This window comes from Callorhinus ursinus, unplaced genomic scaffold (genome assembly GCF_003265705.2).
Source record: "Callorhinus ursinus isolate GAN/ISIS: 27379988/994484 unplaced genomic scaffold, GSC_fseal_2.0 scaffold35, whole genome shotgun sequence".
Classification (NCBI taxonomy): domain Eukaryota; kingdom Metazoa; phylum Chordata; class Mammalia; order Carnivora; family Otariidae; genus Callorhinus; species Callorhinus ursinus.
This window is the reverse complement of record NW_027397097.1, coordinates 16,155,580-16,227,668: the sequence shown is the minus strand read 5'-3', so window position 1 is coordinate 16,227,668 and position 72,089 is coordinate 16,155,580. Positions and strand designations below refer to the sequence as shown.

General features: G+C 43.8%; 1 protein-coding gene and 1 pseudogene across 2 annotated transcripts; one reads left to right on the top strand and one right to left on the bottom strand.

The window, feature by feature from the left end:
* Positions 1–19,218: 19,218 nt before the first annotated feature.
* Positions 19,219–47,881, bottom strand: LOC112806150 (non-selective voltage-gated ion channel VDAC3 pseudogene; annotated as a pseudogene).
* On the top strand, positions 47,736–57,195 carry FZD4 (frizzled class receptor 4). 2 transcript variants are annotated; one of them, XM_073879845.1, is made up of 4 exons: positions 47,736–47,867; positions 48,244–48,696; positions 50,804–52,066; positions 56,771–57,195. In XM_073879845.1, the coding sequence occupies exons 2-4, from the start codon at positions 48,412–48,414 to the stop codon at positions 56,813–56,815; spliced, it is 1,593 nt and encodes a 530-aa protein (XP_073735946.1). In that variant the 5' UTR covers positions 47,736–47,867; positions 48,244–48,411; the 3' UTR covers positions 56,816–57,195. The 2 variants fall into 2 exon arrangements, with proteins under 2 accessions (XP_073735946.1, XP_025750055.1); XM_025894270.2 differs by having other exon boundaries at positions 50,804–57,195.
* The last annotated feature ends 14,894 nt before the right edge of the window (positions 57,196–72,089 follow it).

Here is a 72,089-nt window from a genome sequence, read left to right as displayed (position 1 = left end):
TAGGTTGCACCTAGGAATCTGTATTTTTCTCAACATTCTCATATGACAAAGAAGTTCACGTGAGGATGGAAAGCCCAAGTGAATAAGGATCCACGCACACTGTTTAACCCAGTAGTTTCCAATACTGAACCTAAGACCACCTTTTGGTCTGTGGACTTACCTGGGATTTCTCTTTTTTAATTTGGAAATAATCTCAAATTTACAGAAAAGTTGCAAGAAGACTACAAATAATTTCTTTTTTTCTGAACCACTCAAGAGTTAGTTGTTAACCTGGTATCCTAGCATTCTCAAATACTTCAGTATTTCCTACAAACCAGGACATTCTCTCACATAACCAAAGAAAACCAATCAAAATGAGGAAAGTGAACATTAATATGTCATTACCTTCTAATCCTCAGATCCCATTCACGTTTTGTGAATTGTTTCCCAAACATCCTTTCAAGTAAAAGAAGAGTATAGAATCCTGTGTAGTGTTTAAGATGTATCTTCATTCCCTTACTCTGAAAACTCAAGTCTTTCCTTGATTTTTATGACCTTGACATTTAAAGAGTACAGGTCATTTATTTTGTAGAATCACCCTCAGGTTGTCTGAAGCTTTCTCATGATTTGATTGATGCTGGCTATGGGCCTCTGAAAGGAACATCAAAGAAGTGATACCACGTTCCCCTCATTGCATCCCATCAGGTGGCCCATGATTTTGATTTGTCCCATCCCTGGTGATGAGTATTTTGATCACTTGATTAAAATGGTGTCTGCCAGTCTTGTCCACTATGAAGTCACTCTTTTTCCTCTCTGTAATTAATATGTTTTTATGGGAGAGAAATTGAAGATTATGTAAATATCCAGTTCCTTATCAAACTTGCCATTTTTTCATTTCTTTCTATCAATATATATTGATGGATTCCTATTTTATCCAATGGGTTAGAACTCATTACTATCACTACTTATTTTGATGTTCAAACTGTCCCAGGTATGGCCAGTGGGAGCTCCTTCAAGCCGGATCCTGTGTTCTTTAGATATGTCCCCGTATTCTTCGAGCACTCCTTTTTGGGGTTTTTTTGGTACAAGATGTCCAGATTCATTTTTTATTTTCACTGCCCCAGCATGGAAATCAGACAATCCTGCAAAGAACTCCATTTCCTTACAGAAATCAAGATGCTCAGTATGCTCCTTGTTACTGGGGTGAAGCTGCTCCCAAGCCCTTCAAGTGAAGAGAGCTAAGATGTGTGCATGTGTAATATTAAGGCATACATATACACACAGGGATACATATGTATAAATGTGCACATATACACACAAATAATTCTACACACATACACACATATATATTCTTACATATTTGCACATACACACAATTTATATCTATATTTCTATATCTATTTCTATCTGGAAAACCACAAAAGCCTCCAATGACAATCTGACACCGTAGGATTCATCTTAGTTTTCTCTTGTTCCGTATTTGTGAGTGTCTGACAGTAAGAGACTTCCTATCAATAAATGTGCTTATTTACTAGTTTCTTCTTACCCCCAGGGTAAGGGGAACTTAACTAAGAAGGAACTGTTTATTTAAGGTAAGAACAGGTAAAACCCCTCCTACGCCTCTGGGACTCTGACCCTTCATCCAAGCAGGAAGATACTGCACGGAAACACCACCCTTCCTCTTGCTTGGATGCCCCATGGGGATGCCCATCTGACTCTGTCAGGCTCTGTTGCTCCTTCCCAAGCCAACACTGCATCATCCTCTGTGTGACTGCCCTTCTCACTCTGCTGTGGCTCTGACATCCATACCACATCACCCTCCCACCCAGGGACACTATTCATCCAGCTTAGGCTTTATCTCCCCACCCTGGGGCTCCATCCCCTCACCCCTATGGATATCTACCTTGTCCAGTTAACAGCGTTGGACTAAATTGTTCAAGAAAGAAAACAACGGGAAGAGGAGGGGAAAGAGGTAGAGGAAGAATCATCTGGGAGATCTGCATTGAGAAGAGCTACAGTGGAACATCAGTACCTGTGTTTTTAAAGGCTCCCTCAGGAGATTGTGATAACGGCCATGTTTGGGCTCCACTGGATTTACAACTCTTACACTAGGAAAGGCTGAGGAAACCAACCCTTTTAACTAAATATTTACTAAGTGCTGTTCATTATATTAACTCTTGAGACAGCTATGCAGAAAATAAGCTACTATCCCTGCCCTGAGGAGCTGACAATCCAGAAGAGGAGACAGAGGTTGAAGCATGGAGCTAGCATAGATGGAGTAACTTGTGGAAATGGGGATAGGTGTAAATGCTATGGGAGCAAAGTGGATATTAGGAACTCTATCTGGGGAATTGGAGAAAACTGCGTTTTAAGGGATCAACAGAAGTTTACCAGGAGAAGAGGAGGGCATTTGTAGCAGAAGGAACTGCTTATTTAAGGTAAGAACAGGTAAAAACTGGGATCGTTATTAAACACGAGAACCTGCCACGAACATTATCATTTGGGTTGGGATGTGAGTTAGTTGTTCAGATCAGTCAACACGGTGTTACATGTTGGTCCATCAAAACAGCCAGTCAGTCTTTTGAGGGCAATATCAAGAAACATGGTCATAATCCTACGTGAGCCAATTTGTTAGAAAAATCAATAATGTCAATATTGAAAAATTTAAATATTCTAGGGACCATACAGTGTAGAAAATTAAAATCCCCGCCTGCATCTCCATCTCCCAGAAATATTCCATCTCCCAGACTTAACCACAGCAATAATTTAGTATATTTTCCTCATGATTTTTCCTATGCACACACTACCAATTACGTGTGGATATATCTACATTTTTCCCCAACATAGAACTTAGGATATTTACCACTTAAACTTGCTATTTTTAATTTAACATTTCTTGGATAGCTTTCCATATTAGTTCATAGAATTTTACTTAGTTCTTTTTAAAAATATATTATTTTATTGTAATCATTTTTCTTTATGTTTATTTACACACTACATGAATAAAATGTCAATGTAAAAAAGAGATAGATGGACATCAATGGTGTGCGGTTACCCCCATCTATCCACACTTCCTTTCTCAGAGGTAACCATTGTTGTATCTTGGCTTATGTCCTACTTGTTCTTTATACACTTATATACACACACTCACACGTGTGTGTTGGGGGTGGGTTTTCTTTTTCATAAATGGGATACGTTTCAGGAATTGTCAAATTTCAAAGGCTGAAAGAACACGCAAGAAGGACTGCAACCTGTCCATCATTCCTGGCCTTTTTTCCCAAAGCCCTCCAATCTTACTTGTACTCTAGCCACTGCAAACATATCATGGGCAATGGGAGCCGAGCCACATTAAAGAAGGAGGTGCATCAGTAAGATCCCCCCGGGACAGCTGACTCCCCGGCACTCTTCTCTGTGGCTTTCGCATTACAAAACGGAGCTGAGGAGAAACAGATGGAAGGGAGAGGAGAGTAAGGGAAACGTGATGGGCCCCTTTGGACCCTAAGTGTCTGGGCTTTAGATTTAGATACAGTTCTCACTAGGGCTCTAGACTACTTTGCCTCTCGTCGCCAGAGGGACGGAGTTTGAAGCATGTAAGATCTTGGAAAATGTGCAACTGGGCAAAGTCTAATCATCAGTGATTGGAAGAGAAATGTGCAATAAGAGCCAACTGGGATTGAATTCAAAGGCGTTTTGAAAGTTTGCTTCAGTGAGTTAAAATTGCAGCCTTTTGCCCCAAATTTCTCCACAAATATTCTATAGACATTTTTTAAGCCCCAGATCCCTTCACTAATGTTATTTAAGGCGATTTTATGTATATCTAATTGTAGATTGTTTGCTAACTCTTGAGCAAGAAATGATCTCCAAATCCCCTCGTGTCTACTGATATTTCAAGGTAAGAGAATGCTCTGGAATCCTTCCCATTTTCCAAATGTAATATTTTCCAAAATAAATGTTGGAGTAACTGCATGGTTGATACCATGTGAACATCTTAATTCACACAATAATATTCTGGAGTTTATGGAAGCTTGGCCTCTTTCCAGGAGGTTTGAAAGTCCAAAAGTTGGCTGTTTGTTCTCAGTGGGAGAAAAGGTGGAGGATGTGAATCAGGATTGGTAAATTGGAGAGGAAGTCACAAGCTGAATGGCATTAAGTAGGGAAAAGTGCAGTGCAATCTTCCATGGGAGCAAAGCCAGTTGCACAAAGGGGAAGGACTGGTTACCATTAAAGGCTTCAAAATTAGGGCCTTGGAGGAGAGTTGAACAGGAAAGTTAACAACCCCTTGTTTCTCTTCCTCTTCTAGAAGATGGAGCTGTTGTAATGAGATCCAGGTGCAGCCCTGCGATATCAGAGATCCCCATCCTTGTCTGTTTAGAAGCCCCTCAAACCTTCGATGTTTGTGGTTCGAATGCCTCCTCTTCCAAGGAGCCTGCCCTGATGGCCAGATTGCAGTCATCAGATGACATCACACTGTCAAGATAACCTATTTGCTCATCCTTTTCCCCATAGCCTCTGAGCTTCTTGAGATCAGGATGTGAAAGGCACACAATAATTATGTGCTGAATATTGACTGAATGAGCTTCTCTGGCTGGAAATAATTCCCCTCCTCTGGGCTCTCTTGGTACTTTACACTTACCTCACTCATGTAAATTTTTTCACATTCTACCTTGTACTCTCATTTCTGTACATTTTAGCTCCATTATCAGAGTCAGATTTTTTCTACAAGGAAAATGAGATAATGCATGTAAAGTATTTGTGCCATATCTGCTGAGTAAATGATAGCTATTATTACTTGTGTAATGAGTGTAATTCTGGAGGAGCAGAAAATAGATCTTATTTTAAAAAAAACAAACTTCAGAAAATCACTTTGAAACAGATCTCTGTTTTGCAAAAGTCACTTGAGATGCCTTTCTCAATTATACAACTATAAGAGACCTACTGCCTTGGGAGAAGGTAGGATGTCTTAGTCTTGAAATATCCATTCTTTCTCATTCCTCTTGACTAGAAAGCTGTGGTTGGGGTTAGGTAGAAAAGTTGGTGCTGAGTTGCACAACACCAGGGGGCACCATTCATACTGTAATCTGTTGTGATGGATGTAAATACTCTTTGTAGTTGTGCTCCAAGGGATACTCTTCCTTCTGAATACAATATAAATGGCGTCCCTGGAATTGCACAAGGAGACAGCCCTAGGAAGAAGAGAGGAACGGGTCTCTGACCTTTTTTCTTTAAGTTTAAGGCTATTGGACCACAAATGGATCGGGTGGTGCTCACTGAGATCTGTTGGCAGGAAAGAAGATGAAGGACCCCAGAGAGGGATTTGCCATAAGAAAGTACTCTCTTTGGAGGGCTGGGCCCAACAGAGGTTTCTGAGTGACGATGCCATTGAGATACAGGGACAGAACATGCTGAATGTGTACTAAGTCAGCTGAGGGGCTGGACCTTGAGGACAAACCTTGGTGCCTCATGCAGCCAGGGCAGGATCTGGACCAGCAATAGTACTGCCTCAGCAGTGGACAATGAAGGAGCAACAAGGACCCAGTATGGCAGAAAGAGAACTAAGAAGCCTTTGGATTGATCAGCTCCCCAGTTTTCTTTCAGCTTGGCTGTTGGAAGTGGGTAATGACCTTTTGGATTGAGAACATGTTTTGAATTCTTGAATAATTCAAGGGAGAGTGATATTGGACTTTCTGCTAATGAAGACATAGGAGGTAGAACAGTTAACAGAAGAAATTAAGGAGATGTGATTAGATTTGGATTTTCAGATGGTAAATATCTTCCTTTTCATCATCATCAGCTAGCTTTAGACACTCAGAGCATCTGCCACATAGGTGGCACATAATGGGCAATGCATGAGACCAAGGGACCTCCGGAAGTCTATTTTCTCAATAAAATTGAGAATTCGGGTCTTTCTAGATTGAATCTGGAGTGAAACCAGAGTCCCAGTGTGAAACAGACTCCCAGGCCAACTCGAGAATGGACCTGAATCCCCACAGGGACACTGTAATCAAAATACCTTTCTGGACCACCTCCAGTAGAGGTCAGAGACACCGAGGTGAATCTGGAGCTCTCCCCCTCTTTGTATTTCCCCTGTTGCTTTTTCTCAAGCGTCCAAGAAGTTGAGGTTGGTGTCTCATTGGCATTTCAGACGAATTCACTGCTCTGTGTGGTGCATGCTCATCACATGTTAATGACTGGCCAGGTAGCTGGCTAAGTGCAGAGGTTTGATGTTGAAAGAACTGGATTAGTTCATTATCCGCTGATTCCAGACATGAGATCAGAGTAACACTTCAAGGAAATCAGTTCCTTGTGATTTTATGTGTATGACTTTTACGATTAAAAACCTAAATCTATCATTTCAGAAGAAACATTCCACTTATAATTTTATAACCAGATAAAAGTGTCCCCTAGCTTCGCATTCTCTTCCGGCCCCAGTGTGGTAGTCAAGATCTTAGGCTTTGGGTCAGTCAGTGCTAGGTTTGAATCCTGCTTTTGCAACCTATTAGCTGGGTGATCTTCAGCAACTCAACATCTAAAGTATGTTTCTGGTGTATAAAAGGGGATTATAATTACACACAGTCCATAAAATGAAATGAGAAATTATATGTCAGGCACTGTGCTGAATAAATTAATAAGTGCTGAATAAATGTCACTATTATTATTTCCTTTATCACCAAATTCCTCTCTGCTTCCTTTTTCTCCTTTCTTCGTGTTCACACATAAACCCACCACAATCTGCTGCCCACGCTCCACACACCCTGGATGTTGTGCTAAAGATCTTCAATGGTCTTCTCACTGCCAAGCCAATGAATACTTCTCACTGTTGCCTCTGCTTTCTCTGGAGGATTTGACATCACCAGACGCTCTCTTCCTTTTTGGAATTTTATCCCCTCTTGGTTTCCATGGCAATCCATTCTCCTGATTGTTCTGATGCATCTCAACATCTCCCAACCTTCTTAGCTGGCTTCTTCCTGTGCTGATCCGCTCTTATACGTTACCATTTGTAGATTTAATCCTTTACCTGTTTCCTTTTCACCTCGCACACTACTCCCTTGACTTCAAATGTGATCAATAACCTAAATACCCTTACTTATATTTATATTCACACTTCTATCTATGTGAATTTTTGACATTTTACCCATGCCTGGATTTCCCTTGGGAACCTCAACCTAGTGTATATAAAGTAGAATGTGTCCTCTGCCACCCAAACCAGCGCCTTTTCCTGTAGTTCTCCTGTTAGCGGTATTATGATTCCCCAGTCATTCAAGCAAGCTGATTTTGTCTGTGACTTCTCCTCTTCTCTCACCCCTCACCCCAGTATCCAACCATTCTGTCATTCTACTCCTACACAGCTCTCAACTCTACCCTTTCTTCTCCATCCTCACTGCCACAACTTTGACTCAGGCCATCGTTACCTCTTGCCCAAGTAGTGCAGTAACATTCTAAATTTTAGCTGCCATTTTGTTTCCAAAATATAAATATCATCATGTCACTTACTTGCTAAAATCCTTTACAGACTTCACCCTCAAAACTGGACAGACCAGAGTCAGGCTGCTAGACAAAAACAATAAGAGTAATTTTCTTTTTCAAAATGAGAGCAGATTCAAAGTCATCTCTATGGCAACCTTGTACTCACTTGTATTCTAATAGATTTTCTTAAGTAGAAAAGAAAGAAATGGAGCTAGAACCAGCACCTTGGAATTCACGTCAATCTGGGACTGCCCACGGGAACTGTTCATGTGAACAACATTCACCACATGTGTTGGGGAATAAAGATTGAGAACTGCTGGCCTGTGTTCCAATGATCACCAATTTCCAAGATGTCTTCCTCTGCTTTGCTAGTTCATATGCTTGCTGAGTTCAGTGCTCAGGGATGACAGGGGCCTGCTGGTGACTCATGATAAATAAATTGCACACGAGACTAAAAATGGACACCAGAATGATAATTTAATAATCTTCAATGAGCAATGAAACTGTCAAATAGATTAAAATATCAGTATTATATTGAGGGATGCTTTTGCTCCTTGTTATTAAGCTGCACGGCAAGCCTAATTATAATCATGATGATTGCTTTGTGAGCCTGGCTAAGAAATTCTGTTACATCTTTCTCACAGTAAGAATGAGGCTGCTGGTGGAACTGGAAATTTGGAATCTCCTGTATCTATCACCACCGTAGGAAGAGCCTTGGCATTAGACCTGGAAATAATTCAAAGTTTATCTCCAGCAAGGGCATTTCACCCCCTGGGGCAATACTGAGATGGGAAACAGTCACATTTGCTGCTTAGACTCTTACTCTGTGGTTTGCAACTGAACAATCTCTCTCAGAGTTGTAACTTTTTTCTGTCAATCAAGTTACAGTCCAATTTGGGAACTTTCCTATCTCTAGGTGATTCTTCATTTCTGCTCTTATTCATTGACGTTAGGGTTTCAGTATCACGTGGGTGGTTTATTTTACAGGTTTCCAATTTCTTAAGCTTACTATAGACCTTAAGTTCCAACAACAACCAGTACTGACGACCAGAATGGAGGAATTAATCCTTTGTGGAGGTGACCGAGGGTGTCACAGAAGTGACAAGTGAGTTGATTCATAAAGGATGGGTAGGGGTTTTCCAAGTGAAGTGACCTGCATTTACAAAAAGACAAAGAGGCTTACAAAAGCATGATATGTTCTGGGAATGCTCAGAAAGTTGGTATGGTTGTTTTGATAGAGTAGGAAGTGATAAGAGAGGAAACAGTTCACAGGGTCAGGATCAGATTGGAGAGCCTCGTGTACCATGATAGGTCATGGGTATTCAACAAGGCCATTATGGACCCCAGTGAAAAGTCTAATGCCCACCCAACCCCAATATAAGAAAAAGCATTCCTTTCTGTTCTCTTTTACACAGTGAGCAGGGTCAGTGAGCGTGTTCATGCTTAGATAAGGTTTTTGGGAGGAAGGTTTTTGATCTTCTACAGCAGAAGCAAGCTTACCACAGAACGAGCACTGGGCATATGGCCTGGCCATAGGAGGCACTCAACAAATCCTAGTTGAATGAACCATTAGATAAATGGATGGACAGATGAATGAATGGGGGAAGAGATGGCAGATGCCTTTTTAATGGAGATAAGTAGTTTCCAAAGCTGTAGAGTTGCTAGTAGGTACTTCAATAAATATATACATCAAAGGCGGTTGTGATTTGAGGCCAAACAAGTCACAGTCAGGAATGGGGATGGAGGTGGCAGCAGCATCCAGTCCCTTGTTACCTCAGTGCTGCCTTGACTGTTTCTTCTTGGGCTCCTGGCCCATGATGCTCAGCACTGCCCATCCTCCACCATGCCTCCGAGAACCCACATTCACATTGCCCTGAATTGACCACACTACCTAATTTCATCTCATTTTGACCTCTGATTTCCAGACTTGCTCCTTTCCTAAAAAAAAGGCTTCTATCCTTTCTCTCTTGGCCAGGAATGGTCCTTTATTACAAAAATCTATATTACAAATCCTAAACTGTGATTAACTGCAAAGGTCATGGCCATTTTGGTAGAGAATTGCTGCAAAACGTTCACAATAATAAACATAAAGTGTCCTACTTCTCTAGTCCTTTTTATTGAGAGGTTGTCAGTCCCTTTGTGTGAAAGGAATCAAGCCCCGGAGAAAAACCAGTTATTTTTTTTTTTTTTTTTTACAAAAGACAGAAAGTAAACAAATCATTTTATTGAGCCACTGATAGAGCAATGCACTCTGCGTCTTCCAAGCTATTTTGCTGGAGTGTGTAGTGAGCATTCCAGGTATATGTTTACACTAAATTCTAGTTCAACATGAATTCAAACAAAAAGAAAGATCAAATATTTGGAACATCTTCTGCAGATTACTTTTGTGGTTAGTAGACAGAGGTGACTGTCAGCAAGCTTAATAGAAAGGAAGTCTTTCTGAAGCAACTTTGGGGAATGTTGCAGAATCAGTCCACACTCAATTCTAGTAAACCCCTCAGGCATTTACTGAATACCTGCTGCATATAAGATGTCATCCTAGGCATTGGTGGGGTGGAGTACAAAGAGAAATACGGGCAGGATTAAGGCACTCTATGGGTAACATTCTATTGGAGGAGAAACTACAAGGCAGGCAGTGATGTTATGCATTAGCTCTTTCTTAGCATCAAGTGAGAGAAAAATCCCATTCAAATGGACTTAAACAAACAAAAATTATTAGTTCATGTAATGAAAAGGCAAGAAGTGTTGGGCTTAAATGAGGCTTGATCTAAGTACTCATTGGGACCCCAACTCTCTCCACCTTTTGGATCTGTTCTCCCAAGTGTAGGCTTCACTTGCAGTTTATGTGAAGGAAAGATGGCTTCCCACAGCTCCAGGTCTGTCTTTACCCAGATAGAAGTCTAACAGAAAATAGGACTTCTCTTCCAAAACAGAGTGATGTAAGTCTCAGATGTGAATTGCTGTGGCTTGGATTTGTTTGCAAGCTTCTCCCTAAACTTTTCACAGTGGCCACAGGGATGCCATGTTCTAATTGTTGAAGACTGTGTGACTTGCCCAGCCCTGGGGACAAGGGTGGAGTCAGCACCTGCCAAAGCAAGTGGACCAAGGTTGAGGGAATGGATGAATCCTCAAAGGAAAAAAAATCAGAGTTCTATTATCAGAAAAAGGAAAAATTATTAAAAAAAAAATACAACAGAGGAATAAACATTGTATGATGGGAGGATGGGGTACAGATATATTCTGACTTTAAGGGTCTACGAAGTAGGACCAAGAAAAGAAAGAGAGTTCACATCTCTTCCTATTCTGAGAATCTGTGATTATGGGGATTGCCCTAAAACACACAGCTATTATAAATGTTGGCAGTGTGATCGAGTGCCTGAGTTCTTTCTGACTCTGATGTCAAACAGGTTGGGGTGTGAGACCCAGATCTGCCCCTCACATGACGTTGGGTCTTAAAGCCTGTTTACATGTATAATGTAGGGTAATAACAGTCCCTACCTCATAAGGCTTTACAAGGATTAAATGTGATGTTTATTACAACATGTACATGTTGAGACGAGATCCCCAAATCTTGAGAGGGTATATATCTTTACCACATCATCTTCCACTTCCTTTTCAGCCCACTGAAGTTAGGGTTCCTCCTCACCATACCAATTAAACTTCTCTTACTAAGGCTATGAATGACCTCTTAATGGCTAAAGCCAGTGGCTAATTCTCAGCCTTTATTTGATTTGCCTTCGGTATAATACTAATCCTCTTGATCACTGCTCTCTCCTTCTTGAAAATCTTTAATCAATTTTCTTCCATTACTTTTCTTTCTTTTTTTTAATAAAGATTTTAATTATTTTTTTGAGAGAGAGAGAGAGTACCATTGGGAGAAGAGGCAGAGGGAGAGGAAGAAGCAGACTTCCCACTGAACAGGTAGCCCAATGCGGGACACGATCCCAGGACCCTGGGATCATGACCTGAGCCAAAGGCAGACACTTAACCGACTGAGTCACCCAGACACCCTCCTTATGTTTCTTTTTAAATTTTCTTTCCATCTCTATCATCTTTCCTCCTTGGTATTCTTTTCTGGATCTTCTTCCTCTGCCCACACCTTAGATTCTGGGTTTTCTGGGGGTTTCTTTGTTCTTATAGTAGGTAGAGATTATAATAGTGACTGACCAGTGTCTTCTGAATAGCCTTTCTATGTTAGGGGAAATTCCCATATTTCAGTTGCAGATTTTCCAATGTAGTAGTCTGTCTCCTTTGCAATAAGACTGCAGACACACAATCTTCCTACATCAGTCAGTTGAAACTATATGAGACTTCACGAGTCTCCTTCATTATTACTCTCCAGTTTCCCCATCTACTCAAGCTCTAAGTAACTATGAATCTACTTTCTATCTCTACAGATGTGCCTGTTTTGTATGTTTCATATAAATGGAATCACACAATATGTGAATTTATTTCACTGAGCATGTTTTCAAGGTTCACCTGTGTTGTAGCCTATATCATACTTGATTCCTTTGTATAACCAAATAATATTCCATTGTATAGCTGTATCATATTTTGTTTATCCATATATCAGTTAGCAGACATTTGGGTTATGGCAATTTCTATTATTACTACTTCTGTTTTGTTTTAGAGATAAGGAAACTAAATCTCAGGGAAGTAACCTGTCTGCTAGAAAGGGACAGAACTGAGATGCACACAAACCCAGGTGTATCTGATACTTTAATTCCTACTCTTAACCACAACACCCCTGCCTCTGACCATGCTATACAGGTTTGTAGAGGCCACATAAAAGTAGACGAAGCAAGGCCACTACAATTCTCATTGGAAATCTTTTTCAGAACATGACTGAAATTTCATCCTGAAAAGCAAGTAGGTACAACTATCCAAGACACTTTAGAATAATAAGCAATTTTTTAAAACAGGAAGAGACAGTAGCTCTAACAGATTCTAAAACAATATAAATCTACAATAATTAAATATTAATAGACAGCACTTCCATAGCACTTACTATAAGCCTCTAAGAACAGTTCTAAGTGCTTTACATATATTACCTAATTTTTTATTTTATTTTGTTTTTGCCAAGTAGACTCCGTGCCCAGCGTGGAGCCCAACACGGAGCTTGAACTCACGACCCCGAGATCAAGACCTGAGCTGAAATCACGAGTCAGACACTTAACCAACTGAGCCACCCAGGTGCCCCAGTATATTACCAAATTTAATCATCATAGCAACTGTGTGAGTTGCATGTACATTAGTGTCCCCATTTTGCACATTAGAAAATTGAGGTGCTGTGAGTTTAAGCAACTTGACCCACATTGTAGAGCTGGTGTGTGGCAGAGCTGGTATTTGAGTTCAGGAAGTCTCACTCTAGAGTTGCGGTCTTAATCACTACCCTCCTGAGCCAAACAAACAAACATAATCAAAGCAAACAAAGAAAAGAATGGTTATCCAATATCTGGGAGGAAGGCTATTCAAGTGTCAAAGTCACAAAAGATAATATGAAGTTAAAAAGCAATACATTGAAGTACAAAAAAATGTTATTCTGTATCCTAAATAAACCAAAATGAAATGGAAAACAACAAATGAAAAGATGGTATTTATAGTATATATGCAAGATAAGAATTAATACACATGAAAATTAACAAGAAAAATATTCAAGGACCAAATGAAGTTGGGGAAAAAGGATATAAATAGATGATGATGTCCAAGAAGAAACACTTACTTGAGAAAAAATATTTAACCTCATTAATAATGGAAGAAATGCAAGTTACACCTCCAATAATTTTTTTCCCTATCAAGTAAGAAAACTATACAATATCAAAGGTGACTATCTAGTTTTGGCTAGGGTGAAATATACTGGCGTTCTCTAACACGCTGACACAAGCATAGCTGGTAGAACCTTTCTATCAAATCGTCCTGTGATATAAGCCAAGAACTTAAATATTCCTATCATTTGATCTCTCCTGGAAATTCAGCCTAAGGAAAGAATTAAACATATAGAAAAGACTTTGTGCTCAATGGCATTCATGACAATTCAGATGAAAAGTACTGGAACCCATGTAAATACCTAACAATGAGGAAACAGTGAAACAAATTAATCAATTATACATATTATGCTACTATGGAAATTTTACCCAAGAATGTAAAAAATCAGGGAAATATTCCTATTCTATTTTTAAATTAAAAAAAAGCCAGAATACAAATTTATACTTATTGCAAAACGTATATAATTACAACTATTGAAGAAGTAACCTAGTGAAATACTTAAAGCAAGACCTATCAAATACGCTAAATCATTAAGGAATTTTTTTTCTGTCCACTTTTTGTTTTCTTGTCAGATTTTCTAATAACGAGCACTGATTCACTTTATAATGGGAAGAAGTAAAAATAAACCTTGCTTTTAAAAAACAGCTAATGGGTTGTGTTGTGTGTGGAGCTGAGTGCTCCCAATTACGCGGGGCCTCTCGCTGACACAGCTATCTGACCCAGGAGAATGGTGTGCGCAGATCTCTTTGAAGCACCAGCTCTGGAGATAATCCCGCATTGACCTGCAGGCTTGTTGATTTGCTAGCAAGGCCAGATAAGGAATTTTAAACACAGAAGGAAACTACAGAGCCACTGGCTGGTCTGCATCAGGAGAGCCCAATCAGTGCTTTTTTGTTGTTGTTGTTCCCTCTGGTCAGCGGCCCTGAAAGAAGGCGAGATTACATTGGAGCTTTTGCTCTCTGTCCAGGACGCCAGGCTCCACCACTCCAAGAGCTCAGGTGTGCAGCTCTGGCAGTTGAGGAATGCCTGGCTGGAGAGATGGAGGAAAATGACACTCCATGGTGAAGGACGTAGATACAATCTCCAAACAAAGATACGCGTTCAGCTGAACAGTTTCCATAGTCTGAGGAGCAAATAGAAACCTCCAGGAAGAGGGAATCACAGGTGGGTGGGAGTCCCCTGGCCTGCCCAGGGGAAGGCCGAGGAGCTTGATGAATTCTTTGTCCTGTTCTTCATTCTTTGCTTTGCCGGTTATTAACTGAGCCTGGAGGATAAGCTGGATGTGGCCCCTCATCGATTTTGCTTCTAGACTCATACGAGAGACAAAGAGGCAGACAATTAAGTCCAGGGCACAGAAGGCTATGGCCGTGATATCAGGGGGCATTGTCAACTAATGGAGGAAGACTTTCTGGAGAAAGGCGACTCCAAAGTCAATCCTCAGAAGTGGAGTTAGCTTGATGAGGGTGAAGGGGGTGGGGGAGAAGAAGGGTCTTCCAGGCTAAAGAAATGGCTAATTCCTGCAAGCAAGAGAGGTGGAGAGCATTTGAGGAAGCCTAAGATTTCTGGAATGGAAGATGGGAAGAAGGGACATGGTATCTCCCAGTTCCCTTAAATTGAGTTGTGGAGAAAAGGAGAGGAAAAAAGAAGAAACATGGATTTGTGAAAGACTTCCTTTTCGTTGTTTCAAAGCTTTGCGCTTTTCCTTTGTCCCGGAGTATGCTGTTCTTGGCTCTGCTACTCCTCATGCTCTTGTTTCCAGGCAGAGGAAATGAAGGGACAGAGGCAGCCCAAGTTTGAAGCCTGAGCTTGACATGGATGCTGTGGATACCACAAACAGATGACATTGGCCGGCCAGGCCAAAGGTGACTCCCGTTGCCCTTAAATACCACAACTGCAATCAATTTCAGTTCCAAGGGGCCAAGGGTGGGGGCAGGGATGTCATTCTGTCATTCTGTCTACGTTGACTGCACAGTGGGTATCCACTGATGTAATTAACAGCCTCACCAGGGTCATAATATATGCAACCATGAATGGCATATATTTACTTGGTGTGAGACATTATGGAGTCGGGGCTACGACAAACAAATGTATTGAGCCCTCATTACGTGTTAGGCACTATGTCAAGTGCTGGGGAGAAAAGATGAGAAAAACCTATCTAAAGTAGATCAGGGTCTATCAGCTTGTGTATACACATAGTTGAAAGAGAATCAGATGGGAAATGAGTATTAAAATACAATTTAAGGGGCACCTGGGTGGCTCTGTCGGTTAAGCATCTGCCTTCGGCTCAGGTCATGATCCCAGGGTCCTGGGATCGAGTCCCGCATCAGGCTCCTGGCTCAGTCGAGGTGGGTGGGCGGCTGCTTCTCCCTCTCCTCTGCCTGCCACTCCCCTTGCTTGTGATTGCTCTCTCTCTATCAAATAAATAAAATCTTTGAAAAAAATACAACTTAAAAGTAAATGCTTAATTATCTTGCGAACCTATTAAGATAGATCCATCGGCCCTCTGCCCTTTTGTGCAACTCATTTAAGAACTGAATTGAATAACAGGTGAGTATCTCACAGCCCCTTTACAGATGGGAAACTCACAAAAATAGGATATGATCAGAAAACCATGAATTCAGAGAGCCCTTAGTTTGAACTTGGACTATACTCATTCAACTTGAGTCCTTGAGCAGTTTACTTCCCTTTATGGTCTTCAGTCTCCTCATCTAAAACAGGTAACAGTGGCTGTGTGCGGCAGATAATGTTAGTGGCCTACCCAATGACCGAGTCCTCTTCTTGTTGCTCTTGAGGCTCTCCCAGTTTTGTTTTCAGAAGAGAAGTGCCTAACTTAGGTGATGGCTCATGAGTGGCTTATGGCAGAAATTGGTAAACGTTTCTGCAGAAGGGCAGATAGTAAATAATTAGACTTGGCAGACCCTTGACTCTTTGCCACAACTCTGCTGCTGTTGCATGAAAATAGCCAGAGACGGTACATAAATGAATGTATGCAGCTGTATTGAGACCAAACTTTATTTACAAAAACAGACCGTGGTCCAGATTTGGTTGTTGTTTGCCCATCCGTAGTCTAAGGGCACCTGACAATTCTATTCCGATTTTCTCCAGTTCCTCTGCAACTAAAGGTATCCATGCGATCCAGCTTTGGCCAATGATACCTACGTAGAAGTCTCATAGGTTTCTAGGAAAGTTTCTGCTTTCCTGATAAAATGGAGACTAATGTGGCCAGCCCTGTACTTCCCTCTTAATTCTACCTTGAATATGGAAGTGATATCTGGAGCTAAGGCAGCCATCTTGCAATTAAGAGACAACAAGCATAAGACTGAATGTCAACTTGCTAAGGTTAATGATGCAGAAAAAGGAACTAGTTGTCATCACTAGATGTCATCACTGAGAAGCTGAATCGATGCCAGCATCACCTACTGCACTACTTAGTTTTTTGTCACTGTAGTTAGCTTTTCTGCATTTTGCAGTGAATACTATTTTTAAGTAATTTCAATATATCACAGGCTTACTGTGAATATGAGATGGGATTAATATACAAATCACATAGTAGATGCTCAAAAAAAATGATGGTTCTCTTCACAGTTCATTTCCCAGAGAACTGATATCATTCCCTCTGGGTTCGGTATTGTTAACACTTTGCACAAGGCCCTTTTAAGAATAATCTGGGAATATTTTTTCAGAGCCATCTCTGGTTTCACTCTAATTTTAATTTTCCAAGGCCTCAGAGAGACTAGGAAAGGGAAAGACTAGAAAGAATATCTAGTTTAGCAGGAGCCTGAGCATGAGAAGATCCCAGTTAATTGTTAAACAAATTGGAGAAACAATCTTTCTCTAGGAACTCTTAATGAAAGGGTCCTTCCACATACCCGTCCCCAGCTGCATGCCTGCCTGCCTGCCCCTGACTTCAGATGTGAAGCTAGGAAGCATGTAGTATGCCTGGAGTCATGCGTGGCTCACAGGAGACCCTCCATGATGCTATTCGAAGTTCCCTTCCTCTCTTCGCCAGGCCTGGCACCCTCACAGTCTTAGTTTATTAAACTATCAGGCTCAGTATGCAAGGCAGCCCCATGAAGACAGACACCTGAGCCTGAAGGAGGAGGACAGGTTAGAGAATGATTAGTCCAAGGACTGGGAGCAAGAAGAAACAGGGGTTTGGGGGCACCTGGGTGGCTCAGTCATCAAGTGTCTGCCTTTGGCTCAGGTCATGATCCCAGGGTCCTGGAATCGAGTCCCTTATCAGGCTCCCTGCTCTGCGGGAAGCCTGCTTCTCCCTCTCCCACTCCCCCTGCTTGTGTTCCCTCTCTCACTGTGTCTCTCTCTGTCAAATAAATAAATAAAATCTTTAAAAAAAGAAACGGGTTTAGAAATGTTAAGGGTCAAGCAGTTCAGAAACAAGTTTCTGAGAATCAAGTGTCTGGGATCGCTTTCTCTTAAAATAGTGCTCTGTGTGTATGTGCATGCGTGTGTGTGAGTGTGTGTGCACCTCAGCTGAAAGTACCCATGCAGAGACACAGTATCCCAGCAATGTTTGTGAAAGTACGGGTCAATGGGCGGGTGGATGGATGGATGGCTCCTTAGAGGCAGGACTGGCTATGTGAGTGATGCACAGCAGTGGTCTGGCCTGGCCTGGCTTTCGGAGAACTTTTCAAATTCTTGGTCTCAGCTACTCAATTCTTCTGTTCTAGAGTGGAAGCAGCCACAGACAATATGTAAAGGAACTCCTAGAGATGTGTCCCCATAAAACCTTACTTACAGAATCAGGTGATGGTCTGGATTTGGCCCACGGGTCACAGTTTGCCTGCCCCTGCTCTCTACTTTGTATCTGGGACAGCACCTCCTGGGACTGCAGCAGCCATATTGCTACCCGCCTGAGGAGGGAGCTGGTGGGTGCCAGATAAAGGAACCTGGTCCATTGGCAGAAACCACTAACCCCAGTACACCTGGAACCCGTCCTCACTCTGTTTCCTATCTTGTGAGATAGGGGATTTCCTTTTTATTCTGTCTACTTGAGTGGGTTTTCTCTGGTGGCCAAGAGCATCCTAGCTACCAGATTCCCTAGAGGAAATGCTCCCTCATGTCTGTTTCCCTCACTAGCTCATGGTGGAATAGGAAATGTACTGAGGGCTGAAAGCAGTAGGAGAAAGAAGGAAAAAAGAAATGCCTCCTTACTGAAGACTTGTCTAAACAAAAATCCACTTTAATTTAGGAGATTTTTAAATCCTTTAGGAATTGCTACACTGCCAAACACCCTGAACTATCACTTCTCTGTTAGTAGTGTCTCTGTTAGCAGTGTCCAGAGAGCTTTGGAGATGATTGGGATATGGCTCCTGCCCTTGTTTCATGGGCTAACTTCACTGAGTTGCTCATTTATAGTGTCCTTCATCTGTCTCTTTGTTTCTTATGTATGGATTTTACCTCTACCAATTTAGAGAGATGCTCTTTCATGGTAGGGAACTTCTTGTAGCTCTGACAAAATTGGGCACCTAACAGTATGCAACATATGCATTAACTGCATTTTTGAAGGGGTATTTTCATGAACATATTACAGAAATAAGAACCATTGGTAGTCATTTTAAGCAGCCCCAATCTGATTTAAGCTACCTATTGCAAAAAAAAAAAAAAAATTGTATTGAGTCTATCCGGGAAATGTTTTTTTTTTTTTTTTATGTTCCAAATGTGATGGGTTTATTTTATTTTACTCTGATGCAAAACCAAAGATTCCACTACAGCACAGAGATCAATATATTAAAAAGTCATGAAAAAGTGGTGTGGGACATGCAGGACGTGATGTACAAACTGGAGGATCGGGTCATTTCCTTTGTAACATGACACTACATTGTCGCTGAGGAACACATTTAAAATAACCCTGCAGAACTCAACTGAAATGTGGCACAAATATGACAACTTCCAGGCATGCCTTCAAGTACCTCTCTTAGGATGGACTTGCGATCTCTAGAGTTCAGTGTGGGGAGGATTATAATTCTTTGGAAGAATAAAAGTTCACACTTTTGAAATTTCGCAGAATTTTAAGGCCAAAACATAGTGGGTTCTCTTCACCTCCAGGGACAAATCGAATGCTTTACTCAAAATCACATTAAGCTTCTAGTTCAAATCCCAACCCAACCTTGTGACCTCCTGCTTTGAAGTTCTTTCCGTCGATTAAAGCTGATAGGGTCAGTTTGACACCAGGTTGAAGGGTCTGAGTATAACCCAGTCCAATCAGGCTGGCATTATTTACTTTAGCAGATAGAGAAGTTCTACAATCCAGCTTATATTTAGCAGTGATGCCAAAATGGGTATTATTACTGCCAGCCGTCCAAGCAAGATTTATTGACGTTTCAGTCTTCTCGTTAACCTTCTGGTAGATAGACCCTCCAAATTCAGTGCCATCATTCACATGAGTGTGCAGCTAGAAGTCTGCAGCCTTATAACCCAGGGCGAGATTATTCTGTGACAGTTTGGATTTGGCTGTGTCAAAACTCATCTGATAGCCAGCAAGCCAACCCTCAAAGGCTAACACAGCCTAGCCATAGATGGTTGGTCCAGAAAAATCTATATCAACATTACTGCCAAGACTGAAACAATCCCGTTTATAAGAGGCCTTCAATTTTCCACTCTTCTTTCCTGTGTTCGGTACAAATATGGTATCAAGAGTCAGTTTCAACCCTTCAGCCAACTTATTCTCCAAAGAAATTTCTGTTCCGAGAGTATTGTCTGTGTTCCATTTCTGGGTGAAGGTAAGTCCATAGTTACAGACCTTATATTTGGTCTCTAGGTTGCCTGACGCTTTCCCTGTATCAGTGTAAGCATGACCAGAAGTAGAAAATTCCACTCCAGTACAGGACTTGGTTTTCAGATCTATTTTAACCATGCCAAATCCATATCCTTTATTGAAGACATCCTTGGCGGCCTTTCCTAGGTCACAGTAAGTCGGTGTGTTACACATATCTCCAACCAGAGGGCCTGTCTCCGTTCCGCCAGGGCAACGCTGAAGGTCTTCTTCCTGGGAAATGTTTTGAAATTCAGCTAATTTTGAACTCTTGATTCATTCTTTCTCTCGGGGGGAATATTTTCCGTGCAATGGAACTTGTATAGTATGAACTTGTCCTGCAGGAACAGTCTTCTAGCACGTGGTTGTTCCTATCAGCGTATCACAATAGGCATGGTTTTACTCCTCTTTTCCTGAAATTAACAAGACATTCATTGTAATGTATGAATACCAAAAATTGGCCAGTAACTTTGGGGCAGTTTTCAAACACAGTTGAGTAAAATACAGAAGACTAGTAGGTAAGGAGAAATTAGATTATTATGGGAAACAAGAAAAAAGAAGAGAAAAGAACAGTCTAGTTTAAATGTGCCTTCCTTACAGCCTCTATGCAATGAAATGTGGTAATTTGATCCCCATTGATTTTTTGCACTAGTAAATAGCCCCAAATTGCCTTTTGTATGAATTATGTTAAAAGAAATGTGTAATTTTATCAGAGAGTGCTTAAAGGTGGTCTTAAAAAAAATAGGGATCTTTTTAAAATTGAGATGCCTATAGAGTGTAAGCACCTTTTAAAAAAATTACATATTTATTTTCCTGACTGTGCAAATAATATGCACATACTGTAGAAAGTCCAAAGAAGAAACTAAAATTTATGCATATGCTCAAAATCCAAAGATAACCACTGTCTTCCTCTCTCCACCCCCCCACACAGAAAAAGATCAATCTATTTTAAGGTCTATGGTTAAGATCACATCATTCATCATAAACTTTCTCCTAAATCATTAAGAATTTTTCATTAAGATTTGTAGATGATCTTTCATTTTATTTTTCAGTACATTATATCCTCCCCCTCCATTTTAGTTTAGAAGACATTCATGACATTTAAAAAGAACTTTTAGATAAAAATTATTCACAATCTTATTAGTTTAGTACAACTACTCTTTCTTCCTACATTTTCCCTTTCAGAGCTGAAGCTATTTTGTATTCTATTACATAGTAAATATCTCTGAATTTGACCATGGAACCCCTTCTTTAGAGAATATTTTATGGTAGTGGTTCTCAAAGTGTGTGCCCTGGACCAACAGCAGTGTCATTGGGAATGCTGTTGGAAATGCAAATTGTCAGGCTCCACCCCGGACCTACTGAATCAGAAACTGGGAGGTGGGGGTGGGGGTGGGGGGTGGGGAGGGAAGGGGCAATCTGTATTTTTTTACAAGCTATCCAGGCAATTCTGATGCTCACTAGAGTCTGAGAACCACTGTCCTATGGGATCAACAATCTGCATGCAGAACACCCTTTGGGAAACAATTTGCAAAATTGCATTTCTGACTAGTCTCTATATTTCCTGGAAGGAAGATAAAAATTGCTGGTTGCCCCGGTTCCCTCAAGGGTAGAATAAGGATATTCACTGCCTCCCGGGATAAGGATTGAGCAGGATAATGAGTAAAAGTGTTTTGTAAACTAGGTGGTAAAGTGATATATGATATTAGTTATCGTTATGGTGACCTTGAATTTCAGCTGAAGGATTTATATCACTAAGCTCTGGGGAAAGCCAAGTGGAATGTGGACACAGATGGTCCTTAACTTTCACATATTCAAGTTTTCTACAAGTCGATTTTCACACATTATCTATGCCACCCCTAAAATGCCTTTCCCACACCGAATTGGGAATTTCCTACAATTGCAATTTAACGAGCAATTTGAGGTATCCCATGGCTGCACCACCTGCCAACCCACAGCTCTGCTTTGGCAGGGTCACATCTTTTCCTATTTCAGAGTTTTTGTGCATATCTTATTGCACTCAGCCATTATGATTTACAAAGAAAACAGGAGGAAAACAGTAAGCAACACAGTACTCGGCCATGTTTAGTTTTTCTTCCGTTTCTCTGGCAGTCTTAGGCTATGATTGTTTGGGTTTTTGTTTGATGCATGGGATAACCTCTCAAATAATCTCCTACTGACACAAATTTGTATTTCTTTCAAGTTCTCCTCTGCTCCCAGAGTTATTTCTGCTTCCTCTGGTCGTTTGTTCATCTTGTTCCTTCTTAGTCTTGACGTCTGGTGATCCCCAGATGCCTGGGAATCCCTGGTTGTCTATTCATATTTTTATGATTTGGGGTACTGGCATGGGCTCCCTCTACAGCTGCTGGGACTCGTTTCCCCCCATGGGTTCTCCCCAAAAAGGCAGGGTGGCTGTGATCTTCACTTAAGTGGGTAAGACCTTGACCAAGAGACTCCACTCCAGGGACTTGGACATGGAGAAGACAGGCTGAAGACACCTTACCCTCTCGGCTCTCACCTCCTGCTCTCGTTGCCTGGCACTGTTGGACTTCAGTGAATTTTTCACCTCAGCAAAGATGACTCAGATATTTTATTCCTTCTGAGCCCATTTTGGAATTTTTTATTTATCTCTCTTAGCCCTCTATCCCTCCCCCCACCCCCTACATCACTATCCCTCTCCACACTATTTGAAGGGATATTCTCTTAGGGGTTTTATCTCAGGGTTTAAGGCTTCTGCTGCTACTGGCCATGGTGGTGCTGATGGTGGGGTCAAAGACATGACTGGCTTTGCTACTCTGAATGCTGGTCTATAATTAATTATATTGTCATTAATGATCCCGATAATTAAGTATCTCAGAGCCCCCTACTGCTCTTGACTTGTAGTCATTCTAACTCTGAGCTGGGAGTTTCTTTTAACCGTTTTCTTTCTGCTCTGATCTATTTTTTATAGATTTCTCTAGAACGGTAGTTCTCCAGTTATGGTGCCTGAGCTGACAGCATCAGCAAAACCTGCGAACTTGTTAGAAATGCAAATTGTTTATCCATAAGACCACTGATGAGCATTTGGTGGTTTCTAGATTTTTGACTATTACAAATAAAGCTGCTGTGAATATTATTGTACAGATGTTTCTGTGGACATATTTTTTCATTTCTATTGGGTAAATACCTAGAAGTAGAAATGTAAGACAAATCCAATCTGATACAATCCAAGAATTCTTCATAGCTATGATCTAGTAATGGTACAGTGTTATGGATTTATTCTTTTTATGGTTGCCAGATAAAATGCAGTAAGTCCAAAATACTTCATTTAGGACATATTTCTACTAAAAAATTATTCTTTGTTTACCTGAAATCCATATTTAACTGGGTGTCCTGTATTTTTCAATTTTTTTTTGCTAAATATGCCCACCCTAATTCCTTTTTATTATCATGTATGTTATTTTAAGACCTTTGGAAGGTAGAAGAAACAAGATTTACTTGTATGATCATTCCACCATCTTAATCCAAGATAGAAACTTGGCAGAAAACTGATAGCTTCATAATCCATTTATTAGTCTGTTCATTCCAATGCAAAATATGCTGCCCAAACCAGTGAAAATTTACCATCAGAAAGTCCTCCTTCCTAACACGAAATCAATATCTTATGTCTGCAAAATGTCATTTCAAGTAGGCTAGGAGCAGAATTTTGAAGTAAAAAATTACATTAGATAAGAAATTCTATGGCCTGTCACAATTCCAGACTTCAAGCTCTATTACAAAGCTGTAATCATTAAGACAGTATGGTACTGGCACAAAAACAGACACATAGATCAGTGGAACAGAATAGAGAGCCCAGAAATGGACCCTCAACTCTATGGTCAACTCATCTTGGACAAAGCAGGAAAGAATGTCCAATGGAAAAAGACAGTCTCTTCAACAAATGGTGTTCGGAAAATTGGACAGCTACATGCAAAAGAATGAAACTGGACCATTTCCTTACACCACACACAAAAATAGACTCAAAATGGATGAAAGACCTAAATGTGAGACAGGAATCCATCAAAATCCTTGAGGAGAACACAGGCAGCAACCTCTTCTACCTCAGCCGCAGCAACTTCTTCCTAGACACATTGCCAAAGGCAAGGGAAGCAAGGGCAAAAATGAGCTCTTGGGACTTCACCAAGATAAAAAGCTTTTGTACAGCAAAGGAAACAGTCAACAAAACCAAAGACAACCAACAGAATGGGAGAAGATATTTGCAAATGACGTATCAGATAAAGGGCTAGTATCAAAAATCTATAGAGAACTTATCAAACTCAACACCCAAAGAACAAATAATCCAATCAAGAAATGGGCAGAAGACATGAACAGACATTTCTGCCAAGAAGACATCCAAATGGCCAACAGACACATGAAAAAGTGTTCAACATCTCTCGGCATCAGGGAAATCCAAATCAAAACCTCAATGAGATACAACCTCACACCAGTCAGAATGGCTAAAATTAACAAGTCAGGAAATGGCAGATGTTGGCGAGGATGTGGAGAAAGGGGAACCCTCCTACACTACTGGTGGGAATGGAAGCTGGTGCAGCCACTCTGGAAAACAGTATGGAGGTTCCTCAAAAAGTTGAAAATAGAGATACCCTACAACCCAATAATTGCACTACTGGGTATTTACTCCAAAGATACAAATGTATTGATCCAAAGGGGTACATGCAGCCCAATGTTTATAGCAGCAATGTCCACAATAGCTAAACTATGGAAAGAGCCAAGACGTCCATCAACAGATTAATGGATAAAGAAGATGTGGTATATACATACAATGGAATATTATGAAGTCATCAAAAAATTGAAATCTTGCCATTTGCAACGTCAACAGATGAATGGATAAAGAAGATGTGGTATATATATACAATGGAATATTATGCAGCCATCAAAAATCAAAATCTTGCCATTTGCAATGACGTGGATGGAACTAGAGGGTATTTATTATGCTAAGCAAAATAAGTCAATCAGAGAAAGACAGGTATCATATGATCTCACTGATATGAGGAATTTGAGAAACAAGACAGAGGACCATAGGGGAAGGGAGGAAAAAATGAAACAAGATGAAACCAGAGAGGGAGAGAAACCATAAGAGACTCTTAATCTCAGGAAACAAACTGAGGGTTGCTGGAGTGGTGAGGGGTGGGAGGGATGGGGTGGCTGGGTGATGGACACTGGGTTGTATGTGCTATGGTGAGCGCTGTGAATTGTGTAAGACTGTTGAATCACAGACCTGTACCTCTGAAACAAATAATACATTATATGTTTTAAAAAAAGAAGAAGATAGTAGGAAGGGAAAAATAAAGTGGGGGAATCAGAGGGGGAGATGAACCATGAGAGACTATGGACTCTGAGAAACAAACTGAGGGTTTTTAGGGGGGGATGGGTCAGCCCAGGGATGGTTATTAAGGAGGGCATGTATTGCATGCACCACTGGGTGTTATACGCAAATAATGAATCATGGAACACTACATCAAAAACTAATGATGTAATGTATGGTGACTAACATAACATAATAAAATAAAATTTAAAAAAAGAAATTCTATTGCCTGTATTTAATGTTTAATTTGTGTTTTGAACATTTTTAATAATCACATATATTGTATTAACATTCAGGTTTCTATTTTCAATCCAAGATTAAAACATTTATAACATCTACTAGGGACATTACCTTTTTTTTTTTTTTAGCTCTTGAGGATAAAATTCCCCACATAATACATAAGGCTATTGCTTGATTTTCATATATTAAACTTTTCATGTACGTTTTCAGAAACTCATTAAACACAAAAATAGACCTGCCTCCAAAAAAATGTAATGGGCAGAAAAAAAAAAAAAACTTAGATGTAACCATTAAACCCTTGGGCTAGAAAAAGAAATATCTAGGTGTTTTATGAGCTTTCTAGCAAGCTTAACCAATTTTGTTTCCCTACCATTTTCTTTTTGTTTTACCAAATAAAGCATGCTGGTGTTGTTAGTTCTCCCGTAGCAGTTATGGATATTATGAGATTATTATACATCCTGCCTATGAATATTTTGGACTCCAGTTCCTTTGTCCTGTAATTTTTAAAATATGGGCTCCTTCTACCCCACTGCTTTGGTATAATCTCTTGTGGTGAGTTAGAGAAAGGACACCACCCTGGCTTTGAGGCTTCTGGCAGAACATTAGTCTTGTGTGGCTGTGGTTACCACTAGGTTATTGCTGAGAAATCATGTCAAAGGCCTATCCCCAGTTTGGGTTTTTCCTATGAATTAAATACTATTAGTGGTTTTAGTCCATTCATTGTTCCCATTTGAATAAAATAAAAACTCTTATGCAACAGGATTTCTGGGGGTGGTGGGAAAAGCTTTAGGTCCAATAAAGGCCAGGTTGCTCTCTGCGTAGACTGGATTTACTTCTGTTTTACTCAGCCATTCTCTAGAGATGCAAGAGAAATTCTGTCTCTAAATGTTCTACATGGTTTACATGGTTTTCATATCCGGTAGAAACATTAAGGATAATGATAATAATGATCAGAATGTACCATATACCAGGTTAAGTACTAGTGTAAAAACTTAGCATGTCTATCTTGCTTGATAAGAGTCATAATCACAACCAGTATCATTTATAAGTCCCATCTATAAGCCAGGTGCTTCACCTACATTATTCTATCTCCACAACACCTTTCTGAGAAAGGTGCTTAGAGATCAGGGAATCAAGGCACTGACAGTTAAGAAGTATGTCTAAGATTATACAGGTGGCAAATCACAGAACTGGGATTTAAATGCAGACTCTCGGGCCTTTTTCATATAATGCAGTCGAATCGATTTTTATACTTAAAAAAGCACTTGATCACTTATTACTTTATTTCACTTTGACAAGAAGATAGTAGTATCTCCACGTTAAAAGTAAGGAAAATGAGACATGAAGAGGGTCAATGGCTTGACCAACTTCACACATGAACGGCAGAGTTGGTCCAGAGTCCCCATTTCTGGCCATTAATGCGATACCTTTCCTGCTGTTCACCCACCCAATGACCGGGTGAGTTCATGTTAAGAGAGCACAGTTTTAATCCCTGCACTCCAAACAAACCTTAAGAGGGTCATCATCCCTGAATTCCTAGTTCCCACATAGGCATTGTTTTATACCTAGTCTAATCACGGTAAGGAAAGAGGCAATATCCAAGAACCCAAAGTGCCTTAGTTTGTGCCAGCAAACATTGATCTTCAAAGATAGAGTTCTCAACAGTTTTACATTCCAAACCACACTTCCCAATAAAAATGATCCTCCAGAGCAAGTTCCAAAGTAAGCTCCAGGCCTGGATCCCAGGTCATGAGTTCTATGGGAGGGCGTCATCCACAACCCACCAGAAATTTGGCACGTTGTTTAGACAACCCGTCTCCATCAAGCTGCCTTTGATGGCAAAGCCAGATGGGCTTCTCTAGGCACCAGCTGACCTCCTCCTGCTCACCTTCACAGGGCTCTCCTCTTCGGTTGCCCTTTCCCCTCCAGCTCCTAGAGCCCTGCACAAATGCTCCTCTTTGCCAAGAAGATACATTGACTCAAATGATCAGATAACTATGCTGATCATTTTTCTTGGCCAATTAATGCTGTGTCACTTCAGGTCTCTAGAAAATTTCCTCCAACTACTTGACAGCCCTATCCACTTACAGAGTTCTTAAAACCTAGATGCAGGTTGAGCCCAGATTCTAATTTCAAATCTCCGTTGGCTCGCGCTTGGGATATGTTCTGTCTTCCATCTCCAGCTGGCCCACTGTCATGCCCTTTCCTCTGGAACGAAGACTTCCCCACATTCATCTCCACATTCCTCACACTTACACTAGTGGAATTTATAGCTTGCTAACTCAGCCTTGCCCCAAAGAGCAAGCAAAGGGGAATTTGGTTCAGGGCCCACCTGCTAGGCAGAAAATAGTCAAAGTTCCAATTTTTGACCTTTTTGCCTAAATTTTCCCTCCTGTATCCTTTCCCCATTGGAAAGACTTGCCTGCTAGAGGTCTCTGCTTAACTTTTTCAGCATCCAGCACTTGACTTGAACACTGCCTTATTAAGTTTCAGAAGAAAAAAAAAAAGGCCTACAGAAAGTTTGTGGAATCAGACCTTTTTCCTGCTCCGAAGTATTCTTCAGCAGTCTAGTAGGAGGTGTTTTTGAAAGATGCATAGACTCTTGCAGGCCACCTCAGTGTCCTTAGGTTAATCACTGCCCATGAAATGACCTGTGAAATTGGGTAAATTTCTACTCCACCGCACCGAACAGTAGCATGGATGACCCTAAGAGCCCCCCTGACTTCTTAGAGTTCTCGAAAGCAACTTAAACAAAGAGAAGACCTCATCGAGTCAGGGTCCCCTCAGCCATTTCCTGTTTTACAGAAAGCAGACACTTGGACTCATTTACTCATTCATTCAACAAACACTTTTTTTTGTGCCCTGGCTTAGGGCCAAGGATGAGTTATGCTGAGGGTACACCAGGGAAACACAAAATAACAATCATCCCTGCCTTCAAAGAGGCCCAGAGCCTCAGGAGGGACTCACGCCTCAAGCCCCATTTCTATTCGGGTGGCTTGACCCCTCCTGACCTCCTGACCAACTACTGAGGGCTGGGAAAGAATTGTCCCCCTCTTCTCATTTAATCCCTCATCCCCATTGGCAGGGGGAGTGAAGTAGAGACTGATTGGGTACAAGCTCCCCTCCCTTCCTCGTGTTCATCATTTCTTAACCTCTAGTCATCTCAGTTACCTTGTCCATAAAAGAGCAGGTACTATTTCTTGTCTACTTTGTAGGGGTGTTAAGATGACTAAGAATCACATAAGTGAAGTGCCTGGCACAGAGTGATTGCTCAAAAAACAATGGCAGCTACTTTCATAAGAAATGGAAAGAGGTACAGTAGTTGTCCCATAAGTCGTAGCTATTAATATGGTAGTTCTTTGTCCTCAATCCAAAACTTCAAGGGCTGATCCATCAAGGTGAGGCTTAGTGGATGGCGGTGGAGGATTAGTTTTCCCTGGCTCCTTTCTCAGCCTCCATCAGGTAAACCCTGTTTGTACAAGCCTTTCTGTTCTGTCCTCAGGAGCTCAAGGTGTCTCTGCTCCTCAGGAGCTTAGGGTGTCTCGGATCCTCAGGCAGGCCACGTTCTACCTGCAGAAGCTTCCTGTGCAGCTAGGGGTCAAGCAGTTGGCAAAGTCAAGCCAGCCAGCTGCTGTGAAGTGATACTTCTGAAGGAAATCCTGGGTCAGTCCTGCGAGGGAGTTGTAAACTGCAGCCTGTTCATCAGTGTGTCTCAGCTTCCCATCCTCTCGGCTGGCTGGGCCACTGGGCAAGAACTCTAGGACCACCACTCCCCGGTGCCCAGAACGGACAGAGGGAACAGTGGGGATTCCTGATCCAGACAAGCTCTCTTTCCCAGAAAACGGATTAAGTGTGTCCTGACAAAATTCACTCTTCATCATTCTTTCCTGGGGAGTGAAGTGGGTGAGAAAAGAGACCTGAACCACTCATTCCTTCCCCGCTTAAAATTCCCTTCAAACCACTCCATGCACTTTGCATCTGAACAAGCCATCTGTGGATCTACTGCCATCAGATGGGTCTGTGTTCTTGGTAAAATGAGGATAATAATGCCAACCGTAGAGGGTTGCAGTAAGAAGTAGTGCTTTTCACACGTGAAAGCACTTACCCAACTGTGTGGTCTGTGATGAGTACAGAATGCATGCTAGGATTGCCTTTTTCTAAAGAATTGTGTAAGGCAGTATTGTGCAGGGTGAGGAAAACAAGCCCACACGTCTCTCTCAGAGCTCTCTCGCTGTAGAGGTGATCAAAACCTGACTCAAAGTTGATTAGAAGAAAAATAAAAGGAATTCACTGGCTCATGGAATTCGTAGTGGTGGCTAGACCTTGAGGCTCAAAGGAGGTTTTCAGGGCTCTTTTTCTCCCTCTCTTAGCTGGCTCTGCTTAGCTCTAATTCTCTTTGCTGTTGGCCTCATTCTCTCCTGCCACAAACAGCCTCTCACCATGTGGGAAGGAAGACAGCCATGGAAATCATGATCCAAAAGGAAGAGGCACATGTTCTCTCCCAGTGTCCACGTTTTAAATCTCAGGCATGACTTTGGCCTTTTGTGGGTCACATGCCCCTTCCTTGGACTAGGAGTCAACAAACTATGACCCACAGGCCAAATCCAGCCTACCTCCTGCTTTTGGACAGTGTGTCCAAAATGCTGTTGTCATTTTTAAATGGGGGGAAAAAAGCACAAAAGAAAAATAACATTTTCTAATACCTGTAAATTATATGAAATTCAAATTTTAGTGCCCATAAATTTCAGTTTTACTAGACACACCGCAGCCATTCATTTACATATTGTTTATGTCTATTTTCCTCTACAACAGAAGTGGAGTAGTGGTAACGGAGACCAGATTGGCCCACAAAACATAAAGTATTGCTATCTGCTCTTTACAGAAAAATTGTGCTGACCTTGCCCTAGACCAGTCATGGTAAACAAGAAGACAGGACACTCTGGTGGGATCTGAATCATGCGCCCACACCTAGGAGACAGATAAGGTAAGATAAGTAGTAATACTTTATACTTGTTGAGCACTTAGAGTGTGAAGCAATGTTATTAGCATTTCATTTGTATTAGCTTACTTAGTCTTTATAATAACTTTTATTATCCCCATGTGATAGACAAAAATACTAAGGCACAGAAAGGTTAAGGAGTCTGTCCAGAACGACATAGCAAATAAGTGATAGAGCTGAGATTTGAACCAAGCCATTTGGCTCCAGAGCTCACACACTGGCCACTGTTCAGGTCTGTTCTAGCCAAACAATGTGGGATGGAGAGTAGGGCAGTTTTGTGGGTAAAGAGGGGTGTAGGGGAGAAGAAACAACGGATAACTGCAGCAATGTCAGATCACTATGGGTTCGAAAAACTTGTACTTAACTTCCTAGAACCTCAGTGTTTTTTTGCTTTTTGGTTTTATTTTGTTTTGATCTAGTGTGAAGTGGTGTGAGATCTGCCCTTCGGGGTGTTAGTCATGGTGTTTGCTTACATTCATGGATTACTTACTTTGGGCTAATCCTACGTACTTTGTGGATGTTGTCTCATTGAGGAAGCCAAAGCTTTGACAGGTTACACAGGTTGCCCAGGGGTGCGCGGCATCCTGATGAGAAGACAGGTCTGTCTGACGCCAGGGCTGGGGCACATAGCCATTACACCACACTGCCTCCCATCCCAGAGGATGAAGACAGATCAGCTCTCAAGTGGACATAGTAGAGAGCCTGACACATTGTAGGCACTCCATTCAGGTTAGTTTCTTCTCTTCCTCTTTCTTGACTTTTCCTATTCACAAAACAGAGAGGTGTATGAGCAAGGAATCCATATGTATCCTTTGGAAGAACATTTTAAGTAAAATAAAAACAAAATCTCCCTTTAATCAGTCTTGCTGTCAAAAATGCAAAGCAAAATAGTAAAGGTTCAGAGAAGGGCAGTGAAAATAATGTGTGGCATGCATGGCAGAAGAGCATGCCATGAAAAGAGGCATTCCAAACCCGAGGATCATTTCATTTGGAAAGGCAAGCTCCCAGAGGCACGGTGTTTACAGTATCACAAGCTGACGACAGGTATAGGAAACGCTAATCAGGACCTGGTATTTACTTTTCCCCCAAAATACAAGAACCAGACTGTTTAACGCATTGTATAATAGCTGTGTCACCTTCCACTTTGGAACACTATCAAAGTGAGCTCTACCCTCCCTTCCTACTGACTGTGGTGCCAAGCCACACCTCCAGCCCCAATCAGTACACAAGACACTGCACTCTACACGTACTATTCAGTATCGCGGTTTGTAGCTGGAAGGTGTTTTGGGGCCAGGCAGATCAGCCTCCCCTGTTATACACAAAGTGCAAGCCCAGTAAGGTGAAATGGTTTGTCCAAATCTGCAGGGTGAGCTCATGGCATGTCTAGATTTAGCTGGGCCTTGCAACCGGTCAGAGGAACTGGACTGAGGTCCTGGCCAGACCTAGATGACCTTCCTGAGACTCAGTATCCTCATTTCTAATGTGGGTGGAAGATCAAATCGTGAAAGTAGCCTAATGCTCAGTTCAGTATATCATGGCTTACTGCTCAGTTTAGCACTTTTTCCTCTGTCCATTCTGCTCCTTCGAATAGCCTTATGTAGGAAAAAGAGTGCAATGCTGGACTGTTGAAAAAAATTGGAAGATGCAGCACCCCCTCCCCCTCTTGACTTCCCCCCACCAACAATAAAGTCCAAACTTCAAAAGAAACACACTTGCAAATGGTAGCCAGTCTCAGAGGCCTTTCCCGGAGTGGAACCCTGCAGTCAGATACTGGCCAGGGCAATCCTTGAACAACTTGGTTACAATCCAAGCCTGTTTTCAGTGGGGAATAAAGTTCATGTTTTGGAGACAGTATCCTTGACTTTTTTATCCTGTTATTCAAATATTTCCTAATAATCTTCAGCATTTATACACTCAAAAGACCTTGAAGGAAAAGGATGCAGGGCTCCAGTCTTTTTTCCTTCCTTTTGCTAATGAATAGATGTTTTCTTTCTGAATTCACTGGCCCTATCACCCTATTTTTTTTTAACACTCAAATAACCCTCCAAGCAAGAGGTCAACTAGCAAATGGGAAGCCCTAAGTTACCAAGTTTTGGTTTGGACTTAATGCTATGAGTGTCTTTTCAACATGAAAAAACCTAAGTGGAGAGGAATTGAAATTTGAGCAAATACATACATAACGCATCAATTAGTTGGAATAAGTGTGGGTGTTTCTGGTGCCACCTATTGGTCATACTGTAAGACTGACTATATGCAGTATGATTGGTCCTGCCAATGAATACCAAATGGAATTTATGCTGTAGCAGTACCGGTTACATATTTCAGCAGGTCAGCTGAATGTCAAAATAGGGTGACTGTTGCTTGAACATCATCTTTAGTCACAGCTACTTGGAAGTGTAAGACTATTTACTATGTAGTTTTTGCCTTGGTTTATTCACCGATTACATGTTTAGAGAGAAATACATAATGAGGCATAATCTTTGGGAACTCTGAGATTAATGAACCAATACTCAGATTCAAATGATTTTTGTGTCTTGTGATTCAGAACTGGTGTTGGTGCCCTGCCTAGATCCCTTTACCAGCCAGCGCACCAGGCAGTTTCCCCGAGCTGCTGGGAAGTTGGCTAATCCAATGGACAGCTACCCCCTTCTCTGAAGAATTGCCCTTGGCCAAGAGGGAGCCACCTTGACCCGGAGGCTACGTGCACATGTACACATTCATGTGGCCTCCACAACCAGTGGCCAATAGCTGACTGTCTCAGAGGCACAAAAGGCCAGCCCTCCTAACCTTAAGGCAACACTAACCCTGTGGTGCAATTTGTTGCTCCAGAGCTCCCCATGGGATTAAGCCAAAGCCAAATTCTTGCTTAGCCCCCCTTCCCTGTCCTGTATGGTTTCTCCTTGAAATCACTCCGTAAATCACTTGAACACAACTCATCTCAGGCTCTGCTTCAGAGGAAGCTTACCTAAGACAAGAACTATCCCATGGAAAGCCATATCTGTGATGATGGAAGAAGTCATGAGAGCAAAATAGCCCTTCGGGTCTATGAGTGTGGTTTTCCCAACATGCTCCCGTGGCTAAACAAAGCAACTCTTCTCCATAGGCGGTAGGGCCCAGATTAAACAGCAGCAGTTATATTGCACTGTGGGACCATGGACCTGTGTGATGATATAAAATATGTCCTTGAAATGGCACTATGCCTGCGTTTTCTGAGAAATGCATTTAGTTTCAAAATAGTACATCCGTGCTGGCATTAGACCTAGTGCTCCCAGGGGCAATGAAGAATGACCTGGAACCGGAGCACTCGAGGCCTTTCACATTTCTGCATCTTCTGGAGGAGCCAGGACTTTTTGGCTTGTGCCAAAGGAGAGTGTTGGGGAAAGGAGAAAGCTCTGCAGGGGATAGTTCTGGAAATCTCCTAAGAATGGGTGGCTGATTAAATCGGGTTCTGCCTGTAGAAGTTCAGCTGGTTCTCCAGAAGTTGCCGTGGCCAGTAAGAAGAAGTTGGAAGGGTAGGGACTGGTCAGGCCTGGGTTTGAATGCTCCTCCTACTTACTAACTCAGTTTCCTTATCTACAGAATGGGGAACCTAATATTCACTCCCTCAAGTTTTTTGGGGGTAAGGGAGGTAGAAATAGTGTCAGGTTAGCACCTGGCATACGTTAGCCAGTGAATACAAGGCAGCTACTTTTCTGCACTCAAGCAGTAGCATCTACCGATCAGCCTAGCTTCTCTCACTAGTTAGGGTGATATTTTGGCCTTATTTATTTATTTATTTATTTATTTACTTATTTACTTATTTATTCAACTTGTTTCAAACAAGTCGGGAAAAGGGGGCTGTTTATTTAGAGCTCCACTGGGGACCCCCCCAAGAGCTATTTATTTTTATTTTTTTATTTTTTTATTAATCCTCAGATTATTATGATCCTCACATAATGTAAGGCCATCCTGTATGCTTGAGCAAACTGTACAGTGTTCAGATGTGCCCACTGTGGGTAAGTGGGGCTAAAATCTAGCCTTCTTCCTCTCCCCAAGCCATCAACCCCACAGGTAGTGTCCACCAGAAGGTGATACTTTACTAGTTCTCATAGAAACTGGGCTAGAAGCAGCCCTGACATTGTACAAGCATTTTGTTCAAGGTTAGATCCCCAGAGGGAACCACAAGGACCCCCCCGAAGAGAAGACCTGAGCATCATGCTCTCTAGACCCACTTTCTCCCACCTACATGCCTGACCCTCACAAATAAAAGCCTGACAAAGATATTTTAGGCCACAGTAATTACCTGCCAGGGGTCTCCTCAAAATATGGTGCCTAGCTCAGATGTCCCCATATCATAATAAGGTAGGGTCTGAAAAATTACCAACACCATCACCTGGGGTACTTGATGGAAAATACAGTATCCTGAGCCATACACCTGACCTTCTAGATTCTACAATCTCTAGAGATTAAATTAGGGAACAGCTGTTGAGATATGATTAATCTCTTCCTCACAGGCTTGCTGACCACAAAGAAGGCTTCCTTGCTCAAGGATTCCCTTCATTCACAAAGTCTATAGAAGAGTCATGGTGAAGAGTTGACTATTCCCTAAAAAGGCTCTTCCTCTTAGAAGAAGCCCAAAGATAAAAAAGCCATAGGCTTCCCTTTCCTTGATAACCTCCTTCCACTCCATATCCGATTCCCCCAACACATACATAATATTAGCTCTCTTAGGGCTCTTCCTTTTCTCTCCCTTTCTTGTTTCTGGTTGCTGGTAATATAGAACATATCCCCCAGCAAGCAGAGGCAACTTGGTGATGGCTATCCTTAAAATTCTTGTTTACTTTTTAGAATCTCATCTAGCATTGTCTATTGCTCTTCCTAGAGTCCTGGGTTACCCAAGACCCTCCAAGCAACCTAACTGTGTCCTTGGTGGCAATCCTAACAGTCAGGGACTGTCCATATGATGAGTTGTTCAGTTAATGATACCTTCAATACAGCATAGGTTTCACATAATGGTAGTTAATATATGAGCACATCACTTTCAACATAAGGTTTGCCCACTGGAGAACCAAATTGAGCTGTTCTATAACCAACAACTATACTACAAGGTACACATCTAGAATTGTGTCAAGTTTACCTTGCCCAGTTCCTACATGATTACTTCCAAGTGAACATTAAGGAAGAACTAATTCATTAAAAGATAGGGTCTAAAAAACATTCAACAACTATGTTAGGAGCTAAAGCTAGAGATAAATCAAATGTGTCTCAATCTTCATGAAATTCAGCCTAGTAGAAGAATGCCTATGGAAGCATTCTGTGGCAGACAGAAGACTGTACCACTTAAGGGATTATCATTATTAACAAAAGAGTCTTGTACTATAACTTAGATGCTGAGAAGAAAAGTAGTATTTACTGACCACCACTTAATTTTCACAAAGATCCTACTGCTTGGTTGCTGGGTCAGTTATGATGCCTCCTGGTGCAAGACATAGGAAACCCAACTAAAACTGACGTAAACAAGAAGAAAACTGTATTATCTCAACCACAAGTCAAGACGTAAAGATTACTGGGGTTGATTAACTCAGTAGCTCCAGTCATATCTGCAAGAACCCAAGTGCTTTCTGTCTCTCTGCTCTCTCATTGTATTAGGGTTCTTCAGAAAAACAGAACCAATAGGATATATATACAGATACACACACACATACATATACACTTATGCACACATACAACACATACCTATGTACACACATATATTTAAGGAGACTTATTATAACAAATTGGGTATGGAGGCTGACTAGTCCCAAGATCTGCAGGGTAAGTTGGTGAGCTGGAGACCCAAGAGAGCTGATGGTGTAGTTTCAGTCTGAAGGCTGGCAGGCTCAAGACCCAGGAAAGAACCAATAGTTCAGTTAGTGTCCAAAGGCAGAAACAAAACAATGCACCAGCTTGAAGGCAGGAAGGCAGGAGGAATTTCCCCATTTCAGGGGACGGCTGGCCTTTTTATTCTATTTAGGTCTTCAACTGATTGGATGAGGCCCACCCACATTAGGGAGAGCAATCTGCTTTACACAGTCTACTGATTTAATTGTTAAACACATCCAAAAATCCTCACAGAAACACTCAGAATAATATTTAACCAAATACCTAAACACACTGTAGCCCAATCAAGTTGACACATTAAATTTAATCATATATTCATCTTCAGCATTTGACCCAAGTCCTTGTTGGTATGACAGCAACACTTCCAGTTATCACATCCTCACACAACATCCAAAAGCTGGAGTAAGAAAAGTTGGGTACTTTCAGAAAGCTCCTCTTCTTAAGAAAGCACTTGATATCCTGATACATTGTTGTTAGGAAGGAAGAAAGGTTTGGATTGGGCACATAGGGGCTGGGGGAAGCTACTGGCTCAACAATCAACAATGTCTTCCATAATTTCTATTATCCCATTTTAAAGATATGAACACTGAGACTCAGAAAGATTGAGTTGGTCAGCATTGCACACCTAGTAAACTGTCAAGCACAAAGTTCAATCAGATCTTTCTGGCTCTAATTTGCTTGCTCTATTTGCAGGTCTATTTGTAAATATTCCTAACTCCACCTGTACTGTAACCTTGGGCAAGTGCCTTATTCCCTCCAAATCCTCATTTCTATCACTGATAAATAGACATAACAACAGTCCTTACCTTTTAGAGTATCATTTAACTTAGTGTATGTAAACTTTCATTATTACAGATCTTCCTTGACTTGTGATGGGGTTACATGCTGATAAACCCATCATAAGTTGAAAATATCATTAAGTCAAAAATGCATTTAATCTACTAAACATCATGGCTTAGCCTCGCCTATCTTCAAGGTTGTCAGAATACTTATATTAGCCTACAGTTGGGCAAAATCATCTAACACAAAGCCTATTCCTATTTTATAATAAATGCTGAATTATCTCACATAATTGAATACCATACTGAAAGTGAAAAATAGAATGCTTGTATGGGTACAGAATGGTTGTAAGTATATGGGTTGTTTACCCTCGTAAGCTGTGACTTGCTGCCACTGCCCAACATCATGAGAGAGGATCATCCCCCCATATTGCTAGCCTGAAGAAAGACCAAAACTCAAAGTTCAAAGTACGGTTTTTCCTGAGTGTGTATTGCTTTTGCACATTGTAAAATCGTACTTATAAGTTGAACCACTGTTAAGTTACAGACTGTCTGTATTTGCTGCCCCACCACAGTATAAAGAGCCACATACTGTACAACTGTAGGGGGCACTATTCACCTAGAATATACTATGAATTATTCCCCCCGGAGTTTCACCATAGCTTACTAAGAGGTACAGAAAACTTACCTCTAGAATGAGAAATGGAGAATTCTTGGGTTTAAGTAGTACAGCACTGGCAAGTTTTAACTCAATGCCACAACAAACAGGTGAAGGAAAGCTAACAGAATTTTCCAAGCCCAATGGTAAGGACCTTCATATATGTATCTCATTAATTCTCACAAAAGCCCTACAATGATTAAGAAATTTTGTTATGCTTTTGTTTTTCCTGTAGAGAGTTACCATGATAGATTTTAATTCTAAGAAGAAAACAGAATTTCCTGATTTCCTTGCTGGAAGATACTGTCATTCAACACTCTTTCCTGGGGCTCACTGTGTTTCTGTGTTTTACCTGCCAAGGCTTCAGCATGATGCAATAAGTACTGATCTGTGAAGTCAGAGGCCTGGGTTCTAGCCTTACTCTGTGTCTAGCTAACAGTATCAAAGTGGACAGTCAATTAACATTTCCTTTTCCCTCTGTATCTACAATTATCTGCAAATGAGGTGATGAGGTAAGATTCTTTGCTTTCTAAGAATGGTTTCCTTTTTTTTTTATTTTTAGAGAGAGAGAGTGCACACACTCTTGCACGCTAGAGTTGGGGGGAGGGTGGGGAGGGTCAGAGGCAGAGGGAGAGAGAGAATCTTAAGCAGGCTCCATGGCCAGTGCAGAGCCCATCACAGGGCTCAGTCTCACAACCCTGAGATCATGACTTGAACCGAAATCAAGAATCAGATGTTTAACTGGCTGAGCCACCCAGGTATCCCTCTAAGAGTGGTTTCTAAGGGCCCAGTTATACTGAGCAACCTATCACCCAGCTCTCTGTATATGCAGACTGAACCCTCAGGTCTGATTAATAGGTCTGCTGCTATTTACCCAAACAATCCTGGTTTGCTAAGGAGGTGGAAGGAAGACAGTGTGATGTGGTGGGAAGAGTCGTAAAGGCAGGGTAAAGGATATCTAGTGCTAACTCTGTCTTGGAGAAGTCATCTGCACCCATTGGGTCTCAGCTTCTTTTTCTGTTAAGTGGGGTTCTGCAGAAGATGATCTGGAAGGTTTCTTCCAGGTCTATGGTAGTCTAACAGATGCTATCAGATGCTACTGTTCTTTGCATGTGTCTAAAAATTGTTTTCTTAAAATGTGTCCCTTGTTCTTGTTTTAGAACAGAAATGAAACCGCAGGTATAGATTCTTTTTTAATTTTTTTAAGATTTTATTTATTTATTTGACAGAGAGACCGGAGAGAGGGAATACAAGCAGGGGGAGTGGGAAAGGGAGAATTAGGCTCCCTGCAGAGCAGGGAGCCCCAATGCGGGGCTCGATCCCAGGACCCTGGGATCATGACCTGAGCCGAAGGCAGACGCTTAACGACTGAGCCACCCAGGCGCCCCTCAGGTATAGATTCTTGAAGGCAAAAGAGATAATGGGAAAAAACAAAGGTAGGAGGGCCTAAAATGTAGTCAAATTCTTGAAACTAAAAAATTGAGGGCTACTCAGATGTCCATCAACAGATGAATGGATACATAAGATCTGGTATATATATACAATGGAACACGACTCAGCCATCAAAAAAAAAACTTGCCATTTGCAATGACATGGATGGAACTAGAGGGTATTATGCTAAGCAAAATAAGTCAATCAGAGAAAGACAAGTATCATATGCTCTCACGCATATGTGGAATTTAAGAAACAAAACAGAGGATCATAGGGGAAGAGAGGAAAAAATAAAACAAGATGAAATCAGAGAGGGAGACAAACCATAAGAAACTCTTAATCATAGGAAACAAACTGAGGGTTGCTGGAGGAGAGAAGGGTGGGGGATGGGGAAACTGGGTGATGGACATTAAGGAGGGCACGTGATATAATGAACACTGGGTATAAGAATGATGAAGCACTGACCTCCACCTCTGAAACTAATAATATATATGTTAATTAATTGAATTTAAATTTTAAAAAAATTAGAAAAAACATTTTAAAAAGTTGAGCGCTGCTGAAGGAAAATCAGATAAAATGGAAATTCCCAGGATGTGATAAATGAGTGATCTTTAATGTCTGCCCTGTTTGGGGGAGCAATTTCTGTTACCTTAGCAATACACACTGTAAGAACTCAAGAAATGGTTGCTGACTGATTAACTTTACTTATAATGATTAGGCAGGGAACTAGCTGATTATCAAAGGTTCCTTGTAGTTCTAGTATCCTATGACACATTTTACTGAATTACAACACAGGTCTGCCTGACCCCACAGCCTGAGCTCTCGACCATTAGGCATCCTACTTTAGACAGCTTCATTGCCTCCAAAAGTTGGAATTCAGCATTCTCAGGGACTCTGTTTCCTCACCTTAAAATGGGGAGAATAACAGTAGGTACTGTATAGGTTTGTTCACTTAAATATTTACTGAGTACCTGCTGGACACCAGGGACATCTTAGTGAATCAGACAGTTAAGACCCTGTGCTTGTGGAGATTCTTTCTAGATAGGAGAGAGAGAAAATTAACAAATAAGCAAGTGAATGCTGTGAAGGAAATAAAACAGGGCTAAGGAGTGACTGCAGGGAAGGATGAAATAGGAGTGTTGGAGAAGACGTCTCAGAGGAAAAGACATTTGTTAGGAAGGAGCAGCCCTGGGAAGATGGGGGAGAATATGATAATGTCATTCTACGCAGAGGAGAGACTTCAGAACCTACAGCAAGAAGTAGCTGGGCATGTTTTAGGAATAGAGGGAAGGTCAATGTAGCTGGGGTGTGGTGAGCAAGGTAGGGGTGTGACTGAAGGTGAGGGAAGATGGCCAGATCTTACAGGACTTTGTAGGCCAGATAAATTTTCTTCCAACGACAATGGGAGACCACTGACGAAGTTTCCAGCAGTTTCAGAGAGGAGCATGATCTGTGGAAGCTGGTTTGAAAGCATCCCTGTTTGCCATGTAGAGAAGAGACTGTCAATGAGCAGTGGTGGAGAGAGGCCTATCAGGAGACAGCTGTCCACGTGAGAGCTGATGGGGACTGGACATTTTGTGGTGGTGGAGATAGAGAGTAGAGAGAAATAATTCAAATTTAGGATATCTTCTGGAAGGCATGTGGATTAAATGAGGTAATCTATGCAAAACACCTCACAAAATGCCTGACGGGGCTCAATTAAGTGCTTGCTGTAGATAATACAGCCTGGTATAGCAGGCCAGTCACAATTCCATAAGTCAAAGAGAAATCTGCCAAATACTTAGGTCACAGAGCAGGTTAGCAAACTGGTTCAAGCACTCATTATTTATGTGCCACTCGGGAAAGTCACATTTGGGGCCTCAGTTTCCCCATTTATAAAATGAGAAGTGGGCCAAATGAACTCTAAGGCAGCTTCCAGAGCTAACATCCTCCCAATCTTTTTGATGGGATATATCATCAGGGTTTGCTCGGAGAAGCAGAGTCACTGTGAGTAAGGTAGAACAAGGAATTTATAGCAAGGAGTAGACCTTACAAAACTGTGGAAACCAGTGAAGTACTCTATGCAACGCATCGCCTCTGTGCCTGGTGTTGGGCCCAAAGTCACGACAGATCAGCCAACCCTGCAATCAAGAAGGAAAGTGAGGTGCAAAGTTTGGGAAGTCAAGGGCAAATTGGAATACACAAGGATAAACTGGATGCCAAGTCTGTCTAACCATCTCTAATCTTGATGCAGGTGATCTGCAGAAGCTAGAGCCCTTAACCATGGAGCTACACATGCACCTAGCCCAAGACTTAGAGCAGATGAAGGAGGAGCTCATGCAGGTCCGAGTGCTGCCCCTGCCAATAAGTGAGCCAGCCGACTCAATGTCATGAACTGCCACTGTGCCTGGCACCCAGCTGTGACTTTCAGAGTAGAAAACACGGCTTTGCTTCCACCTCTCCAGTCTTGTGCCAATTTCTCTTTTGGCCAATCCCAATCTGGAGCCATGCAGGGAAGGGAATTCTAGCAAATGAGTTCCACTGCAGCTAAATCGACAATAAAGAGCTACCAGAATCCACTCCTTGTCAACTTGGCATTCATACACACCTTTGAAAACCATACGTAACTGTTAAATAAAGACAACAGCAAAATCATGCTTCCACTTAACATGACCCAATGGTCCCTCATGCAACTGAAAACATTCTATCCTTCTCTCCAAGGGAGGATATAAGTTCCCTTTATGCACCTCTGGGTGATATTCATTCTTTTTCTAGCTGAGTCACCCTCTCCTTTGGAGGTAAGGGCTTTGGGAGGTGATTAGGTCATGAGAGTGGAGCCCTTATAAAAGAGACCCCAGGGAGTCCCCTCATCCCTTCTGCCCTGGAAGGACAAAGCAAAGCGACAGCCATCTAGGAACTAGGAAATGGGCTCTTATTAACACTGAATCTGCTGGTGCCTTGATCTTGGAGCTCTTAGTATTCAGAACCATGAGAAATAAATGTCTATTTATAAGCCAGCCAGTGTATGGTATTGTTATAGCAGCCCAAATGGACTAAGATAGGCATAAAACAATAACCATCATGTATTTTGTGTGTCAGGAATTTGGAAAAAGCACAGCAAGTGTGGTTCTTCTATGCCCCACAATGTCTGGGTTGAGATGACTCAAACAGCTGGGGGTAGGAACCCTGGGACCAGAGAATCTACTTCCAAGATGGTTTCTTCATTCATACTTCTGGTGCTCAGCCTGGGGTGGCTGAAGGAGAGGCTCATCTGGCACTATCAACTGGAAAATCTGCACGGTGGTCTCAAGGTAGCTGGACTACTTACAGGGCTGCTCAGAGCTCCAAAGCAAATTTCCCAGCAAATAAACTGCATGGCCTTTTATGACATAGTTTTGGAAGTCACCTGGTGTCACTTACACTATTCTATTGGTTGAAGAAGTCACAAGCCCTCCCAAATTCAAGGGGAGGAAATATAAACTCTGCCCTTCAATGGGAGGAATGTCAAAGAACTTGAGGCTATGTTTTAAAACCACCACCTGACACCTTGTCTAGTCTAGTTCATGTTTATCCACAGCAGGTGGCCAGTTCACACTTTTTCATTATTTAGCATTATTTTTATTACTGTTCATTTCTCACCTGTATCAACTGATGAGAATGCTGCCTGTGAGAGATATTATTACAGGTGCTTTCCCTTCCATGCTTCCCTGGGTTTCTTGGAAAGTCACACACCCCTCATAGCTAGACTCACATTTCAATTTTTCTACAAACTTACTACTTACAGGTGATCTCCTGACTTATTATAACTCTTTGGCTGGATACTCCTGCACATATATGGCCTATATGATTCCTAATGCCTTCAGGTGACCATATTGAGATCAGTGGTCAACTAGCCAATGAACAGTGATAAGAAAATATCTTGGGCTGATTCATGAAGTTTAGAAACAGGCTTCTGAATCAAACAACAATTCTAGCCAAGACATTTTTCTACCTTAAAATATTTAAGAATCTGCAGAAAAAAACAGAAAAGGATGATAAGTGATTGGCAAAACTTCCGAATTGTGAAGAAAGCAGAAAGCTGTCTTGTAGGCGTGGCCTGTAGAGTAGACTTGACCATCATTCCGGAACCAGTTGGGTTGCATTTTGATGGCCTCCTATACCCAGAACATAATGAAGGCTCTCTTTTTCTGAAGAATTAGAGCACTTATAGCCTGAACTATTCATTTATTTATTCAACAAGCATCTATTGAGGGCTGCAGACAGGCCAGGTAGTATCTCCTTTGCTGTTCAGGAACACAATGGTGAAGAAGACACAGCCTCTGACCTTGAAGGACTGTGAAAGGGATCAAAACCAAGCCAAACCAAAACTGATACCGAAACAAAAACCCAAATTTATAATGAGTAAGGGAGCTCAAGAAAAAGCACTTAATTATAAATAAGTTTCACTCTGGGTCTCGTGTCTTAGTCTCCTCTAATGTGACTGTAAGCTTGTTGGAGGCAGGAACCACATTCTAATGCCTCCATACCTCCCAGGACACTGCTCAGTGACATGTCCACAAGAACCTATCATTAAACATTTGCTACTGGTTTGACTGACGGATACTGAAATGAAATGAAGTTGCAGAGGTACCAAGTGTGTTAGCAGTATTTTTTGCCTGCTGCGCAGGTTCACAGTTGCCCATCTGTATGTATATTAAACCATCACCACCAACAAATAAGAATGTCCTCTGTACCATCTTATGCTTGGTAGGAGGAACAACAGGGCTTTGATTCCTTGACATTCAAGAGCTCTCTGGTGACTTGATTCTTCCCTGGCTAGTGGTGCAAGTGATAAGAAGTCGGGGGTTTGGCTCTGCCACTTAAGAGCCGTTACTGAACCTCTTGGGGCCTGTGATTCCTCAACTTTGAGCGAGATTAGGGTTCCCTCCTGCTTTACTCAGGACACATGTTTTTGTTTCATAACTAGTTTGGGTGCCAAGGGAGATGTAGCACCCAGACCATCTATAAACTGATGGGATGTGACCTGGCTTCTCCCCGTGCTTCTCTTATTCCACGATAAATTCCCAGTCCTTATGAGGTTTTGGTCCCAGCGAATTTTCCCCTCAAAAACCAAACAGGATAATAATGAACCATTTTCTTGCATTTTCTATCAAGACTGCTCTTTGTGAGTTCTAAATGTTCTGTCCATATTCAAAGAAGCTGGTTTCTTCATGAGTGGTTGGAATAAGACTTCTCTTGGAAGCTACTGAATATGGATTAGTTGGATTGTTTCGCAGGAAATAAAAAGCAGGCTCTGGGGTGACTACTTCAGTACTTAATTGGGTTAGCAAAGAACTGCAAATGAGAGGTTTTCCTTAGGAGGGAAAGGATGTTTACAGCCCCCTACCCCCCTAGGTGGTGGATTTTTAACCTAAACCCTAGTCTTCAAATGCAGCCTTTAATTTAGAAACCATTACAAGAATCTATTAGAGCAGAAAATGTCAGGTTGAAAAATTAACACATCACAGGAGTTAATTAGAACCCAGCCTCTCATTAGATGCAAATAGAGAGCCCTCCAACTGGCCTGCTGAAGTCACATTTGTTGTAGCTCCAAAGTGGCTGCCTCCTTCCTACTCAGAGAGTGGACAGAGGAAGCTGCCCAGGCCCTCAGGCCAGAGCCACTAGGGGCCCACAGCCTGCCCTTTAGGTTAATGGAAGGTTCCATTCCCCTGTCCCCATCTTCTGCTCCTCTCCTAAATGCTCTGCCTATCACAGGGTGTAGAGTCCTTGGCGTGGAACTCCCTCAGGGAAGTGTTTTCTGCAACAAAGACAAACATGCCAGGCCTGTCACTGGGAGCAGACTGGCGACTGTGTAAACCGCTCTGTGAGAGGAGAGGCTGAGGGGCTCCGGGCCATTCAGACTGAGCTCTAAGTCGTGGTCTTTGTTTTCTTTCCACATGCAGACTGAAATGTGATTCCCCTGGCTTTCTTTTCTGGAAAATACCTGTGATGAGTTCCATGCCGGGGAAAGAAAAGCTGTTGACAGGAAAAGCTTCTGCCCGGGAAGGGGCTTCTTCCAGCGTTCTCCAAGGAGACAGTCGTTCAAGCAAGCCAGGGCAGGGATGCTGGGGCTAGGAAGAAAAAGTCCAGAAGGCAAAAGGGGCATCTCTAACCAGGGACTAGGTGAAGCGCACGCAGTACTGTGAGAGCAGTACCATGCCCATAAACAGGCATGCGTCTGAGTCCCCTGTCACTTACTGTGTGATCTTGAACAAAGTGCTTAACCCCTCAAAACATCAGTTTTCTCAAGCTGCTGAGTGAAATAAATGAGATAATGCACAGAAAGCATGTAACCCAGTATCCGGCCCAGAGTAAGTGTTCTATGGAAGTTCTTGGTTGTTGGTCTGATAATAGTATGGCTTCCCTCAACATTGATGGTGTAGCCTCTTGTGCCAGGCCTTGTGCTGCTCTTTGACCTCGCAGAGTTCATCCTTCAATAAACCATGCACATATACCGTCAGTACACGGCAAGCCTTCCTCCCCTTCCTGCAAATGTGTCAGGAGAAGTGCCCATTGCACACTAACTCTGCTTTGTTGAGTAGCTCAGAATCCTGCAGGCCATCTGCCTCTGCACAGCCCTGTAACCTCAGCTACCTCCACCCTCAATTCACCCACAATTCTCTATGCACTTACCACATTGAGTTACAGTTGTCTGTTCCTTCTTTGTCTCCTCCTGTGAGTTCCTAGAGGGTGGGGTTCATCTGTTCATTGGATTCATTCATCTCATCATTTATTCATCTCTGTGGGCCTATGGTCTCCTGCATTACTCAGCACAAACGGAAGAGTCAACCCTACTCCTGAGTATGTAGACTTCCAGCTGGGAATATTGCTAGGGAAAAAAACCCTGCCTCCCATCTTTGAGGGGCCTCCTTGGGCCCTGGTTTGGTTGGTCTTCCATTTTCTTTTCTTTTCTTTTTTTTTTTGGAAAGGTCTTCCATTTTCTAACTATTACTTTGGTTCTAGCCTCAGTTTCGTCATCTCTTTAAGAGGCTAATAGAGTCTCCTTCCCTGGGAGGTTGTGATGATGGCGGGAGACAAAGCAGCTTTTATGTGCCCAACACAGTTCTAGGTACAGAGCCAAAGACCAAAACAAGTTGATTCCATTCTTGCCCTCAGCTGAGTCTAGTTGACAGTATATGAAAACTAAAGCTATAAGGCAAAATAGGAGCACCACAGGAGTGGAACAGATATCCTTCCAACTTGTATCCAGCCTCTGCCATCTGCCAGACTTGGCTGAAATAGAGGATACAAACATGCATACAAATCTGGGGCCTGTCACCAAGGCCCAGGAAAACCTTGGCAAGTGTTGCTCAAAAGATCTCAAGAAGAGAGTAGAAAGCTCTTTATCCAGATCTTCAGACCTGGGCAGCAAGGAGATGTCTTTGGGACCTGGCTGGAAAGCAGGAGGTCACCTCACAATGACAAAAACCAAGTTATTTGGCACTAACTTTGTATGTGCCAGACACTGTGCTAAATGATTTAGGGGCATTCTCTCATTTAACTCTTAAAACAACTGTGTGGGGAAGACATGAATTTCCTTATTTTACAGATGGCCCATTTGAAGCTCAGAGAGGCACAGTAGCTTCACCACAGTCAAGCAATAAGTAAATGGCTTAGAAATCCACCTGCTGAGGGTTCTACTGGTCTGACTGGAAAGGAAAAGGGTGAACTAGCACAAACCTCCACCCGAGGGGTGGGCAGTGGGGTGGGGGAGGGTTGGGAATATGTGTGTGTTGGGGGGAACTGGACCAAAACAGCGGTCGCATGATCCCCAGACTTCCAGGACCCTTCGCAGCAGCTGAATAAGTTAGAGATGAAGGCTGCAGGGGAGGGATGCCCGGGAGGCTGGGGGAGGGTACCCTCGGTGGTTGTGCGCCTTCTTCGCCTCCTGTGCACAGGTCAAGCCTCTCCCCTCCCGCCCTCTCACCCTCCCAACCTTATTTAGAAACCGTGTCCTCGACACAGGAAGGGCGGCGGGCCGAGAAGCACGGAGCGTCCCGGTCTCATTTCCTTTTGAATCCCCCTGTGGAATTTCATTTCATACGGTGAGGAAATCGGAGCGCGAGACCGTCGGCTGGTCGGCTGCTCCGGGGCGCCTCCCCCACTCGCGGCTGGAGACAGGCAGCTCCCGGGCGCAGGTCGGGCCGAGTCTGGGGGCGGGGAGACGCGGCCCGGCTCCAACCCAAGCAAGTTAGCAGTGAAAATAGCTGCGAGCTTGCGTTGTACCAGGCACGGGGCTAAGCGTTTTACGCATTACCTCTAATCCTCCCAAGTCTCTTTACGGATGAGGAAACTGACGCCGAGAGATTGAGCAATTTGCTGAAGGTTACAAAGCCAGGATTTAAAGCCACAGTCTTTGTAAATCTAAAGCCCGTGTTCTTTGTGTACGTTTCTCTGCCTGATAGGTAGCCACGGGCCGAGGTGACAGCCGGAAGAGTGGAAGGAAAGGGAGTCGACTGATCTGGGAGCATTTCTCACCTGGAAGAGGTGGGGGCAGGCTGGCCCGGCTGGAGCAACTCGGCTCCATCCCTGCCTGGCCCCCGAGCGCCGCGAACCGGGTGGGAGGAAAGTGAGAGCCGGGAAGCCGGGCGGGGCGCTCCGGGAGGGAGGGAGGGAGAGAAGGGCGGGGGAGGAGGGCTGGCGGGCGGGCGGGGGCCTGACCCTTCCAGCGGCAGAGCGTCCCCGCCCCTCGCTGCCCACGGCGCCCGGCCATTGGAGAGGCGCACTGTCCGTCCCGCCCCGCCACCGCCCAGCCAACCTCTAGCGCCGCGCAGGGCTCGGGCGGTGAGAGCGGCGCGGCGCTGGGTGCTGGCGGGTTTCGCCGAGAGGCAGAGCGGACGGGGCCGGCGCTGGGTTGGGGGCTCGCTGCCTGCAGCCATGCCCCTCGCAGTTTGTCCTTCGGCCCCGGCTACGGGCGTCTAATATCCCATACAGTCGCGCGCAGCTGCCAGAGACCCGGCCGCTGCCCCTTCTTCGCCCTTGGCGCCTTATCACACTCCATTCCCGGGAGTTGGGAGCAGCGCGGGCAGCCGGCGCCCCCGTGCAAACTGGGGGTGTCTGCTGGACGCCCCCCCGCCGCCGTCGCTGCCCCCGGCTCTGGCCATGGCCTGGCGGGGCGCAGTGCCGAGCGTCCTGGGGGCGCCCGGGGGCATCGATCTCAGTCTGCGGCTGCTGCTGCCGTTGCTGCTGCTCCTGGAGCCAGCGCGGGGCTTCGGGGACGAGGAGGAGAGGCGCTGCGACCCCATCCGCATCTCCATGTGCCAGAACCTGGGCTACAACGTGACCAAGATGCCCAACCTGGTGGGGCACGAGCTGCAGACAGACGCCGAACTGCAGCTGACAACTTTCACGCCGCTCATCCAGTACGGCTGCTCCAGCCAGCTGCAGGTGGGCGCCCCCACCCCCACCCCCTGGCGGGACGGGACCCCTTGGGCGGGGACGCCCCAAACTAACTCCGTGAAGCCCTTGCCAGGCCAAGCCCCCTGCCCCCTTCCAAGGCTGAAGGGTAAAACTATCCTGGAAAAGTGATTTCCACCCCCACTTTTTTGTCCCTTCTCAGGGACTGGAAGCCAAAACGTTGTGTAAGTCGTCTGGCCTGCGAAAGAACCCACTCTTACACCCCGCCCTTCCGTTTTTCTCCCCTGCTCACCCGTGTCTGGCCAAGCCCCTAACCCCAGTGGAGCTGAGGGTTATCTTTGCCAAGGATTCTGGCTGCCGCTGCTCGGTGGGCGAGTCCGCCAGCTGCAACTAAGACTTGGAAGGAGAGATAAGGAGCCGGGAACTTCTCCTCCCTCTCCGACCTCCTTTCTCCCCCATATTTTGGGGGTGGGTTATTAAATGAAACCCCACTGCTTCGTTTTCTGCGGAGTGGCCTTTCCTCGCGTCGTCCTGCATGACTTTAGAGGTCATGCAGGAAGGAATGGTTGGGTGGCTTGAGATCATTTTGATCCTCAGGGTTGAGGGCAGATTTAGGATTTGGTGGGGAGAAAACACAGCTTGGGGAAAAGGTGATAGTGTGTGGTCAAGCTCCAGGAAGGTATTTTGTATATTAGAAGATTTTTTTCAGTCGGTAAAAATTTTAAAGCTTCTGTAATGATAGAGAAAATGCTCAGTCTACAATAGGTGAAGAAATAATTTGCATATACAGCATGATTATAATCTTACAAAACCAACAACCTATTCACTTTTTAAAAAAGGAACTAAAAGAGATTTTTAAAAAAGGGTTAGCACTAGTTGTGTTTTGGTTGGTGAGGTGACGAGTGAGTTTTAGAAATTTAGACAGCAGAGAACCTGGGAAAAAAAATAGAGGGTAGTTGTCCAGGCTGAAAGCTTCAGAAATCCGTGGTTCTGGTTGTAACTTCTGAGAGATAAGAAACAGGCAGGCAGCTTACTTAGTAGGTGCATGTTTTTACATAGGTCATTTTAAAAGTTGGACTGTGGTTTCAGAAAGATGGTTGGGATTAGACCTGTTGCTGCTGAAATGTCCCTTCGGAGTCTTCAGAACTTTAGAACTAGGTTATAAAAGCTTAAGAAATGATCCTCTAGCTCTCAGTTTGGAAACAGCACATATCCTGACATCAGTGGCAATTTTGTTGGAGAAACAGCTTTTGCAGGGATATATATTTTTAATTACATGTATCCTGGGGAAGCAGCCAAGCTGTTTTGAAGGACAGGACTGGATCCCTTTACATGCTGGAAAATAGTTACTTGTAACTCTAGACTTCATAGACAACATCTGTAAGGAGCCAAGCCGACTGTTTATCAATGCTGGAAGAATTGAGGACAGCAACTGGACTCTCCCCTGCTGGTACTGCAGTTCCAGGGACTTCACATTTATATTTTTCTATTGTGTTTCATTATTATTCATTGAGGAAACCTGCCCAAACAAAGCCCTGGTGACCAGAGACCTCAACCTGCATCCCATCCTTGGGTCTACTAGTGTCTCAATTAGGACATTTTCTGTTTCAGTATGGGACTGATTAAAAAAATAAATTTTAGGGGATAAAGTAAAGTAGAGAAAAGAGAGAATATTAATAGGAGAAAAGCCGGATCTACATTTTTTTTAACATTTATTTTTATGGTGATAAAGAAATGAGGACAAAAATAGATTATCCCATCACTGGAATGACTCAGTCATTCAATTAGTCTGTTCAGCTCTTTCAAAGAGGGAGACGCAAAGTCAAGTCTTAAGGTTTATTTTCTTAAGCATTATGCAAAAAAGGGATTATGTAATCCTTTAGGTCCTTTTAATATGTTTATTTATTTATGTTTTCTGGGAAAGGATTGCTAGAACCCGAAGAAGCAAAGTGTGCAAGCAACAGTTTTTTTTAGGCACCCTAGTCTGAGGTCAGAGTAAGCAGTCAGAGTCCCTATCCTATAGCTGGTTTAAAAGTCGGTATGTACTTTGCCTGGAAGCATTCAACTCCGCTTCGTGCAAGCGTTTGGTCAGACTTCCAAGTCATTGTTTTCTTTGTTCATTTCATTACTTTTCCAGTTCTTCCTTTGTTCGGTTTATGTGCCAATGTGCACAGAGAAGATCAACATCCCCATCGGCCCTTGCGGCGGCATGTGTCTTTCAGTCAAGAGGCGCTGTGAACCCGTCCTGAAGGAATTTGGGTTTGCCTGGCCAGAGAGCCTGAACTGCAGCAAATTCCCACCCCAGAATGACCACAACCACATGTGCATGGAAGGGCCAGGTGATGAGGAGGTGCCATTACCTCACAAAACCCCCATGCAGCCTGGGGAAGAGTGCCACTCCGTAGGCACCAACTCGGATCAATACATCTGGGTGAAAAGGAGCCTGAACTGTGTTCTCAAGTGTGGCTATGATGCTGGCTTGTATAGCCGCTCAGCCAAGGAGTTCACAGACATCTGGATGGCCGTGTGGGCCAGTCTGTGCTTCATCTCCACCGCCTTCACGGTGCTCACCTTCCTGATCGATTCCTCCAGGTTTTCCTACCCTGAGCGCCCCATCATATTTCTCAGTATGTGCTATAATATTTATAGCATTGCTTATATTGTCAGGCTGACCGTGGGCCGGGAAAGGATATCCTGCGATTTTGAAGAGGCAGCAGAACCTGTTCTCATCCAAGAAGGACTTAAGAACACAGGATGTGCAATCATTTTCTTGCTGATGTACTTTTTTGGAATGGCCAGCTCCATCTGGTGGGTTATTCTGACACTCACTTGGTTTTTGGCAGCGGGACTCAAATGGGGTCATGAGGCCATTGAGATGCACAGCTCTTATTTCCACATTGCCGCCTGGGCCATCCCTGCTGTGAAAACCATTGTCATCTTGATTATGAGACTGGTGGATGCGGATGAACTGACTGGCCTGTGCTACGTCGGGAACCAAAACCTCGATGCCCTCACAGGCTTTGTGGTGGCTCCCCTCTTCACTTACTTGGTGATCGGAACTCTATTCATCGCGGCCGGTTTAGTGGCCTTGTTCAAAATTCGGTCCAATCTGCAAAAGGATGGGACAAAGACGGACAAGTTGGAAAGGCTGATGGTCAAGATTGGGGTCTTCTCAGTCCTATACACGGTGCCTGCCACCTGTGTGATTGCCTGTTATTTCTATGAAATCTCCAACTGGGCGCTCTTCCGGTATTCTGCAGATGACTCCAATATGGCAGTGGAAATGTTGAAAATTTTTATGTCTTTGCTGGTGGGCATCACTTCAGGCATGTGGATTTGGTCTGCCAAAACTCTGCACACCTGGCAGAAGTGTTCTAACAGATTGGTGAATTCTGGGAAGGTAAAGAGAGAAAAGCGGGGTAATGGTTGGGTGAAGCCTGGGAAAGGCAACGAAACTGTGGTATAAGGCTAACTGGGCTCCACGCTTTCCAAATTTTGAAGGCATTGGGGGGGGGGGGGAATGCTAGCATTTTGGTGCAAGTGCGACTAAAAGTTTCCTGCAGTGAATCTCAGTTTGAGCAGACTGGCAACACTTAAGTGACCCCTCTAAGCCACCACCTCCTGCCCCCCCGCCCCCACTCCCCAGCATCATAAAAGGATTTTGCTGCAGACTTTGGAATGATCCACAATGGAAAAGCCAGTTAGAGGCTTTCAAAGCTGTGAAAAATCAAAACATTGATCACTTTAGCAGTTCGCAGCTTGGAGCGTGGAGGTCCTGCCTAGATTCCAGGAGCATCCAGGGCGAAGCTGCTTTTCCCTGTAGAGTGAGATCTGAGCTGTGAGTAGGTAACTCGCAGGGAGAAAGATTAACTTTTTTAACCCTTAAAATCTTAGATACTAACTGGGTCTTTCAGATAGCAAAGCAATCTATAAACACTGGAGACACTGGGTTCAGACAAGTGTTAGAAGAGTTTTATAGTTGGGCTGATCTAACATAAACATTTTCTGTGGTGCACAGTCTGCTGTTTAGAACTTTGTGGATTGTTCTCCTAAGAGGTGGTGTCAGAATCTTTCAGTGCCTTTGTCGTAAGACAGAATTGTTTGAAAAAACAGAAGTACTGTACAAACACACATAAGGTGTCCAGTGGATTTTTCTTCTCTCTCTTCCTCTTAAATTTCAACATCCCTGTTCTAGGCTGCTGCTGTTTTCTTCATTTTACATTAATGACTCAAAATAGGTATTTTTATAGGATTTTTTTTTGCACTGCAGCATGCCTAATGAGGGGGAAAGTAAGGGTGATTCACTTTCTGACAATCATTTAATTCAGAGGAAAATGAGATTTATCAAGTTGACTTACCTTACCGACCCGGGAGACCTCTTGCATTGAGCAATGGGGACTTAATATATTTTACTTTGTGTGATTGCATCTATGCAGACGCCAGTCTGGAAGAGCTAAAATGTTAAGTTTCTTGGCAACTTTGCGTTCACACAGATTAGCTGTGTAATTTGTGTGTGTCAATTACAATTAAAAGCACATTCTTGCACCATGACATAATAGTATACTCAACTGACTTTAAAAACTATGGTCAGCTTGCATTCTCAGAATGATAGTGCCTTTCTTTCCTTTAGCATAAGAATGTTATCAGTCTAGTCTACTACCCACAATGAAGAGTTTTCTGTTTTGTAGAGAGAACTAAGGACAGCTAATCCAACTACTTGGTGCGTAATTGTTTCCTAGTAATTGGCAAAGGCTCCTTATAAGATTTCATTGGAGGCAGTGTGGCCTGGAGTATTTATATGGTGCTTAATGAATCTCCAGAATTCCAGCCAGGAGCTTGATTGGTTAGTAGGGAATAAAGTGTAGACCATATGAAATGAACTGCAAACTCTTAACAGCACAGGTCTTAATTGCCTTTTGCAGGGGTATCCAGAGCTTTTAAAATTTATGCTTTATGTTCCTCACAATGGGGTACCCCCCTAGCAGCCTCTCAAAAAGTTGCAATTCTTTTAAAATTGTTACTGGACTCTCTCTTAACCTGCCTTAGGCCTTCTAGTCACCAGCTCTCTGGGACAAACTGTTGACAATGTCACAGGTTGCTCTCCTTGTAGCTCATACCTATCTTTGCTTCAGCGGCTACTTTGCAATGACTCATTTATTTATTCATACCCTACCCCACCCCCCTTTTAAAAACAGGTAGGAAAACTCTTGGATCGCCTTTCTTTGTGGAAAAACATTTCCAGGGACTCATTCCCGAATAGGTGGTCAGATTCTCGAGATACGTGTGTCGTTTTCTGTCTTTATGTCTGTGGTTTGACACTTTCCTTTCTTCTTTCTTTTTGGGGCCTCCTGAGCCATCTGAGGTGAAGATGCGTATAAGGTCTGTTGTGTCTTTTGGGAGGGAAAGTCTCGGGGCTTTGAGGACAGATGCTAACTGGGCACGGGTGGTCCCTGGTGTGTGTGTGCGCCGAGCCCTAGTACCTTGGCTGGACTCTGGGTCAGGGCTCCAGGAGCATGAGAAATGATCCCCAGAAGGACCAGTTGAACTCCATCTGAGACTACGTCGCCTCTGAAATACAAAATGTGAACTCCCTGTGCTGCTTGCAGACAGTTCCCAGAGCTGGCCAGGGCCCTGGAGCATGCACCCAGGGGCAGAGCCTGCCCTTACTCACGCTCCACTCAGTGTCTTGGGAGTTGTGCTGAGACTCCGGCCCAGGAAAGGGAAGAAGGACGGTACAGTGGGGCACTGGCCTTGCTGTGCGACTGTAGGGCTTTGTCACAGGCACGGAGTAGGTGTTCAATATTTGTGAATAATGAAATAATAATAAGAGTACTTGGGTGAACCTCTACATGCACATTCTGGAGCTAGTGCCCCGACAACTTTCTGGGTTTATAGCATGTCCTGTCTGCAAATCTCTGGCCTCCCCAGGGGAAAGTATATTTGATTAGAAGTGGCCCTTGGTGCAGCCTGGATTAGTAGCCCTAGTTATCAGGGCTTGGGCCTTTCCTTTCACATTCCAGACAATGGAGAGTGTTTACGGTTTCAGGAAAAGAGCTTTGTGGCTGAGGTCAGTTACCAGTTACCTTGACATGACTCCATCACCTCTTAAGTTGCTATTTGTTTAAAAAAAAAAAAAAGTCAATTATTAGCACATTTATCGAGTGTCCACTCTGTGTAAAGCCCTGTGTTAGGCACCTCAGGGGACGTCGAGGAGTACAAAGCTCTGTTTTTCTCAATGACCTGAACTGAGGGTGCTCCTGGGTCTGCTGAATTTTGCTGTTGGTTTTGGGGAAGGAGGACGGGCCTCTGAATGTTCATCCGTTTCACTGTCTCCCGTCCCATAAACCGCTTCCTGGGTCTTTCTGCCTTTACTGTCTTTCTCAGCCCTCCCCACGATTTCCCTGCTAGTCAGTTACAGGGGTTTTGACAAAAGGCCTCAGCCCTGTTTCATGACCACTTCTGTGGAGATCCCCGAGGAAAACTACGAACACTGGCTGAAAGAATGTGAACTCCCACACCTCATGTGGCTGTGGGGGCAGGCTGTACAGGGCTTGGGGTGCTCCATGTGACGTGCACAGGGGAATTTGAGGACATCTTGCAAGGGAAAAGGTTAGGGCTGGGGTTTTTCTTGAAATCTAGAATAAGTAGGGATGATTGGAGCTTCCCACAAAATGCCTTGGCCTCTGGAGATTTTATTCAGCGGGGCCTAAGGGAACCTCTGTCCACCCTCTGCTCTGGCAAACCCCTCTTTCTCTTCCTTTGTAAAGGCCACCCTTCAGGGCAGAGGAACACGAGGTAGGGTGGAACTGGCCAGAACCATCTGGTTGAACTACTTGGTTGATTCATATCCTTTTTCCTCCCATTTCCTGATCTCTGAGACGGCTTCTGAGCTGGCAGCTTGCTCTGCGTCCTGAAACCAGAGAAGGGGGTGACACTGTTTATTTCCCTGAGATGCTCTCTGACTTTCCCCTCCCCAGTCACTCCCTCACCTGCACCCTGAAAGCCAGAATCAGGGACACTTCTGTGTTGAGTTTCTGAATTGTGACTTTACCAGCACCCTGAGCTCTTGTCTTCTCTGCTCCCTCCCCCCCCCAAGCCTCCCGGTCACTGAATTCAGGGCTTACTGTGTTAGCAACCAAGTCGGGACCCGAGGACACAGAGGAGCTCGATGGCCTCAGCCCTGGCGCGCAGACTCAGTTTACAGGGATGTCACCAGGCTGGTGCAGTCTGTGGCTTCTGGGGAGGTGGCCCCAGCAGCAGTCTGCAGGGAGAGCCACAGTGCACAGACTTTGGAAGGAGCCCCCCTACGTCCTGAATTTCATTCTGTGATGGGAGAGATTGGAGGGAGTTGCCTTTCCAGCCAATTATGTCCAGTCATTGGACTTTAGTGGTTCCTGGTATTCTTTTTTTGTATTTGGGTTCAGAGTCCTCCTCTGGGTTTGTATAATGCCTGGCGAAGGACCCAGGTTATCATTTTTCCTATGGGCCTAGGTCATAGATCTTAGAATCTCCTAGAAGAGCATTTTGCTCCTACCGGGGATCAGATACTGGAGCCTTAAATAATGGATTTTGTTTTCCTGTGGCCTGCTCAGAGCTCTCTGCCGCTGAGTCTTGCCATGCGCATATGTGGTCACGGCACCCTGGCTCTCACCAAGAGGGAAGTGAACCCTGACCCTCCCCAACAGGCCTCTTCCCTTCGGGCGGCCCATTTGCCCTATAGCAGCCTGTTCCTGTTTCTGATTTACCTATTTCCCTTCTTCTTCTTTGCACCAGCGAATTCCCTGTATTTGACCAGGCAGTTCGGAGAGGGCCTGTTTGGGGTCCTCTGTGAGCCATGTCCTCCAGGCTTTGGTGGCCCCCTGATCTCCTGCGATATTCAGGATCTGATCACTGTTATCTCAGAAGGGCTTCTGAGAAGAGGGGCGGGAGCAGCTCTGCTTCCCGAAGCCTGGTCCATCTTCTCCCCCAGGATGTTCTCCTCTCCATGTCCTGTTCATGGGCTCGGGCCCCAACTTGGTTGTGCACTTTGGGAGAGGGAGGCTGCTCTCTCGCTCTCTCCCCAGTGGGGCATCTAGGTGGTTCAGAATTTTTTCCTACCTCACAGGGATGTTGTGAGACTTTCGAAGGTCTGAGGATGAAGGCCCCTTGAACTCTTTGCAGGAAGGGTGGAGTAACTATCAAGTGTGACACGTGACAAGACGAACTGGGCCTCGGCCTGCTTGTGCAGCGGGCAGGCTGACGCCCTGTGGCCTGTCCTTGGGCCCCCGTGCTGCCCTGCAGCTCCAGCCACCTTGAGGCCAACCCCGGGGACTTTCAGATGTTCGACATACAGGTACCAGGCAAAGCCCTGCTACACGTGCCCTGATGAATTGCTGAACGTCAAAGGAAATGGACCCTGCTTTTAAGGATGTACAAACGTGTGTCTGCATTGATGTCTGTACTGTAAATTTCTAATTTATCACTGTACAAAAAAAAAAAACTTTGCTATTTAATTTTTGTATTAAAGGAAAATAAAGTTTTGTTTATTAACTGGTCTGAGATGTGGCGTGTTCCTGGAGGTATATAATAGTTCCCAGGAAGCACACATTCCCAGCAGTGAGAAATCGAGAATTTGGTCTGCAGGGCAGATTGGGAGCCTCTTTCTGAGAGCCTCTTTGTTTCTTTTTTGCTGGTGCTATTTTTCCCCTCTGAGATTTCTCCTGGGTCAGCAAACCCCTGAGGTCTAAGGTCAACAGAATTTATCACTACTGTGGTCATCAGTATCACTCAAATGGTCACATGATGCTTTGGAGGTAACCATAGTTCCCAAGCTGTCATCCATGACACTTCTTTTTGGCATTTCCACTCTGGGTGGCCATTTTTAATATTCTTTCCGAGCACCATTGACTTAATCTGGTGGCTTGAAAAAGTTTTTCCTATCACCACTAGAGCTTCAGGGGTCTTTAAAAGGGGCGAGGGGAATTTTTTTTTTTAACATTTTCATTAAATTTTTTTTTCCTGGCTACCCAGTGGTCATTTTGTATAATAGACATGGGAGTATGTCGTATCAGTCAACCAGGATGACGACTTCTTTCGTTAATTTTATAAATTGGGTGGTCTATGTCTCCATATCCAGAAGTCATCAGACAAAGCAAATTTGAAAGCCATTATCAGGACACTGTCCTGGGAGCAAATAATAAGGACACACAGACACAGACGAAAGGGGAACCATGGCCATTGGAGATGTCTGCTGTGGCCCAGAAGAGAACATCAACCCTCTTGGTTTGCCTTTAAATTACTTTCCACACCCTAGTTTCACCTGAATACCACCCTGTTTTGGTGTAAGGAAAAAGCCCAGGGAAGAAGGATCTGTAATACTATTCTCCTTCACTGCAGGTTGCTATTGTACTTGTATCTGAAACCATAAATGAAGGGAGGTATGTAATTTAAATTCTCTTCCCTGTAAGACGGGCTGTGTTTCTCATTACCTACTCATTAAGTAGTTATGAAGTTAAGGAAAAGTCAACACAATCTGGAATGAATTCATAATTGCACTTGTAGGAACACTTTCCATATGAAAATACCTTTATACTTACATGATTTCATCTTATTCTCATGGCATCTTTAAAGTAAGCAGGGCAGGCATTGTCTTGTTTGAGGAAGAACTGAAACTTCAGGCAAGGGACTCGCCCAGGGAGGTAGCAGGTTGGACAGCCTGGTCTTCTCACGCCCAGCCCATGGATTTTTGTTGTCTTACACACAGTGGTGAGGGGGTGCATTCACCCAAAAGACATGTTGAAGTCCTATCCCCTTGTACCTGTGAATATGAACTTATTTGGAAATAGGGTCTTTGCAGACGTAATTGGGTTAAAATGAGCTCACACTACATTTGGGTGGGTGCTCATTCAATGACTGGTGTCTTTATAGTAAGGGGGCAGTTTGGGCACAGACACTGAGAGGAGATATGGCCTTGTGAAGGCAAAGGCAGAGATGAGGGTGATGCAGCTGCCGGCCAGGCCGGAAACACCAAGGATTTTCAGCCTCCCGAAAGTTAGGAGGGAAGGAAGAACAATTCTTCCTCAGAACTTCCAATGGCAGCCAGCCCTGCCGACACCTTGACTGCAGACCTGTAGCCTTCGTACCTGCATGAGAATACACCTCTGGGTCTGAAGCCACCCGGTTTGTGACCATTGGTTATGGCAGCCCTAGGAAACGAAAACCTACTCGATTCCTTGGATTCCTTCAACCACTGCAAACAGTTTGGTGGGAATGGGTAAATGTTTTGTCAGGCAACTCTCAATAATGAGACCTGGCCATGAGCTTCTGTTAAGGATTATGTAGCATAAATCACTGGGATAAGTTTCTTTATCTGCAAACTGGACACCTCTAGAATCAACCCCATGATCCCTGACACTCAACTGACTTAAGCTGGTCTTGGCTGGTCTCCCGCCCACCCCCGCAATGGGAGCTCTGTGTGCAGGGCCAGGACCTTGACTGGAATGTGGCCCAAGGGTTTTTAGCATTTCTGTCCTGAGAACTGATTTTTTCTTTCCCATTTTAGCTTTCACATGCGATCACAATTTTAAAGTTGAGCTCACTCCTGGCTAGAGAGGTCAGCCTCAGCTTCCTGTCTTCAGAGGTTCCGTGGACAGAAACAAATCACGCTTGGAAAAGGCCGTCATCCTCTCCTCAGTTTTCCTTCCCAGGGCAGCAGGGTTGGAGGAATGGGAGCATCTCGCTAAATGTGAAAATGTTGGACATGCAAAGGTGTATTCCAAAAGGCTTTCGAAATGGGCCTTGGCCCCATCTGAAATTCCTAAAATCACCCTGTCCTCTTTCTCAGCTCATTCTCAGGCTAGGAGAATGCATGCATTCACCTGCCCTCACGCAAAGGATTCCAATGTCTCACTCCCAGGAGAGAGAATAAAAATTAAAATTTACTACATTTCACCTCAGTGTCCTGATGCTCATTAGCCTCCTGTGTGGTTTCCTCTAAGTGCCTGATCCTGTTTTCACCCAAGGGCATGCCTAATCTCCTGGCGAGCCCACCTTATCAGTGCCTTTCTTTTTAAGAGATGAAGTGATTGGCTACCGAAGTTTTCTAAAATGCCCGAGGGTTGCATCATTTCACATGATAGGAGGCAAATGGGTCGAGTATAAAACCATGAGATGGAATTGATAAATCACATAGGACAATTTGTCCACGCTTTCCCTCTCACTCCCTTGCTTTTTCATAGGTGTTTCCCTTTGCCTAGAATGCCCCTTCCATCTTTCCTCATCCAGGGAAAGTCGTGCCTGTTCGTCATCCAAGACTCGAGTCTTGAGTCATCTCTTCTGGGAAGACGTCCTTGACTCTCCTCCTTACACTTCTGGCCTTTCCTTCTTACCATAGTCTAAGCCTCTGGGAGCCTTCATGGCACTGTTTGTAATGGTCTCTTCATGTGTCCATCTCCTCACTGGACTGATATCCCTGAGGATGACTCTGGGTGCCCAAAGGTGCCTGCCTGTGTGCCCTTGGGGCCTGGTGCTAGCCGTGCCTGACACAGGGCACGAGTCTCAGGAATGTCTATGGAAAGAAGGCTGGAGGGAGGCAGGGCTTTTAGGTAGGCGAACCGGGGCGGGGGGGGGGGGGGGGGTTGGTGACAAACATAACCAGCATAGGAAAGAAATCAGAGCTAACAATAAGAGCCATCACATAGGCAGGACTTTCTGGAAAGATGCTCTGGCAAAATTCTCAAAGAAAATTCTCTAGTCTCAAAGACAGGTTTGAGAATGATCACCTACCCCTGTGTTGCTTATTGTTAGTTGTCTTTTTCCCTTCTTTTTTCCTCCTTCCCCTCCGGAACAACATTTGCTGCGAGCCTACTGTTTGTAGAATATGGGCCAGGCTGGGGAAGGGGGAGATGGAGTGCTTGTAAAAAGCCGCAAAAAGACAAGGTCCAACTTAGAGTCCAAAAGTGCAGATGACAAAACAGAGAAAGAATTCAGCTGTTACTAACAAGCTTAAAACTCCAAACCTTGAGAAACAAATCCTCTACTGCTTAGTAAATATTTGTTGAATAGCTGAATGAGGGCCCATCATGCACCAGCCACTGTCCTGGGAGGGCACTGTAGGGGACACCGAGATAAGTAAGGTACTACGTCTCCCTCCAGAAGTTCATCGCCTGCACCGCACGTCCTGCTCTATCCCTACCTGCTAAAGGATCAGTGCTCCTCTTCCTAGCTCATTTACTATGTAATTTCTCCCTAACCGAAGTCCCAGGACCTAGCTGGTTTCGCTCAGAAAGAACAGCTTCTGAGTACCGAGTACAATGGGAAAACATTCTTCAAACTGTTGTCATCTCATCGTTCGATTGCGAAAATGACACTTCTGCCTCAATAGGTAAATGTGTAGGGAGGCAGGGGGAAGAGAAGAAAGGAAGGGGTGGACCCCAGAGACCACCACTCTTAAGATTTGGTCTGTTCATCACAACCATCCGCTGATTTCAGTATGTAAAAAATAAAACATAAAAACGTACTCATGAGGGGTGCCTGGGTGGCTCAGTCTGTTAGGCGTCTGCCTTCCACTCAGTCATGATCCCGAAGTCTTGGGATCGAGCCCCTCATCAGGCTCCCTGCTCCGCGGGGAGTCTCCTTCTCCCTCTGCTTGCAGCTTCCCTTGCTTGTATTCTCTCTAAGAAATAAAATCTTTAAAAAACAAAAACAAAACGTACTCGAGACATGCCACTGAAGGCACTGAATCATCAGAACGGCTAACCACCTGCACCTGAGCATCTTTTCTAGCAGCCATGTTAATTTGGAATATTTGCTCTGAATGGGTAGCTGCGTAGGTGGGTGTGCCTTGTGTCCTCCGAGCCCGTTCCCTTGCTTCTCTCATGTCGTAATTCTATAAATCGAAAGGGACTATTCTGTAGAACTTTAAAAAAGCATGTGGTCAATCCCCATTTCCTCGTTTACGCAGAATGAGAGGAATAAATGTGCGAATCAACGTGCTGAGAAGAGTGGCCTGTTGGGGGTGCAGGCGGCCAGCGCTCAGAGGAACTAGAACTGGAGATTCTTGGAGTGGGAGGGAAGGTGGCCCGAAGCCAAGTTAGGAGAGGCTTGGGAGGCCGTGCCGTCCCCCGTGCCCCCACGCCGGGCACAGTGTGAGGGCAGGGAGGGCTCCGGTCCACGCCAGTGGTTCCGCACAGCCCGCCCTAGCTGCCGCAGGGACCGGGGCTGTAGCCCGGGCAGAGGCCGGGCAGAGGCCGGCCCACCAGTTTGGACGAGAAACCACGAAGGCCTGAGGGAGGGTGGTCGCAGAGGGTTGCAAAGGCCGAGGCGACGTTCAGAGAAACCACAACACGCGGCGTCCTCCACGGCCCTGTTCTGCGAGCCGAATCTTTGCTTTCTGGGCTGGGGTGTTTCAAGGCCAGAAGCTTTCTGTTTGCTCTGCGCACCTGGTCCCGCACCCTCCCTGCATTGCGAGCCACCAGCCGCAGGAAATGACTACCCGCACCAAAGGGCCTCCGCAATTTGCAAAACACTGCCCAGGCTGCCCTGGGGGGAGCTGGGATTTTCCTCGAATGAGGCTCCCTCCCTGGAAGGGCCCGGGTCGGCAGGACACCATTTGCCGGGCGCTGGAAGGAACGGGGAGCTTGTGTCTGGTTGTTCCTATCGGGCCGAGGGGCCCCACCACCTCTTCTGGACTCAGAGTTTCCTATCAAGACACACTTCCTAGAATAGCTGATACAAAGCCATAGGAAGGGCTGAATTTAGGACAAACTTAATCCCCAGTCATGTCCTTCCATAGATTTTATTTCTTGACACAGTTTTCTTTGCGGCTAGTCTGCACGGCCTAACCAGATCGCCGGAAAAAGATATCACGGGCACACATTTTTCCTAGTCTTTTTCCTTTTCAGTGAGAAATTCTATATAACATTTTCGATAAGTAAAAGAGAGAACCACTTCCTAGCTTTTTTTTTTTTAAACAACAGACCTTCCTTTTGGATTTACATCAGCATTTAGCTAACTTCCTGAACACTTCACCCATTTCCTGAACTTATTCTGAGGAAGGAAAAACATCCTCCTTCAGAAATAAATGCAAATAATCGCAGAGATTATTTTTATTAAATAAATAGTGTAAATGCAATGGAATTTCCTGCGCAATATACGTTTACTATGGGTTTTTCAACAAAATCTGTGGTGAGCCTGTAGGAACCATCTTCTTTACAGTTAGTCTGAGGAATTCTAACCATTATGTAGCTACTCCAGAGATAAGTTCTGAACATTTGCCATTTGTGTTGTAAAAAACATGTTTTGCTGAAGAAGTCTGAACGCTAGGGGGAATTGTTTTCTTTAGGTCTGCAATTTTGCAGCTTTCTTTCTTTTAAAACGGAGTTTTTATGACACCTAGCGGTGATCAAGGGAATGACATCTTCAGGGCAGAGGATCTACTCCATGGAGTGTCCCAGTAATTAGGATTTTTTTTTATTTTTTATTGTCATGTTAATCACCATACATTACATCATTAGTTCTTGATGTAGTGTTCCATGATTCATTGTTTGTGCATAACACCCAGTGCTCCACGCAGAATGTGCCCTCTTTAATACCCATCACCAGGCTAACCCATCCCCCCACCCCCCTGCCCTCTAGAACCCTCAGTTTGTTTCTCAGTCCATAGTCTCTCATGGTTCGTCTCCCCCTCCAACTTACTCCCCTTCATTTTCCCCCTCCTGCTATCTTCTTCTTTTTCTTTTTTCTTAACATATCTTGCATTATTTGTTTCAGAGGTACAGATCTGTGATTCAACAGTCTTGCACAATTCACAGTGCTCACCATAGCACATACCATACCCAATGTCTATCACCCAGCCACCCCATCCCTCCCACCCCCTAGTAATTAGGATTTTTCTTGTTTCTGCCTTTGCTTGGGAGAAAACACACCCCTTCCAAGGACTTCTTAGCCCATACTGCCCAGGAATCCTGAGAAGTGGTGACAAGGAAACAGCAACCGTTATGCGTTTCTGGAGATATTCTCTTCTCTTGATTAAAATTTCTTCGGAGGCAGCCCACCACCTAAGGCTAACCTCGTTCAATTTTAAGAATGAATAAAAAATGTGATGGGCGCCTGGGTGGCTCAGTTGGTTAAGCGACTGCCTTCGGCTCAGGTCATGATCCTGGAGTCCCGGGATCGGGTTCCGCATCGGGCTCCCTGCTCGGCAGGGAGTCTGCTTCTCCCTCTGACCCTCTCCCCTCTCATGCTGTCTCTCTATCTCATTCTCTCTCTCAAATAAATAAATAAAATCTTTAAAAAAAAATGTGAGACCTTGCAGAGGAAACACATCATACATCAAGCTGGGATCAGGTTTTTAAGTTTTTTTAATTTTTAAAATGAAAGTGCTTTCTCTGGGACAAGGCCTCCTCCCCTTCAGCCATCTTTTAGTGGAGAAGAACCATCCTTTTCTGGTGAATAAATCTCATTGGCATCTTAGAGATCTATTTTAGGCTGCCTGCCCATCATTTTTGAATGCTTTCCAGGGCCCTTCTTATGTTCTCTAGTGTTTGGCAGTGGTTGATTTTTATGGAGAGGTGATAGGGATCTGAGAGAGGCTGCTTGCCCCTCATCCCTACCCCATCCCTGCCTGGCAGCAGTCCATGCCCTCCTTGTAGTGTCCCCAAGAAAAGACACCTTCATCCATCACTCCAGCTGACACTTTTCCGTAGGTCCAAGGCCCCAGAAGCCGGTCCCTTCCAGCACCACCTCCCACGTCTTCCTCAGACATAGCCTATGTTCTAGCCAATCCCACCCACTTGTTCCTCATGCTTCTCTGCCTCCCCATGTGCCCGTCCCCTCAGCTAGAAGATTCTTTCCCTGCATGGTCCGGAGCCCATTCTTCAAGACCCTGTTATAGGAGTTTTCTCTCCCGGGCCATCTCCGGGAGCTGGTATGATCCAAGCAAGCAGAGCCGATGGTGTCCTTCCGTATGTCAGCTCTCAGCCTAATTCAAACATCTGCAATAACACACGTTCTGCTATATTCTGTTGTTGCTATGTGTCTCTCCTGTAGATGTCTGTGAGCCTCTCGAGGACATGAACTGTTCTTATCCCCAACACCTTGGCTTGTCAGGTGCTCCCTGAATGGTCACTAAGATCCTGGCATCAGCCATCTGTGGTTCTAGAATGTCCCACGTGGCAACAATGTTTTGGTCCCACATTAGGAATGGGACAACTACTTCAAGGAAGAGTTGATCAGGGGAGTGAGTCCTGGGAACCATACAGAGCCTTTTATTATCCCAAATGACCTCGGCCTTCACCCCCTCTGAGGAATAAGACGATTTCATAAAAATAGTCTCTAAATTTCTGCAATTCTAGGTTTTGTAATTGGGGAAACTAGGCTCTAAAATGGGTTTTTAAAAAAATCTGGAGTCAGTGCAGGGAGTCTGTAATTGTATGCAAAATACTTATGTACACATGTGTCCTTTTTCTGTGGAGATGGTCCATATTTTCATAGATGGGTCTATGATTTCAGAAGATTAAAAACCACTGATTCAGAATTGCTGACCAAAAGGGCACTCATAATCTCTGCTGGGTCCATAGGAACGGACACACCTTGAATGCTTCAGGAGAGAGGCTTATAAACCAGCGTATGCAGAGTCCTTGTTGCTTTTTCCCCACCGCCTTTCGTTAGAGGACACCTACAGATCTGCCCTACAGTTTTAACAAGAGCCTTTGGCTGTGTTCTGTTTGTGCTGCATTAATGAGTCCCTCCTCGGAGCTCCTGGGTGGCTCAGTCAGTTAAACGTCTGCCTTCGGCTCAGGTCATGATCCCAGGGTCCTGGGATCGAGCCCCGCATCGGGCTCCCTGCTCCGCAGGAAGCTGCTTCTCCCTCTCCCACTCCCCCTGCTTGTGTTCCCTCTCTCGCTGTCTCTCTCTCTGTCAAATAAATAAATAAAATATTTAAAAAAATAGTGAGTCCCTCCTCAGGTTCTAAATGTAAAGTGAGGGTGTGGTCAGAACCCTTGTCAGCCCAAGATGATCTATCTTTCCCCACACAAAAAAATGTTCCTTCTCTGGGAAAGCTACTGCACAGAGCCCCCAAGTTCTGACCAAGTGATCCATGCTGAGCCCTCTGGGTAACATCAGGAAGTGTGCACATGAAGCATGACCACTGGAAAATTCTGTCACTGAGATCTGGGCCTCCAGTTACTATGATGCTTTTGCTCCTTGATGGGAGATGCTATTTGCAAAGTAAATTGTAGCTGGTGGGGCAGACTTCATGGGTGTGTGACCTGGACAGATGTCTAGGGCCCCATGCTTAGAAAGGCCCTCTGCTTAATTTAATGTTCTAGTGGTCTGTCCTGAAATTCTTAATAATTTCTGAACAAATGGCCCCATATTTTTACTTTGCACTTGTTTCTACAAATTATGTTGCCAGTCCCGAGTTGCTGCATATACCTGAAGCAGTACTGCATAGTGGAAAGAACACAAGCCTTGAAGTTGATAGTTGGGGGTTCAAATCCCAGATCTGTAACTTCCCAGCTGTGTGAGCTGCGTGTGAGTAGATTCCTTAGCCTCTCTGAGCTTCGGTGTTCTTTTTTGTTTTGTTTTGTTTTTTTTAAAAGATTTCATTTATTTATTTGACAGAGAGAGAGACAGCAAGAGAGGGAACACAAGCAGGGGGAGTGGGCGAGGGAGAAGCAGGCTTCCCGCTGAGCAGGGAGCCTGATGCGGGGCTTGATCCCAGGACCCTGGGATCATGACCTGAGCCGAAGGCAGACGCTTAACTGACTGAGCCATCCAGGCGCCCCTGAGCTTCGGTGTTCTTATATCTAAAATATCCAAAATGGTGATCATTGTATCTCACTTTTATAATTGTTGGGGCAATTAAACAGTATGTAATGTAGTAATTGGTAATGGTTTATAATAACAACAATTATTTGAAAATAACTAAGTCAAGGAAGAATAAAATACATTAGTGTGAAAGGCAGATCAAAACAAAATAAAGTCACACATAGCCTTTTAAATCTGGGTCAAATTGTTTCCACCTTTGTCCTTCCATTGCACTTTGCACAGAGTGCCAGTAGAATGCTTAAAAATATTATTATCTTCCTTTATTATGCGTATCTGAGGCCCCTTGAGCCTAGGGGTCTATCTATTCTCTAAAAAATATTTTCAGGGGCGCCTGGGTGGCTCAGTTGGTTTGGGCATCTGCCTTCAGCTCAAGTCATGATCCCAGGGTCCGGGGATCGAGCCCTGCGTCGGGTTCCCTGCTCAGCAGGGGAGTCTGCTTCTCCCTCTCCCTCAGCCCCTGCTCTCTCTCTCTCCCTCACTCTGTCTCTCAAATAAATAAATGAAATCTTTAAAAAAAATTAAAAAAAATATTTTCAGTTCCTTGCATAAGGCCTGTCCCAGACAGATGTTTAGTAAGTATTTGTTGAAAGAATAAACTAATGCATTAAGTCATTTTAAAGTTGAGGAAGTGAGGCCCAGAGAAGTGAAATGAGTTGCCCAAGCTCACAAGACTGGTCCTTGGCAAAGCTGGAACTGGAGTCCCCTTTGTTTGTTTAGAAGGGATTGCCTGGGGAACCGTGTGGACCCAGCCCTTGGCGCTATTAGACACTGTCTTTGTTGCTTGCTGAGTTGCAATTATCAAATTATCTGGTAAACATTTGAGCCTTTTGTGTAAGTATATATTTATTTATTTATTTGGAGTAAAAAATCAGAGGGCAAGACCAGCCACTGAAGCAGAATATACTTGAGACTATCCCAGGGAACTTCTGGAGAAAGCAATCCATCAGATCACCTTTCCTGAGCTCACAATTCTGGGGCAGCTCAGGCTCCCCTCTTCCTTTCCCCAAGTGCTTCCATTCATGAGATTCTCTTCTGTGATGCTGATGTCCTGGGTGTGATTGATTACCTGCTCCTATCTTGGGGACCTGAGAGTGACCTTCTAGATGCATTTGTAAGGAACCAGCTTGAAAACAAAAACAAAAACTTGAAGACATCCTCTGGTTGGCCTGAGATAAGGGGGCCTTAGGGTCTTTTTTCATTAGCCTGGTAAAACAATCCAAACAATAAAAATCCATAAGAAAATATTCTGCTTCCAGGGACTTAAAAGACCCTTGCTCTGCTCGTGTTTCACCCACCCCGTCAACATGAGACCATCCCTATGTAGGAAAAAATAAGTGTGCTTGTGGGAGGAGAGGAAGGGAGGAAAGAAGAGAAGAAAAGGAGAGAAACAGAGAAAGGGAGGAGGGAGGAGCAGTGGAAAGCCAGGGAAGACGTGAAGAGCTAGACAAAGAGAGAGACTGCATATACTTGGACAGTGATGTGGGACTGATGTTTACCTGCAGAATCCCAAGGAGGCCAAATCAAATCATGAGCGTGAATCAGTGCAAATCCCTTTGTTAAGCCCGACTGGTGCAACAATAATTCTTGTGCGGGCAGGAGGGGGATGTGGGGTCCAGTGAAAGGGTCTGGGTTTGAGTTTTCGTTTGGTGCTAATTTGTTGTATGAACATGGGCACGTTACTTCAAATCCTGGGTCTCAGTTTTCTCATCCAGAGTGTGGGAAACGGATGAAATAAAACATATGAAAGTAATTTGAAAAAACAGATTGTGAGACAAGCAAACACAGTCTCAAATTTACACTCAAGCTAGATCCATTCCCCTTAAATCAAACAGACTTCAGGGCGCCTCCAGCTCTCCCTCTTCATGGGCTCAGGAAAGTTTTATACCTTGGGTTTTTTAAATAAATAAAAACATAATCCAGTGATCTTGTCACATCATTATGAACTCATTCTGAATCATGGATACAACTTGGAAATCATACTATTAAAAGGAACAAGGCATACGGTTTATCCACCGGTGCTCAACACATGTACTCAAGTGGAAAGGGCAGGTCTGGGTAGCAGTGTGGTCTGGCTCAGACTCTGGTTCTGCCATCATATGTCGCGTGGCCATGGGCAAGATTCTCAGCCTCACCCCAACTCACTCCTGCCACTTCGGGTGTGAAACACCTCCCTCCCCGTGTTGTCACCACAAGGGCATCTGTTAGAGCCTCTGCCTCTGCTGACCCCCCCCGCTGTATCCTCAGTCCTGGAATGCAGTGGGTAGAAAATGTGTGGTTCTTTTCCCTCTCCCGTCTTCTTTGCGCTTCTCTCCTCATCCCCACTCCCACGTATGCAGGTGTCTTTCCATTGCCCCCAAAGTAAAGCTTTGCATCTGAGTGTCTGAGAAACTGCTTGAGAGCGTTTCTATGAAGACACGAGATGGGACATGAAACCGCTATTTTACGATTGTGTGTTTGTCTGGGGTGTCAGTGGTGAAAGCAGATTCCAGGTAACTTACATAGAAGGGAATTTACTGAAGGGCTATTGGAGGATAGAAATGGGTAGAAGTTAAGGGAGATTCTTGTGCTAGGCAGGAAGCAGTGGGGGTACAGTGAAAAATCTAGGTTTGAGTTTTGGCCTGGATTATAATTTATCATGTGAACATGGACATGTCATTTTAAGTACCAGGACTCAGTTTTCCAATCCATAAGAGGCAAGTCGGAGGGCAAGGCCAAAGGAGTCACAGTAATGGTGTCTTGGTGGGAGTATTGGGTCAGCATGCCAACTTTTGAACAAATGACTTTTGCTAATTTTGAACAAATGACTTCCAGCTGTCTCCATGGATAACCACCAAACACATCCATGCTCTTGTATTGCTCCCCTGAGGCTCCCAGCTCAAGGGTGGGCTAATCCCAAGTCAGTTACCCATCATCAGATTTTGCCATGGCTAAGGGTGTGTGTGTGTGTGTGTGTGTGTGTGTGTGTGTGTGAGAGAGAGAGAGAGAGAGAGAGAGAGGAGTAGGGAGAGAGAGAGAGATCCTGTCTACTTTCAGTGTGGAAGATGGGTCCTACCAACACACCAGGAGAAACTACAACAGAGATCAATTCTTAGAAAGAGAGGGGGATTAGGTGACAGATACTACATAATAAAAATATGGCAAATGCCCGCTGTAGCTCTGAAGAGCTTCTAACCTCTTCCGGAGGTCATGGAACCTGACTTGTGCAGGGATGGCTCCTCTTCATGGACAAAGGGCCCAAAGACAGTACAGGGCGTTTAGCGTCTGTTGGTGTGGATAGGAAGGAGCCAGCTGTGTCTGCTCATTCAAAGTGGTTTTGGGAGAGAAAAATCAGCAAGAAATGCAAGCAAATAATTAGGGATTTATTAACATTGAACAAAGCACATAAAAAAAGTTGTGTTTGGTTAAATGGTGAGTAGCCAATTCTTCTGATGGCTTTTGACTTGTTTCCCCACAGCTGTTTCTCTAAACCTGTCTGCACTCAGAGGCAGCCCATGTGTGTTTCGCACACGCTCTCAGCTCCCAGCGAACTCTCCTGAGCCCTGGGTGGCCACGTCACTGATGGTTATGGTCCCTGCCTCAGGAACTGACAGCCTGCTTCCTTTTCTCGGTATCCTTCAAACCCTAATGATTCAAAAAATAAATTCAAGACTCAAGCCCAGGAGCTAAATGCATTTTTTTTGTTTGTTTGGAAAGCCCAGTTTTTAGTAGAAAATTATCCTTGGCAATGCAGCTCTGTACCCCGCCCCCTCCACCTCTCCCCGCACTACTTTACTCGTTTTAAAAATTTTTTGAATATTTTATTTTTAAGTAACCTCTCTACCCAATGTGGGACTCGAACCTACAACCCCGAGTTCAAGAGACGCACGAGCCACTGACTGAGCCAGCCAGGCGCCACCACTGCTTTATTTTTGCCTCAAGATCAAGTATTCTGACGAATCGCAGCAGCCTCTGGATCCATTTCCTGCCAAATGGTGACAGACCAACAAGAAAAGCATGATTAAGAGCCCACAAGCCCTTCATTGCAAATAAACAGGACTGCCTCTGGCAGTCAGATGTCCCACGTTCACGCCAGAATTTGATATGGGTTAAGTTTGACTAAATCCTCACTTTTGCACAGGGCTTCACAGTATGTATAGAGCTTTATGGTTTGCATGGACCTTCATAGTTTGCCTTCTTCTACACACTATTTTACTTGATCCCCATGATAGGGCATCAGGTGACCATGACCTTTCTCCTGGATTATTATAAACACCTCCTACCTTTCTCAATGACTACTATTTCTTTCCTTTCCCTTCCTTCCTTCCTTCCTCTCTTTCTTCTTCTTACTGAGATATATGATACACTTAACATAGAATGAAAAGCATAAATCTCAGCTGTTCACTTTGATGAGTTTTGACAGTTGCACACACTGCGTAACTGCCATGTACTACAAGAAATAAAACATTTTCATCGCCCCAGAACATTCCCTCACTTTTCCAGTCAATTTCTCTCCCCCCACCCCAGAGGCAGCTACTTTCTGATATCTATCACAATGGATTATTTTTTCTGTACCTGGATTTCATTTCATGTCAATAGATTCATATGGTGTATGCATTTGTCCTTTTTTTTCCTCACAGATTTAAGTATCATTTGTGTTGTGTCTATCAGGAGTCCCTTCCTTCATATTGCCGAGTAGTACACCAGTGTATAAATACACCACAATTTGCTTAGAAATTCATCTTTTGCTAGAGATTTGTAGGGTTTGGGGAGATCATTTTTGCTCTTACCAATATGGCTGCTATAAAAATTCTTGTGCAAATACTTCTGTGAACATATGTTTTCATTTAACTTGGATAAATACCTAAGAATGAAATTGCCAGGTCATAGGGTAGGTGTATGTTTAACTTTAGAAGAAACCACCAGATAGGGCTCCAAAGCGGCTTCTCAGATATATGGGTTGTCAACATCCACTCTTGCTTCCCCCAGTCATTTCTCCTCAGAGGCTCCAGAGCAACCTATTCAAAACATAACCTTGATCCCATCACTTTCCTGCTTAAACTCGATGGCTTCCTACTGCCCTTCGGATAAAGTCCAAGTGTTTTAACATAGCTAGCACACTTTGGCTCCTCGCTCTGTCTTTAGCTCCCATGTGCCAGTCCCCCTACCCTTGTGTCTGCAGCGCAGCTGTATGGGGTAACTTTCCATTCCTTGCAGATGAAGCCCCTTCCCTCCTCAGGGCTTTTGTATGCGGGGTCCTTTTTCCTGGACAGCCCTCGTTCACTCATTTGTCCCTTCGCCTATTTCTCTGTCAAGTTTCATTTTAAAAAAGTGACTTCCTCAGGGTCTTCCTCTGCTGGCCAGGTCTGTACCCTGTCACCTGATGCCCGAAGCGTCCTGGCCTCCGGCTTTGTGCTCACGGCGCTGCTGTTATTTTTAAATTATGTGTATTTGTTTCCATTTTTGAATGGGTTATACATTCATGAGGTTCAAACATTCTCAAAAGATTTTCAGCAAAAAGTTGTATTCCTACCCCTTTCCCCATTTGCCTGGGTTCCCATATATATATATATAAAGATTTTATTTTATTTATTTATTTGACAGAGGGTGCGAGCACAAGCAGGGGAGAGGCAGAG

Coding starts and splice junctions, on each gene's coding strand:
- FZD4 (XM_025894270.2), top strand. CDS start 48,412: ATGGCCTGGCGGGGCGCAGTGCCGAGCGTCCTGGGGGCGCCCGGGGGC. Junction 48,697..50,803: donor GCTGCTCCAGCCAGCTGCAG/GTGGGCGCCCCC, acceptor TTACTTTTCCAG/TTCTTCCTTTGTTCGGTTTA.